We start from the raw sequence: 70,533 nt of genomic DNA, 5'->3' as shown, positions 1-70,533 counted from the left end.
AGGATCCCTGAAAGGACTGGCCATGCCCGTCTGGCTGTCGCGCTGTACCTCAGGGAAAACAGCTGACACAGTGAGCAGATCATCCTCATAGCAGAAGCGGCCAATGGTCCTCACGTCGATGAAAGTGCCTTCAGGAGTCACCTGGAAGACATGGATGGTCTGCTGCTGCACTGACAAGATGGCCAAGATATTCTTGTACAAGTACAGCCCCTGGTTGTGTGACAGGACGACTTTATCACACTTGAAGGTACGTGTGTCACATAAGCGGCCAGTGTGGAGGTCAATGATGTGCAGGGAGTAGTCCTCCAGAGGGGACCGTGGGTTGGGGGTCACAGATTCACTGTTCCGATAGACCTCATAAAAAGGAGGGTGAGGTTCGTCCGGGAGGTAGGCAGCTGAGCCCACGATGACACACCGGCAGTCGTCAGTGAAGAGACTGCACTCCCGGTTCAGGTGCTCACCATTGGCTGCTACATTGGTAATGTGCAGCAGGACAAAAAAGCGTTCGAAGAGCCGACCGCGGATGTTGACTGACCTCTGGTCATTGCCATTGGACAGGATCTCCCCCTCATAGCCCTGCAGTAGGTCCTCGGCTGCCTGGCAGCCCTGGTACTCATAGATTTCGAGAGATGTCTGGTCTGAAGAGAAAGCAATGAAGTAGCGTCCATCAGGTGAGAATTTACGCAAGAAACAAGGTGGCTTCTCAACGTTGACAACCGTGAAGTTGGGGAAGACATTCTGGTGGAACACTCGAACCTGATGCCAGTGGGTGCCTGCCTTGCCTGAACTGATCCGCCGGCGTTCCAAGCGGTGAATGACATTTTGGTTTTGGATTCTTCGAGGTTTGATAGTAGAAACATGATGATCCATTATCACATCGCTGCATGGAAAAATAAAGTACGAGTCAAGCAAATAAAAGACAATTTCTCAAAACATAAATACAGTTGACCTTTGAACAACAAGGGCGTTTGAGGTGCCAACCCCCTGCAGCCAAAAATTCAAGTATAACTTACAGTCAGCCCTCAGTATACACAGTTCCTCCACATTCGCAAATTCAACCAAATCTGTGTTTTCAAGGGTCAACTACATACGCAAGTCAAATAGATTTCCCTCCATATATCCTGGGCCTAGGGGCTCCCAAGATGATAGTGATCAGCACTTCTCCTTCCCAGATGATAGTTAGGAAGTGGTCCAGACATTTCTGAGTCTAGAAACAGGTTTTAGGGAAGGATCTAACTCACTAGGAATACGTTCAAAGCATGCTTAGCTGTTGGGAATACTCAACAGAATAAATCTATAACTACACCGAATTTGTTCAGTGTAAGCATCACACTCAATGCACATTCATTAAATAAAACCATATTTATTGGGCTGTTAAGATGTCCATAATATCCAAAGCAATCTACAAACTTAATGCAATCCTTATCAAAACCCCAATGTCATTTTTTGCAAAAAGAAAAAAAAAGGAGAAACAAAAGAAAAATTCGTCCTAAAATGCACATGTAATCTCAAATAGCCAAAACAATTTTGCAAAAGAACAAAGTTGGAGGACCCAGGCTTCCTGACTTCAAAACCTGTTACAAAGACACAGTAATCAAAAAAGTGTAGCACTGGCATAAAGACAGAAAAATATACTAAAAGAACACAATTAAGAGTCGAGAAATAAACCCTCATGTATATAAACTCAAATTAAGAAGTTCAGAGAACCCCGAACATTATAAACCCAAAGAAATCCATGCCCAGACATATCATAATCAATCTGTGAAAAACTAAGTCACAAAGGAAAAATCTTGAAAGCAACCAGGTAAATGACACATTACCTATTGGAAAACAACAATTTATATATCCATGATGTCTCATGAGGAACTACAGAGGCCAGAAAAAAAAGCAGAACAACATTTTTAAGTGTTGAAATGGCTGTCAGTTTCATCATTCATATCTCAGCTAAAAATAGCAGCACTTTAGAATTTTCCGACTACCTTACCTAAAGTCATGCCTTTTTCCAACCACATCAATCTATCATTTTGCCCTATTTTCTTCAGCTCTTCTTACTTTCTCAAATTATCTTATTTGTTTACCTTGTTAGTATCTGTCTCCCCATATCAGACAGCAGAGACCTGTCGAATTCCTTGCTGAATCCCCAAGACCTAGAACAGTGCCTGAGACAAGGTAAGTGTTCATAAATATGTTAAATGAATGAATGGAACATCTCACAAGGGACTCGAAGGATAAAGAACTCACTAGGCAAAGTAAAGGATGAATATTCCAGAAAGAAGGTAGCTTTAAGATACATTTAGAAAGAGCACAGCATGGCACATTTGGGAAACAATAATTCCAAGAGGTCAGAACACAGGAAGCACAGAGTGAATAAGAGGAGATAAGAAAAGTAGAACTAGAGCCAGATTGTAAAATAAAATACTTTTTTATGTCAGGCCACACAAGTTATTACAGGTTTTAAGCAGAGGAGGGACTGATCCAATCAATCTATATTTCAGAAATAAAAACATACACACAATGAGGGAATTTATTTATATTGTCTCCTAAGAGATTTGAAATTCCTTATATAAGTACATATACGATCTAGTCAAGCTAAAGATGTACATACCTCTGACTGAGCAAATCAAGTTTCTCAGACTGCTAGTCATAACTCACTAATGGCGCTTTGAAATCAATTTACTGGATATACTGATTAACATTTTTAAAAATGGAATGAGAAAGAGAATACCAAACTGTATCACACATAGTAAGAGTAAGCACTGTTGTGTGAAACTTCTGTTTCAATTACATATACGAGTTACAAGGGATGGGAGAGGCTGCGCCATCCAGGTGATGAGGGCAGACCAAGGGTGTACCAGGGAGCCCCCTTAATGACTGGCAGGCTTCTCTTAAGGGTGACAGGCAGGGAACAGCCTGATTCACCCCCTCCCCAATGACTGAAAGAAGAATGTCCCCTAGACAAGGAGTTCTTAACCATACAAGCACTGGGTGAGGATATAAAATATATTTCCTAATGATCCAGACTAGAGCAAGAGACTGCAGACTTCTACCCTCAGGCCAAATCTAGCCTGCCTGCCTGTTTTTATAAATAAAGTTTTACTGGAACACAGTCATACCCCCTCATTTACATCTTGCCTATGGCTGTTTTTGCCCTACAAAGGCATAGCTGATTAGTTGAGACCAAAGAGCACACAGCCCACAAGCCTAAAATAGTTTGTCAGCCCCTGATCTTAAGCACTGATTCCCAACTGTAATTGGGCAATTCTGTAATATATGGACATATTTTTGGTTGTCCTAACTTGGGAGGGAGTGAGGGGTGCTACGAATGTCCAGCAAATAAAAGCCGGGATGCTGCTAAACATCCTACAGTAAACAGGACAGCCTCTCACATCTGGCCCAAAATGTCAATAATGCTAACGCTGAGAAATCCTGATCTAAGAGAAATGTCTGTAGATATATTAACAGGAGACATATACAAGAACATCTGTAGCAGGACTGTTAACAACAGCAAAAACTGACAATACTCCAAATGCCCATCAATGGTAGACTAGATAAATTTATCCAGTTCTATTCATGCAGTGGAATCTTATGAAGCAATGAATTAACACCCTACAGTTATATATAACAACATAGATGAATCTCAGGCACAACGCTGAATGAAGGAGGCAAGCTGCAGGATATATACACTGTGATTCCATTTACGTAAGTTTCAAACAATGTCTATTTTAAGAATACAAATATGTATGGTATATATTTACAAAAGCAAAGGAATTATAAAATTCAAAATAGTGCTTAGCTCTGATGAAGAAATGTGATGGGAGTTAGAGATACACTGGCAATTCCAAGTGTTATGTTTCATTCATTGTACTGTTACTCTTTTAAAAATTACATGTTTTGGAAGTATTATTTGTACATACTCAGAAATTTTTTTTAAATTAGAAAACAATCATTGTAAAGGGAAAACAAAGCTAGGACAATAAAATTAAGCCTGAAGTACACAGAAACGCATACCATGAGGACCTGCAGAACTGCCAAGCTTCTAATTTGGCTCTGACTTTCTCAGCAGACAAGGCACAGGAAAATACAATCAGTTACAGAATTTGCACTGCCAATAAGATAAAAACTTAATAGCTGCTTGGAAGGAGCACAGCAATTCCGAGCACTGGATTTTAAAAGAAATCTCTCTCATGAGTCTTCTCAAAGGACCTTGGCATGATACGGTGAACAATATCCTCCACTTCGGAATAATAAACACAATATTGAGTTTCATAAAGCTACTCCTTTAAACAGTGACAGAGCTGATGTGACTATTTTGATACAGTCCAAAAAACACACTATTAAGGTTTAAGCACTTTAAAATACCAAGTAATGCACAAAACTGCCTTTCTCAATCCCTGCCCAGGCCACCTCTGCCACCAGCACCGTGCCAACTTAAAATGGGGCTTGGAGGCAGAGAGGGAGACCAGAATGGGATGAGAGAAGTAGGTAAAGCCCAAGAATGGGAGAAGGAACAGGCATTAGGCACCATCGAGCAGATTAACCACATATAACTGAGTTGAATAAGGGATACTAGTGGTTCCACTCAGAAAGAGCCACTGATCATTTTAAGCAAAGTAGATGCTTAATTCTAAAAAAAAAAAAAACTTGTGTACCTTTTGAGCAGTCCCATCTTAAACTCTCTGATTTGCTTTTTTAAGGGAAAGACACCAGTACTAGGGTGGAGAGAGTAGAGGGGTGGGGTGGGTGGAGATGAAGGCCTGTTAGCTTCAGCTCCAAATTGTACAGGAAATCCTCACTGAACTTCCTAACACTTCTCTCGGTGTGCACTCCCCCGCCCCCTGTCTCTCTCTCTCTAAATTTTTTTATCACACAATTATGGTTTCTAGAGACGATGGAATTCTAAGTCTTTTTCAACATGTCCTGTTATTATTCCAATTATAAGATACATGATCATAGAAAAATTCAAATATAAAAAAAGTACATAATGAAAGTCCTTTCTAGTCAGAGTGGGCATTAGGAAAAAAGTAGAGTAATTTAGGATATTCTTCCCAAAAGCTGCCCTGTTCCAGTGAGTGGCCCATGCTAAAAGCAACCAGAAACCTGAGTGTCTTCCTTGATACCTCTTTCCTTCAGCCCCTATCCCTGATCAGTCACCAAACTCTGGAGATTTTCCATTCTAGATAGTCCTCTACTGCACCACCTTCTCTCTATCATGATCTGCCAGAACCTTCATCCGAAATTTATAATTTCATGTCTACATTACTGCAACTGCTTCCTAAGTGGTCTCCCTAAACCCACTCCTGACCTCTTCTAATCCATTCAACACCAGAGTAATCTTTTCAAAATGCTTTTGTGATCACATCCTTTCTCCTATGGATTAAAATATGTACCTTCCAATTGCTCTTAATGATAAGGACCAAAATCCTTACTATGCCAACCAGATGCCTCAAAGCTCTCAGCTCTGCCTCTCCAGCCTCATCTTTTTCCATTTAACCCATTTCTCCCACAGGTGTCCTCCCTCCTGCTTCAGAACCTTGGCACCTGCTCTTCACCTCTGTCTCAAAAGGCTCTTTTCACTTTACCGACTTAATTTCTATTTCAGATATCAGCCTAATCACCACTTCCTCAAAGAAATCTTCCTTCACCCTCCCCATCAGTTAAATACCAACATATCAGCCATACCTTTCCTTCATAGCACCTACCACACTTGCAACTTTGTCTCTGCATTTTACTTATGTCTATGGCCCTAGATGATGAACTCCTGACCAGTACACAAGCATACTCTGTATGCCCATCACAGCACTTAACTCCTTGCTAGGCCTCCTTTCCTGAATGTTGGAAAGTTCTTTGCGAACTCAAGTATCTACTGGGGCTGTTCCCTCTGCCTTGAATGTGTTTCCTCTCGCCCTTGCCATACTTCTCAAGTTGCAGCTTGAGTGTCATCTCCTTCAGGAAGTCTTACTCTGACCACCCTTTCTAAAACATATTTTTTGCTTTCCCATTACTTTTTCTGTTCGTCTTCTCCATAGTACTTGTCACAGTTTGAATCTATACTTTCAGTTGCACGGTTAGGTGTTTAATGTCAGACTCCCCCGTAAACTATACTCTCCAGGCAGAAGTAACCATGTCTACTTCAGTCCCCTTAGTTTTCTCAGAGCCTAGCACTGGGGCTGACCCGTAGCATGTGTTCGGTACGTTATCTATGAAACGGAAGAAGCAAGCCTGGCTGAACTGGGCAACTCATTATGTGGTACTAAGCAAGTCCTTTTCCCCTGCTGGGTCTGTTTCCCCGTGCCGGCAGGTGCACCTAACCCTCAGTTCCTTCTGATGGCTTCCTAAACGGGAAGGGGATACCTAGGGGCGGGCACACACGCCCAAGGGGGCGCCCCCGGAAAGAAAAGCCCGGGGCGGGGCCTCAATGGGAAGAGAATTCTGAAGGAGGGCGGGGGCCGCTGGGCCTCCGCGTCATGCGGGGAGGGGGCACCCCATGGCGGCAATCCGAGGAGGCCCGGGGAGGGCCTGACGGGCTTGGAGTCTGGGCCAAAGAATGAGAAGTCCTCACCTGTTCGGTCCGGGTTCAAAGGGTCGAGGCGAGGTACCCCCCGGACTGCTGGGCGCGCGCCTCCCCCGGCCCCGCCCCCGCCATGCCTCGGGACTCGGCGCCTGCAGCGGCAAAGCCCGCTTCCGCTAGCCACCGGAAGTGCGGCGCAGCGAGAAGGGAAGTGGGGAGAGCGCCATGCCGTCCAGCGGCACTGAGAGACATTACAGCGCTCCCTGGTGCCCGGAGGAGGCTAGAAGCCGTAGGGGCCCAATGGCAGCAAAGGAAAAATTTAACCAGGCGCCTTAACCCGGGCACCTGGGTGATCTGTGGCAAGGTCTCTGCCCCTGCTGGGCACATTTGCAGAACCATGAATAAAAATTAACTTTTCACCTTTTGATTAGTTGCACCATTTTATCAGCTGAGAAACTATTTTCTGTTTTCCCCTCCTAGACACTGAGCACTTTAAAGACCAGGGCTCCACTTATCTCTAGAGAACACTGCCTAATACATTTACCAGCACACAGAGGACGTATGGTAAAATCTTCTTGCACTAAATTAATCTTGTAACATTTACTTTCACTTACATTATGTCATTTGGTCTCTTACAAGCTGGTTCCTCCCTTGAAGTGTTTGCTTTGTCCCCTTTCTGGATAACTTGCCCCCAAATTTCCCCACAGCCTCCTTCAGGTAATTCAGATCTAAGTGCAAATGTCACCTCTTCAGAGGGCTTCCCTGTCCACTCTCATTCCACTGCCATCAAGCTATTTCTGCATAGCACTCATCATCGTCTGATATTACCCTGTTCTTCCTTTTGTTTCAATGTCTTTCTTTGTTATGTTTCCCTTGCCCCCATTAGAATGTAAACTCCATGAGAGCAGGGGGTTTTGTCCTGTTTTCTGTTATATCCTCACCTAGATAAGGATTTGGCATCTTGCCGATGCTCTCAATCTGAGACAGGACGGGACCTGGGACCTGGGATACTTTGCTGCAGTGCTTGCACCTTGGACAAATAATGTCCCCTCCAGCAACATAATATAAGGAAACTATAAGGGACTAAATATGAATGTGCAATGTGCAACTGGGGCAAATTATAAACAGCAAGATACAAAAGGGCAAAATCCCAACTGCCACTTCTGAGGTGTTGGAAACAAAAGCAGGGTATTGTGCACGATCCCTGCACATAGCACCACCAGTGGGTGAGCAGACCACCTGAGCCACCCCTCTGGCCTGACCCATGAATCTGCCCCTACCCTCACCCCATTTAAGGGACAAGCTCATCCCCACTTTGGGAACCAGCAAGGGAACCTGTTACTTATTTTCCATCCCTCATGCTTCAGCACGAGTCCCAATAAAGCCTTGCCTGAATTTCTGGTCTGGCTTCTTATCAATTTCTGTTGATTAGGGAGTCCAAGAACCCTGGTCAATAACAAATGCATGAATGAATGGCTCTGCTCACAAGGCTCACAGCATCTCTATGAGGATGAATATTTATTGGCTCTTTTAGAGGAGGAAACTGAGGTTCCAGGAGGAGAAGTGACTTGGAGATGAAGGGTGGATAAGAGAAAACAGTGTGGTTTGTAGGCCCCTCTTGACATTTCCAAGCTGAGTGTTCTCCGATAACAGACCTTAGAGTCTCTGTTTCCGCTCCGTAAAATGAAGATATCGTATGCAGACAATACCTTAAGTTTAAAAAAAAAAAGGAGGATTTCTACATTTCAGGTTGTCCCTAGCTTCGTGGCTGGGGTGGCCCTTGGAGCCAGGTCTGAGTGAGCTGCTGGCCTTCTCCATTCAGCCTATCAGATGATATCCCTCTCCAGGGGTCAGCTCTCTCTCACCCCTCCATGGCCCTCCCTGGCCACTCCTGCCCACCATGAGGGAGGCAAGACTTTCTTGAGCTACTCTGATTTTTTCAAGGAGAACCATTCCTGTCGAGTTGAGTGGTTTAGACCAAAAGCATTCTGGGACATGGAATTCATCACACTTTTCTCCTTACTTTTGTATGGGTTTCAAGTGGTCCATAACAGCAACAGTAACAAAAGCTGAAGCTTCTCTGCAACCTGCCTGGCACCCAGTTTATGTTTCTGTTTACAGATTAATTTACTCTCATGCTTGATCTACGAGAAGAGAGAGCACCTCTCCTAGAATGTAGACCCATACTGCCCTGTCCCTGGCATGCCACTTCCTGGGGATGACAGGAAAACGGGGGCTGTGCCTTCCCTTCTCTGCTGACTCTCAGCTTATAAATTTTGCTTAAAGGGGAAAAAAAAGGGGAGTTTTGCAGTGAAGCTGGTACAGTTCAGAGTCCAATATTTCATACCTACAAATTACTTTACTTATCTATACCCCAGTTTCCCCATCTGTAAAATGGGGTTAATAATTGAACTACCTTTATCATAGGATCAGTGGGCAATAAGATTGCATGTAACACTGTCTGATACATATTTAGCCTCAATAAATGTTAACTGGTATTAATTTGGCTCTTACCATGTGGGACCACCTTGTCTTGGAATCCTATAGGTTCGTCCCATCAATGAGGCTGTAAGCCCCTGGAGAATGAAAACTATGTTTCATACTCCCATGCTCCCACCTCATACTGACAGATATAAGTTCTCTGTGAGTCAGCTCCATCCTGTGGTCCTGCCACTAGCTTACATGGCCTTGGCAAATCACTTTTTTCTGTCTGCTTTCCCATCTGTGAAATGGGTACACTAGGGAGTTAGGGGGTGGGGAAGCCATTGTGTTTGTGAAAGATCTAATTTTTACAAGAACTTTCAAATCAAATAAATAATATATGAATACATTTACACAGATTTAATTACACAAATAACAGGAATATATTACTCTTGTAAAACTGCCAATAATATAGAAAGTATAAAAAGTGAAAATCCTCCTTCACATCTTCAATCTCATCTCTCCCATTGTAGTAATTGTATGTCCACCCTTCCCGGCCTTTCTATAAATTATCATTATATATGAATGAATATACAGAGATCTATAAATAGGACTTTGCTTCACTTTTTTCTTTCAATACAAATGGACATTGCCTTAATATTGTTTTGTAAATTGCTCTTTCAATAAACACATTTATCAATATGTTTTGGAAATTGTTCTATGTCAGCACGTACACATGTGACTCATCCGCTCTATTTCACAGTATGAATGTCCCATCATTTAACTATACTACTATTTATGGGCATTTAGATTTCTTCCAGTTTTCACCCTTATAAGCTGTCTCGGTGAATACTCTTCTGCATTCAACCCTGGGCAACTTTTTCAACACCCAGTGCCTCCATCAAAAGAAATAAATAAATAAACCTACTTACCACCCTTCCTCCCAAAAAAACAATAAAAATGATTAAAAAGAAGAAAGTAATGTAATATTTACATTGGGCTACATTCGAAGTCAGCTCCGTGAGGACCAGACCATTTCTCTTTTGCAACTCCTGTTTTACAGGACTATGCCTCTGTGGGGCGGGCCTCAAGCACACCAGAGGACACTTTCTCCTTCCACAGCTCTTCAGCCTGCCTCTCCCAGATGTTCCAACTCCTAATTCTCCACTGCTCCCTCTCAGTGTCCTCTAGCCCTAGGTCCTGAGCTCCCACTGCGCCCCATACCCCTTCCTCCTTTGTCCCTCTCAGGAGTCTCTATGCACACAGGGTCCCCAAGTGAGTGGGATGATGGAGTGGCAGAGGAGGGGCCTGAAGGACTTGAGAGCCTTTCTGTTCTCACTCCGGTCCTCCTGTGGCCCTTCTGCCGAGGCTTTTAGCAACTCTGCTCGCTATCTGCATTAGCCATGAGAGGAGGAGATGGGAACAAAAGCAAGTTGAGAGGCTCTTGTTCTATCTCCCTTTCCCGACAAGGCTGACAGAGCTCTTTCATTTCTATACTCAGTGGCAGACGTTCCTTACCCTGAGTATTAAACCATCCCACCATCATCATCATCAATCCTTTAATCATTAGTACATGTTTACTGTACACCAGACTTTTCACCCATCATTTCACCTCCATGGGCTCACTTAATCCCCTGGGTAACCCTGTGTTAGGTGTTATCCCCACTTTACAGACACAGAAACCGAGACTCAGCTTCACTCCACCCTCTTGTGAAGCCCCGACCCTATTCTTGCTTTTCAAGGCTCTCTTCTTCATAAGTCCTTTATGGATAGTTGCAAGAAATTCTCAGTTTCTGCTTGCAGTTCTTCAGCCTTTAGATTTCAAATCCAAATTCTTATCAACTGCTTGAAGACATAGCTTCCCTCAATGCTCTCTGCTTAGTGCGTCTTGCCCCAGGAGTGTTGTTGTCATTGTTGGGGTTTTTTTGTTGCTGTAGTTTTGTTCTATTTTGTTTTAATCTTCAGTGACCCTGCAGGCTTGGGTCTTTCTCAGACAATCTTCCCGCTGCCTCTGGCACCTACGGCTTAGTGCTCAGGCCACAGGATGAGTTTTGTTCTGTTCGGTTTGGTGGGGGAAGACTAACTTCCAGATTTGGATCAAGAGGAACACGGCAGCAGTGTCTGACCCATTTCTTACCCAAAATCTCACACACACACACACACACACACACACACACACACACACACACACACACACACAGAGCTTTCTCTTGGCTTGAAAACGTTTAGGGAGAATTGCTCTTGTTCATATAGCAGAGAAGTATGGGCTTCAGAGTGAGACTGATTTGCGTTTAAACAGGCTCAGCCTTGCTGTCCTGTGCTGGGCTGCCCAGGGAGCAAGAATGGGGCTGAAATTTAGTTCTTGCTGACACCCTGGGATGTAAGGACCCCTGACACAGGACTGTATCAGCCAGGGAAGGAGTGTCTTTTTCTCCTTGGTTCATCCAGAGGACTTGCCTCTTTTGCAGTCAATCCACTCAGAGAGGGAGCTTTGTCCTAATTCACACAAAGGTGCCTTATGGTAGCAGCAACCATGGTTCAAATCTCATTTTTATCCTATGCTAGCAGTGTGACTTTACACAAGTGATTTCACCAATCTATTCCATTCAGCCAGTCTTTTTAGAACACTGGCTCTGTGCCCAGGTGCTGTGCTGGGCGTAGCAGAACCAAGGTAAGTCAGTCATGATTCCTGCCTCAGAGAAGCTGTCAGTCTAGTTGGAAAGACACAAACAGCTAATTTCTATATAATGTGGTGAGCACACAGTTGGAGGTCTGTACAACGTGGATGGATGGACACCTAACCCAAGACTCTGAGAATGGATGCTGCAGAAGATGCTGAAGGAGAGATGGGGATGGTGTTCCAGGCAACAGGGACCATGTGGGCAAAGGTATGAGATGCAAAACAGCATAGTGACTACAGGCAACAAAGCACAGCTGGGCATAACTGAGGCAGAAAGGGTAAGGTAGAAAGCAATGGGAGAAAGGGCCAAAGGCCCTGAGCCTCACTTTTCTCATCTTTAAAATGAGGGGGCAACAGTATTACTTCAAACAGTGCTAGATCCAGTTAGGTTATTCAATCAACAATCACTTCCCTGCCCAAGCAGATTTGAAACTTCCCAAAGACAGCTACTGTGTCTTAGAATTACAGCTCAGGCCACACCTCACCTGGACACTGTGCTGAGAATAAAGTCTGTGTTAAGTAAGCAGTTTTTGATTGTATAGTGCCTAGTACATATTAGAGACCTAATGAGAATTTGTTGAATGCGTGCATGGATGAATAAGATAAGCCAAACCTGACATCTCCTCCTAGCCGTGCCTGAGGTACGGGGTTGGAGGAAGGTCTCTGGAGATGAGGAGAAATGGGAAAGACATCAGCCCCTTCCTTTTCCTGTGGAAGTAGCTCCCCCTTAAACCAGGGGTCCCCTGGGTACCTCAGGGCTGCCCTGTTCACTTCGACTCTCAGGGGCAGGACAAGGGAGCACGGCTGAGGTGTGCGTGGCAGGGCTGGAGAAGGGTGCAGGCGGAGCTCCCAGAAAACGATGTGTTTGCTCATGTTGCTTGCTGGAAATGAAAGCAAGAGGCTGGGGGGCTGAGAAGGCAAAGCCCAGGGAAAATAAAAAAACTTAGCTGCAGGGAAGAGCACTCTTCTTCCCGTGAAGGCAATGAAATTAGAGGTAATTGTGAGACACAGAGATTCGATAAAACCCAGGGAGGCTATCAGGTGAGGGGGGCCAGGACTGGCTGGGGACGTGGAACAGCTGGTCCTCCCCTCCAGCACCCGGTAATCGCCCCTCTGTTGTGACAATTGAACAAACAGTCCTTCCTGGCCCCGCACTGGCGCTGCCCCGTATTGGGGGCAGCTGGGACAGCTGGAGGAGCGGGGTGGCCTGGCTGGTACCCACAAGGCACCAGCCTAATCCTAACCCACCCCACGCCTGGGGTCTGGGGGCCCAAGAACTGTGGAGCTGAAACCTGCTTGGAGGCGAGAGACTAACTGGAGTGGCTAAACTAGGACTGACCTTGACTTCCTATCGACCTGCAGGTGACAGGCCCCCAGAGGGGGGAGGATCTGTGGGGGAGGGGCAGGGCATCCCCTCCCTCCCTTCCTTTCCCCCATTGTCCTCCCGTTCACTCACTGAGGACCCAGGGTGAGGAACTCATACAGTAAAACAGAAAATGCGGTGCGGAGAGTGCTGGTTATGGAAGCATTGGCCCATGAGGATACACGCAGCAGGTGAGAGTGAGCCCAGATGCTCCCTAGTTAGGGAAGAAGTGATCTTTAACCAGGTCCGGTGCATGGCTCTCAGCTCTTGGGGGAGGAGGCAGAAGAAGAGGGCAGCAGGGGAGAAAGCACAAGGCAAGGGATGCCTTCTGTTATTTTTATAATTTACAGTTTTCACTGTATTTTCAAAACTAAAAATGTTGCAGGTAAGGCTGGGAACAACGTAACCAGCTACGAAGAAGACACTGGTGAAACAAAGGCGGAATATCAGGCAGTGATCAGAGGTCTGGGATGAGTCTCTGTGTTGACTGGAAAGAGTATTCGTGACTGCTGTGCAGTGAGGAAAGCAGCATGTGGAGTGTGGACCCATTTCAGGGGGAAAAAGTTTATGTGGATAAGAAGAAGTCAGCAAGTTTGTACACTGGTCCATTGACAACAGTTATTCCTGGAAGGAGTAATGGGAAGAGATTCACTTTCTATTTCACACACACACATCGCTGCTTTTGATTTATAATGAGTGTGTTTTATTTAAATCATCAGCAAAATCAGTACAGATATGTAGCTTGAAGTATCTGAAAAAAAAAAAAAAAACACAAGTAACAGCCCCCAGAAATGGTAGGTTGAGAAAAATGCTGAGTTTTCATACTGCTTATAATCCCCCTTTTCCCTCAGAACAATGCCATCCATGGCTGGAGCATCTCAGGGAGGACAAACTGTGTCCTTCATGTCACAGCCTAGAGACCTTGCCTTCAGCTCAGCTCAATTTGGCTTGACAAGCCCTGTATGTGAGCACCTTTATGCATGATGCCTGGTTAGCAGGGCATGGGGAGGCAACACAGGAGGAGCAAAATGAACCCCTGTCCTCAATGTGACTGACATATAGGGCTGGGGAGGAAATTCAGTTAGAAAGAAAAATGTGGAGATGTTTTGGAAGATCTCCACTGTCTGGACTTGGTCTGCAGGGAGAAGGGCAAGTGTGTGACAGGATTAGTGCTGATCCTCAGGGAGCTCATTCGGGGTGCTGTGGGAGGATGGGCAGGGAGGGTGGGGACAGGGCCATGAGGGATGAGAGAGGCGGGCTCATCCCTCCAGGTGATGAGTACATCCAGGTCAGATGTGTACCAGGGAGCCCTCTCTAATGACTGACAGGCTTCTCTTAAGGGTGGCCGGCAGAGAACAAGCTGATTCAGCCCCTCCCCGATGCCTGAAAGAAGAGTGTCCCCTAGAGCAGGGGTTCTCAACCATGCCTGCCCAATGAACACAGCTGGGGAGCTTCAGAAATGCTTCGCCCTGGGTCCCATCCCCACGTATTCTGATTTAACTGATCCAGGGTTATCAGCCTGGGCACTGGACTATTTCAGAGCTTTCAGGGGATTTTAAAGTGGCATAATCAAACACAGTAAGAGCCTCAGGGGTCTGTCCCCAGACAGGCTCTCTCACCTCCCTCCTGGAATAGATGCCAAGCAGCTGAATGCTCTCTTCATAAGACTCTGAATTTTGGAGCTTTTCTGGGGAAAGTGACAACTGCATCCCCTGCAGTGTCGAGAGTATTCAGCTACCGTTGTCCAGTGTTACCCATTACGTTCTGCCTTCCAGAAATTCATGAATCACTTAATCCGCTGTTGATCTGTCTTCCTGTTTCCCTCGTCACTATGGGTCTATTTCCTTCTATACATCATCGCCTTCTGCATGGGATTTCAAGAAAGCAGGAGGAAAACACATGTGTGCAGGGAGCCTCCCTAACCTGGAGGCTCTTTTCTGTCTTTTATGGGAACAGAGGTGCTGGGAAGAATTGTGGTCCTGGGGACCGCCAGCCTCCATAGTCCTTGGTGGTTGAATATAGGAAAAGGATACCATTTCAAGTATATTCATAAAGAAGCTGGATTCGGTCCCAAGATGCTAGGGGTGGGCTTTTGGAATTGGAAGTTGATATGTGTGGTCTGTAACCAATAACCACAGTAGCTGGATGTCAAGTTGGCCACCCCGTCCATGGTGAAGCCACCCAGAGTTACTCTCTTCTTCCCTCCACCCCACTGACCAAAACTAAAGGCTGGAAGCCTGGGCTCAGCACAAGAGGGCAGAGTGTGGTGTGTGGGAATGCCCAAGCCCTCCATTGTGACTGCGGAAAGGTTAGTCACCCTCTTCTCTAATTTTTTTTCATTTCCTTTTTTTTAATTAAAAAAAGTTTTTAAAGTTTTTTTGTGGGGGAGGGGAGTAATTAGGTTTATTTATTTATTTTCTAGAAGAGGTACTAGGGATTGAACCCAGGACCTTGTGCACGCAAAGCATGCACTCTAGCCCTTTGAGCTATACCCTCCCCTAGTTACGCTCTGCTCTAACAGGAATCTCCCACATAACCTGTCCAGGGAGGGATTTTTACAGCCCATCCCCCTGCCAGTCCATACATGATGAGTCTGGGAGACATCCAAGGTCCTTCTGGAGACTAGCCAGCCTTTGCCAGGGATCTGGTACAATGGGGACAGAGTGAAAGCCCGCAGCTAAGGACCACTGGATGGCCTTCTGACCAAAATGGGGCAGGCCGAAGGGATGGGAGGAAGAGAGGGAAGAGTGGGTATGCCTTCCCCTGCCACCTTCACAAAACATTACTGTCTGCTAGGGGCTGGGCCCCTCGGGGCATCTGATAAGGTTGTTAAGTCAGCCGGAACACCTGCTTACCATCTGGCACTTTCATCCTCCAGACAGGGCCACCCAGGCCTCCTTGCTCACCTTCTTGAGGCCAGTGGGCTGCAGGGGTCCCAACCACCTGCCGGGGTGAATGAAACCCCCAAAGCCCCAAGAGCTGTAAGTCAGGGTTCTGGGTTCTCAGGTACCACTTCAGGAATACTTCTTTGACTTCGTTAAGAGATGGGTTTCTAGCGATGATGTGCCCTCTCTGAGGCTCCCGGTAGTTTACACACAGATTGATTCTGACCTCGCTGAGATAACAGAGCAGCGTGGTTGCCGGGGCTGGAACAGGGAGAGTTTAAACAAGGCTGCCCTCTCTCCATATCAGACTGAACGGGAGCTGCCGCCCAGGGACCATCAATCATCTCAAATGCTGAGCTTCAGGATTTTATCTGCTGTACAATCACCTCATCCCTTCCTCTCCTGGGCTCTGGAAACCATAGCATTTAGGGAGAAAGCACAGTACCTATGTTAGCAAATCTTGTTAGGTTCTATCTAGTGGCACATGATCCACTGATGTATATACTTAACTGTTTCAATAGAGTTCTGATTTGTGCTAAGAAAAACACAATTGGGGCTGATGGAAATATTCTGTATCCTCCCTGGATGATGATTATGCAGGTGATTATTAATGATTAAACATTATCCAGCTATATGCTTGTGTCCTTTATTCATGTCCTCTCTATATTATCCCTCTACTTATAAATTTAAAAAAAACAAATCTATTTTTAAAAAAAAAAAAAAGAATGTAAAACTGAATGATGCTAAACTATTCAGTTTAACACCCCCACTCCACAACCAAGGAGCCCAGGATGTATGTGCACAACTGGAGCCTTAGTGCTTGGATCTCTGCCTGCTTGGGGGTAGAGGGGTCGGCAGCAAGGTGGAAAGAGGTGAAAAATTTAGAGGTGGCACATCTGTATTTGAATCTTGACTCTGCTGTTTCGTGAGTCACTGGGCAGGTCACTTGACCTCTCTGTGTCTCAGTTTCCTCTCCTGTAGAGTGGGGATAATATTCCCTGCCTTACCAGTTGTGGTGATGATCAAAGACATTAAATGGAAAGCACCTGAGACATCACAGATGACAGCGCGGATCACGGAGTAACAGCTGGTCCTTCAGGAGCCTGCTTCTCCTGCTGACCTTTACTTACCTTAGGTTGACACACCCACCATCTGAAATGAACTCTGATGTCACGTGGCACCAACTCTTCTCCTTCCACCTCCTCTAATGCATTCTCTGATTTTCCAACCTTATTCCAACTGCAGAAGTCCTGCTTATAACCCTTGACCTGTCCCCTGTTCATGCTGCCACCTGTTCCAGCAAGAGAGGGTCAGTCTTTCCTACTGTTTATTCTCAAGACCACCCAAACCCTACTTCTGTGCTCAGTGGCCCCAGCAGGAGCCCAGGCCACACCAGCTGTGGCCCCAACCCTACCTGTGGATTCAGGAGACCTTGGGCTAGGATTCCCATAGTGGATGAAGGGAAGGTCAAGAGTATATTCAACACTTGCCAGTGTATACCAGAGGGTGGCCGGTTCTTAGGACGCAGGGTACAGCCTCAGTGCCCGCACACAGAGCTACCTGTACCCACTCAGACCTGTCCAGGTGAGGTGTCAGAGATGTGCATGGACACATCAAAGGCATCAGTGTCCATCTGTACTCGTCCTTCCCCCAGCAAGCATGCCTGTGCTGCAGAGAATTCACTGCCTCCCCCAAACTAACCCTTTCCTCTATGGACCACGCAGTTTTCAAAACCACTCCCTCATCATGGACCCACTTTCGTTTCCCTCTCATGCCACCTAGAACCAGGCTACCCCCTTTCCTGCACTCTCAGATTCTGAATATTTAAAAACAACCATGTCTCCTGTTCTCAAAAGGAGTCTCCTCCATATTAAAGATGCCCCATTCCTTCAACAGTAGCCCAGACATGGGCCTAAAAAGATCCCCTTTGCAATGCCCTGCTTGGGTTCCATCATGGAGGCAGTAAGGAGCAAAATTAAGAAATAATGGCTGTTTTCACACCAGCTCCCAAGTGCCCATCCCAGGCCCTCCTCTGTGCTCTTCACACCCTTTTACCATCCTGCACCACTCCTCACCTGCCACCAGCTTCCTCTATGATTGATTCCTGGTTCACACTAATTAGACTTTGCTTGCAATGTGACAGGAACGAGAGCTTTGCCATTTTCTTTAAGGAAACCAGTGTGAGAGGCCAACCTGCTGGTAGTTTCCAAGCAACCCTGATGAGCCTACAGGAAAGACAAACTTAAGAGTGATAGGGCCAGAGAGCCTAGTTAGCAGCTATTGAATACCAGCCTCTGGTCCACTGAGAGGCACAAGTAAGGCCTGGCTGGCATTGGCTCCCATTGCTCCAACTGTCTTTTTAGATGGAGTGTGTGTGTGTGTGTGTGTGTGTGTGTGTGTGTGTGTGTGTTGTGGATGCATATGGAAGGGAGCTGGGAAAGACTAAAGGAGTGTTAGTCTTTCAGGGGAAACATAATAATGTATGCCATGGCAGGACAATTTACGAAATATCACATTTTATCAGTCTACTCTTTAATTTTCCTTCCTGCCTCCTTAATTCTAGAAACTGAGGCAGGACTTGTAATTCTGTACCTCAGAACAGGACAAAAAGCAGAAACAGCCTATTGGCCAAGACCTTTCCCCTCTTGTAAAATATTAAGCCACAAAACAAGAAACAATGTGAGGAATCTTGGAAAGGGTAGGGAAGAAGTGTTACAGTAGGGAAGGAGGATTTCCTGGGGTCCAGGAAGGAAACAGAGGTCTATGTGACTGCTGTTTAAGGACCTGGACACACTCCTCAGCAGTGCCCTAAGGTGATGGCAAGATTTTGTTAAAACCAAACTTGGGTCCACTCACCCAACACACAGCAAAGCCAATCAGCTGACACCGGGTTGTGGTGAAGGAAAGTACAGAATTCATTGCAGGGCACCAAGCGAGAAGAATGGGCAGTCCATGCTCAAAAGACCCAAACTCCCCAATGGCTTTCAGGGAAAGATTTTAAAAGACACTGTGTGTTGGTGGCAGGGGGGTTATAATTCAGTGGTAGAGTGTGTGCTTGGTGTGCATGAGGTCCTGGGTTCAGTGCCTCTGTTAAGGGGAGAAAAAGACAGTGTGAGGGAGAGTCACAGGGTATGTGATCGGCTTGTGCACAATTCGCTGACTGGTTAATGGTGAGGTAACAGGGTGAGGTTTCAGGAATGTCAATCATCAACCTTCTGGTTCCAACCAGTCTGGGGTCTACATGCTGGTGGGCAGCATGCAGTGAACTTCTTCCACCAGGTGGAGGTTTCAGTATCTGCAAAACTACACAAGGATATGCCTCAGGATATTATCTATAGTCCTTGAGGAGGAACGAAAGATCCTTAACTTTGTTTTATGGTAAACTATTATTATTATTTATTATTGTTGTTATTGTTATTATTTTGTCTTGCTTGACTGCTTTTCTTTGTTTCTGCATTTTCTCACTTCCCTGATTAAATCTGCTCTTTGGAACTCAAGAAAGGCCTAGGGAGCTAAAGATTTTCTAACAAACAAGAGATGGGGGACACAAGGGGTGACAGGGACAGAGAGGGCTCTGTCCCTGGGAAGGCCCAGCAGAGTCCTGCTCCATTTCAGTTTCAGGTGGGTCCGTGCACCTGAGCTCCCAGCCTCACCAAAGGGCTCCTTAACCCAGAAGTGGCATAGCACCTCCTGATGAGAAGAAACCACAAGGGTGGCTTACAATGCATGGCTTCAGGGAAACTCATGTGAGCTGGGGAATCACAGAGGGGCCACCCTTATGCCTTAGTAACCCAGAGCCTCTGCACAACCCTGGTGGATGGGAGAGGAAACAATGACTTAGAGTGCATTTCCCTCACACTGAGGCCAGATGGGGACTCAGCAGAGTGGGCTTGGTGGAGAGCTATTCAAACTTTTTAGGTGGACAGCATGGTGGGGCTCACACCCACTAATTTCACCTGTAATAAGAGGTCACATTTATCACACCTTCAACACGTGCCAGGCAATGCTCTAAGGACTCTCCTAGTTACACTCCCAGCAGCAGCACTTGGGACTACCTACGTCTCCCACACACTTGCCATCAGAGAATGTTACCAATTTTTAAAGTTTTTGCCAATCTATCATTGGGAAAATGGCATTTTGTTGTTGCTTTAATGTGTATAATACCGAGTTCTGATCTTTTACTTATATTTCTGTATTGTTTGCATCTTAACAATGAGGCTGCATTTGTGTATTAACTTGTGTATAAAATAAAACTAAATAAAAATCATGATTTCTTATGCTCTTAATAGGTTGGCTTTGAAGTATATAGAGCAAAAATGGATAGAAAAACAAGGTGAAATTAATAAATCCACATGGTGGGAGGTTTTGATAGTATCAGATAATTAGGTAAAAATAAGAAATTTGGTAACATAATTAAATTTGATCATATATAAATGTATATTGCATATGTATATATGTATGTGTATACACATTATACACACAAATACACACAAAAATCCAATAAAATGATGCACATAAACACAACATATAAGCAATAGTCTCAAAAAATTGACTCTTCCTTAGGAAAAGTCAGGACAAGGAAAGTGGACAAATTCTGAAAATCAAAACCCATAAAGAGTCCACAGTCTCTGAACACAATGAAATAATATTCAAGATTAATAATTTTTTTTCAGTTTTCTGTTTTATTAGGTAGAATTGTTACAATTTGACTGCACATATACAATATATTGCATGTAAATACATATGCACAATATACTGCACATATTTTTTAATTTACATATATATATATATACTGTTCATTATTTCTAAGAATGTTTAGAGTGTTAGCTTTTTAAACCTACATAGTTATCAAAGGAATAAAACCAACCACAAAATAAGAATTAATTTAAAAAGATGCATACACCCTGCTATTAACAGCAACATTCTTTATAACTGCCAAGATATGGAAGCATCCTAAGTGCATATCAACAGCTGAATGGGTAAAGAAGATACAGCATATATACGTAACGGAGTACAATTCACCCATAAGAAAGAAGGATATTTTGCCATTTGTGGCCATTAATTCACTTTTTTTTTAATTTCAAAAACCAGAACTTTATAACTGGCATAAACACTTCCATTGCATCAAAAACAACAAAATATCTAGAAATAAACTTAACCAAGGAGGGTACCCTATCCTCTGAAAACGGCAAAATATTGATGAAGGAAACCAAAGATGATACAAAGAAATAGAAAGATATATTGTGCTCTTAGATTGGAAGAATCAACATAATCAAAATGGCTGTACTGCCCAAAGCAATCTACAGATCCAATGCAACCCCTGTAAAAATACTCATGACATGCTTCACAGAACTAGAACAAACAATTCCAAAATTTATATGGAACCATAAAAGACCATGAACTGCCAAGGCAATCTTTTGTAGGTCATTCTTTTTCTCTCTCTCCTCTTTTTGTTCTCTTTTCTTATGATTTGATGACTAGAGAAGTTCCTTTAACATTTGTTGTAAAGCTGCTTTGGTTGTGCTGAACTTTTTTAGCTTTTGTTTATCCGTGAAGCTTTTGATTTCTCCACAAAATCTGAACAAGAGCCTATCAATAGATGCAGAAAAGAAATCCAACATCCATTCATTCATGATAAAAATACTCTCTGTAAAACTTTAACTAGATAAAGAACATCTACAAAAAAAAATCTATAGCTAACATCATACTTAATAGTGAGAAACTAGAAGGTTTCCCATTAAGATTAGGAATAAGGCAAGGATGTCTCCTCTCACCATTACTTTTCAATGTCATACTGGAAGTTCCAGCTAATGCAATAAGCCAAGAAAAGGAAATAAAAAGTATATAGTTTGAGAAGGAATAAATAAAACTGCCTTTGTTTGAAGATCACAAGATTATCTATGTAGAAAATCCAAAAGAACTGACAAAAAACTCCTGAAATTAGTAAGTGACTATAGCAATGTTGCAAGACACAAAGTTAATATCCAAAAGTCCATCATTTTCCTATGTGACAGCAATGAAACAAATGGAATTTGAAGTTGAAAACACAATACAATTTACATTAGGTCCTACAAAAATGAAATACTTTGGTGTATATCTAACAAAATCTAACAAAATATCAAGATTTATGTGAGGAAAACTACAAAACTCTGATAAAAGAAAGCAAAGAAGAACCAAATAAACGGAGAGATATTCCATGTTCATGGACAGGAGAATTCAATATTGTCAAGAGGTCTGTTCTTCCCAAATTGATCTATAAATTCAACATAATCCAAATCAAAATCCCAGCAGGTTATTCTGTGGATATTGACAAACTGATTCTGAAGTTTATGTGGAGAGGCAGAAGACTTAAAATAGCTAACATAATTTTAAAGGAGAAGAACAAAGTTAGAGAGAGAACAAAGTTACCCAATTTCAAGACTAAACTGTAAATCTACAGTAATCATGACAATGTAAACTGGTAAAAGAAAAGTCAAATAGATCAAAGGAACAGAACAGAGGGCCCAGAAATAGACCTACATAAATATAGCCAATTCACCTTTGACAAAAGACCAAAGGCAATACAATAAAACAACGATAGTTTTTTCAACAAATGATGCTGGAACAACTGGACATCCACATGCAAAAAAAATGACTCTAGACACGGACCTTATGCACTTCACAAAAATTAACTCAAAAATGGATCATAGACATAAATGTAAAATGCAAAACTATAAAACCTCTAAAAGATAACATAAGAGAAAATCTAGATGACCTTGAGCATGGTAATAACTTTATAGATACAATACCAAAGGCATGATCATTGATAAGCTGGACTTATTAAAATTAAGAATTCTGCTCTGAAGAAAAACACTGTCAAAAGAATGAGAAGAAAATGGAAGAAAATATTTGTAAAAGAAGTATCTGATAAAGGACCATATCCAAAATATACAAAGAAGTTTCAAAACCCATAACTAAGAAAATGAAACACCTGATTAAAAAGTGGGCAAAATAGCTGAACAGACACTTCACCAAAAAGACATACAGAGGAACAAAACGCAAGCCTATGAAAACACGGTCCACATCATATGTCATTAGAGAAATACAAATTAAAACAAAAATAAGATACTACTATACACCTATTTGAATGGCCAAAATCCAGAACACTGACAATACCAAAATGCTTGTGAGGATATGGAACAATAGGAACTCTCATTCATTGCTGGTAGGAATGTAAAATGGTAAAGACACTTTAGAAAATAGTTCAATAGTTTCTTAAACAAAACTAAACATACTCTTACCATAAGATTCAGCAATTGTGGTTCTTTGTATTTACCCAAGTGAGTTGGAAACTTATATCCACAAAAAAAAACCTGCACACAGATGTTTATAGCAGTTTTATTCATAATTGCCAAAACTTGGAAATAGCCAAGATGTCCTTCAGTAGATGGATAAATGAGCTGTGATACATCCAGACAATTGATATTATTTAGTGCTAAAGAGAAATGAGCTATTGAACCACAAAAAAGACATGGAGGAAACTTAAATGCATATTTCTAAGTAAAAGAACCCAATCTGAAAGGTCTACATACTGTATGATACCAACTATGACGTTCTGTAAAAAGCAAAAATCGGAAACAGTAAAAAGACGATGGTTGGTGGAGGGGTGGGTGAAGGATTGAAGAGGCAGAACACAGAGCAGTTTTAGGGCAGTGAAACTGTTCTTTACGATACCATACTGGTAGAGCCATGTCATTATACATTTGTCAAAATCCATAGACTGTACAACACCAAGAGTGAACCCTAATGTAAGCTATGGAGTGTGGGTGATAATATGTCAATGTAGGTTCATCAGTTGTAACAAATGTACCACTCTGGTGAGGAATGTTGACAGTGGGGGAGGCTATGCATATGTGGAGGCTGGGGAAATGTGGGAACTCTGTGCTTTCTGCTCAAGTTTACTGAGAACTTAAAACTGCTATAAAATCGATTTTAAAAGGAAAAATTACATTTAATGCTAATTCTGAATGGATGGGGGCACTGTCTTGATAGTCGCAACAGGAGTCCTCAAGTCATTTTGTAGGGCAGTTGAGGTTGTATATGTGTGTGTGTCTTTGACACAAACTGCAAACCTCCAGTTCACCCCTGGGTCTCCCAGAGTCAAAAATTCATGAAGGCCATTGAGCCGCAGAGCCTGGAGCAACAAGAAATTTCTTTACCAAGAGGAAATGTTATTTTAGAAAGAAATCCCAGCCAAGGCTGCCAGGAGCTGTGGAACACAAACCCATAAAACCAAGGTCCTTAGAGTACTTAACAAGATTTCCACCTGATGATAGGAAAACAATGATTTTATTGAGATTTCCCCAGGAAACTGGTTTTTCCCAATCTAGCTGAAAGGCTGAGATCATTTTAGTAATAATAGTGAGGATCAGAAGCAATGCTGCATCTCCTGTGCATATTAATTAACTCATCAATTTCCTTCCCAAGGGCAGGGCAATATGAGCTGCTCAGAGGCAAGTCTTGCAGGCCTTCCTGTCTCAAGAATGCCAAGAACTCACTGGTATCCTCTCTTAAATGATTTGCCCCCTGGATAAATGAACCGATCACTTCTGCAGGCTGCTTTCTGTTGCCGCCTCTGGCATTTTCCACTAAAAGCCTCCTGTGATAGTCCAGGAGACTGTCAAAGGAGTGATTTATGCTCACCATTAAACCCAGGACCTTCTCACCCACCTCCCTGGGCAAAACGCCTTTATCTGCACTGCTTAGAACACCCTGGGGAAACATGAAGGGGAAATTGAGTACCGTCTCTTTATCTGCAATCTAATTCAAAATTAGTGCGTGCTCTAGTTGTAAATCTCAGATTAAGCCGTTCTTAGCTCATTATGTTTTCGCCATTTCATTTTATGTGATAACAATAGTATCAGCATTAAGCAGAATTTATAGTTTTCAAAGTGCTCTCTTGTGTGTGAGCATATTTGATGCTTACTGAAACACTATTGAAAAAAAAAGAAGGGTCACCAGTCCTATTTGAGTAAAGAGAACCTGTGACACAGAGGTTAAAGGGCTCCCTGTGGTCAAACATCAATTTCTACCATCAAACAACCCTGTGCAAGGGTTGTTATTTATTTATTTTATAAATAAATTATTCAATATTACAAAAATATGTTAAATATAGAAAATATAAATCATGTTATATCCCAGTTTCAACAACTGTTAACATATTTCCTTCAGACGCTTTCAATAAGAAATAAAATGATACAGATAGTTAGCATCACTCCACTTCCTCTCTTTCTTGCTAGAGGTACAGGTTTTCTAGATGTCCAAGCTGACTAATGCAGAGCTACAAGTCAATTGATCTCTGTATTTGTTCATTCAACTATAGTATTTCATTGCATAAACAGACCACAATCTACCCATCCTCCTACTGAATGATATTCAAGCTGCTTCCATGTCTAATTATTTTCAAACAGTGCTGCAGGGGACACTTCTGCTCATTCTTCCTGGTGACCACACAGGGGAACTTCTTTAGAGTATGTATCTAGAAAGAGGGTTGCTGGGTTGAAGGATATACACACCTTCAGATTTATTAGATGTTGTCAAATTATTCTCCAAAGGGACTGCAGCAATTTATACTTCTAATGACAATGTCTAAGAATTCCTGTTTCCCCATATCTTCACCAACACTGGGATTATTAATCTAGTTAATTTTCCAATTTGATGGGTGTGATTGCTGTCATAATTGTTTTAATTACATTGTCCTCAAGACTGGTCAGTTTGGCCATCTATCCTAAGTTAATTGGCCATTTGAGTGCCCTTTTCTGTGTATTGCCTGGTTATACCTTTTCCTCAATTTTCAATATTTTTGTCCTTTTTTTATTGATTTATACAAGTTTGTTAGGGGCTCTAGATATTAATTCCTTGTTTACGATATGCATTGCAAATATCTTTTTCCAGTTTTTAGCTTGATTTTAACTTAGCTTATGTCACTTGCCTCCACTCATGTTTTAAAGTTTAATGTTATTGAACTTATCTTTTTATTTGTGCTTTTTGTGTGTTGTTTAAGAAATCATTCACTGTTCTGAGGTCATAAAGATATTCTCCTCTACATTTTCTTGTCTATTGTTTTTACAGGTTTTTCACATTTTTGCTTTTAATCCTAAATGCAAATCATTTCTGTATGTGGTATGACGTTAGAAACTAATTTTATTTTATTTTCCTTATTAATGTTTTCATACATATGTTCCAGTTGTCAAATACCCACAGGCCAGTTTCCCAGACATCCATGATTCTATTTCTGGGCTCTCTAGTTGACTCTGTCAACATATTTGGACATCTCTATGGCTATCCCACACAGTAGTAATTACCAAAGCTTCAAGATAAACTTTGATATTTCATAGGGAAGTCTCCTTCCTTAATCCTCATAATTCTCTTGAGTATTCCTGGCTTTTGTCTTTCATATAAACTTTAAGATCAGTTTGTTAAGTTCACATGAGAAAATCCCCTGGCTTTTTATTAGAATTGCCATAAATTTATAAATTAACTTTGGAAAGTTAACATTATAATCTTTCACCATTAAGTATAATGTTAGCTGTGAGTTTTTTGGTAGACTGCCTTTTGACAGTTTGAGAAAGTTCCTTTCTACTCCCAGTACATTGGGAGTGTTCATCATGAGAGGGTGTAGAATTTTGTCAAAGCTTTTTGTTACCTATCGAATTGACCTTGTGGGTTTCTTTCCATTATTCTATCAATATGGGATATTACACTGGTTAATTTCTAGATTTTAAATCAATCTTGCATTGCTGGAATACATCCCTCTTTGCCATGGTGTATAATCCTTTTAGCACACTTCTGGCTTGGGGTTTCCTTTTTTGTTGTTGAGGATTTTTGCATCTATATTCATAAGGACTGTTGGTCTGTAGTTTTCTTTTCTATAATATCTCTGTCTGGTTAGGGTTTGGGTTAGGTTTAGGGTTAGGGTTAGTTGCATTCACAAAATTTTTTTTTCACAGCTATATTTAAACTACCAGGCAGAAAATGTAAAACATTGTTATGTTTAGGTGGTAAGTGATTAAAATTTTCTTCTTCTCCCTATTTTTCTATATATTTATGCATTTTGAAATGTGGAAATGGAAGAAAACCCCAGTCTTACTAGCAGGAAACATCCTGCTGCGTGTTATCTGTGTGGGTAGCACAGATGTCTGTGTCAGTCAAAGGTGTGACCTGCCTGGCACCAAGCAGCCAGTAGTGAAGTAAAAATTTCAGCTTGAGTGAAGTCATTACCAGTTCCTGTCAGACACAGGGGGGCAGAAAGCTCCCATAACTGCAGGGCCTAACAGGTGACATTAAGGAAGTAAGCAGATGAGCTGGGGACAAAAATATTTCACTTTCCTCTTTCCTATTAAAAAAAAGATAGGGTTGATGATAAATGGCCTTGATGACACTTACCAAAAGGAGAGGTAGGCCTAGGTTGGACTGGGCCCAGCCCTTCCTACAGGGGTCAGTGCTTTTCCATGGTGTGCATGCTGGCCCGGTGTTCAAGAGGCAGGGAAATCCCAGTTTCTATGTGAATATTTTCAGTCTTGTAGACAAGTACTTCAAAATTTTAAAATTCTGTGAGAGCCCAGTTAACACTTCTGTGCCCCCATTTGGTCCCCTGGCCACCAGTTTGCAAACCCTAGTTCCATGGTTATTTTCTCGGCAATTTTGGCTGTTTTCTGAAGCAATAGGGTAAGGTTGGAGCCTCAGTTTACCCGAGTATACAAGGAGGATTCCTGCAGGTAGTTCTATGTGGGTGCTAATGCACAGTGAGTCCCTGAAGAGTGAGCCTTTGCCTCCTTGAATTCAGGGAGAACAACTCTGTGTGGTCAGGTGACTGGGGTCTGATCTGCCAAAACACAAGCTATAGGAAATGTCACTGTGGAAATGAGGGCTTCTGCGTGATCACCATTTGTGTCCTTTGGGTCAGGCAGCCCCTCTTGTGCCCTGCTCAGCCAGAGCAGTGGGACAAGGACCAGGACAGAGAAGTGGACCCGGGTCTAGCTCTTAGTGCCTCACCCCGCACGGGTAAGGCTGGCTTGGGCACTAATGCCGGGCCCTACTCCAGCACTGAACACCACGGGGGCTTGGGATCCCGGAGCCCAAGCATGCAGCAGGAGAGGGAAAAGACAGCGAGCTCCTGGCCTGCCAACCTCCACAAGCTGTTGCCATGGCCACAGGGGACTTTTGATGTGAAGTACGGTGACCCCCCTCCATTTCCCTTCTCTGCTATACTTCTGAATGACGTCATGGACGTCCGTGGCCCTGACAGGCCACCTGTGGGTTGGTCTCGGCTTAAAAGCAGCTGTTCTCTACTGGCCCCCGCAGCAGGGGCGATTGTGTCAGCACCGGGAGGACCATGCTGGGACTCTGGACCTGCCTCTCGCCCTGGAGGAACGGCCACCGCTCCGGACAACACTGATTACCCTAGAGAGGCAAGTATTCAAGGGGTGCTTCACAAATTATCTTCCTTAAACCCCAACCCCCTTCCCATCCCAAGACAACACCCCCGCTTCTGGTCTGCAGCTCTTGGGGGACAAGCGACGAGCTGGCGGCAAGGTGGTGAGGGAACTTTCTTCCAGAATGAAGTGGAAAGCAGTGGTCTTTCTTCCTGGCTGTGGCGACCCATGCCAGGTAAAACCCCAACCAGGGTCTCCCGTCCAATTCTCTGTCCCAGGTAAAGGGGTCGGGATTGGAGGAGCAGCCTATTGGAACTGAGGTTCGCTGAGCCTGGGGCTGCTTCGGAGGGCCGTAGGAGCGGGTAATAGGGCTTGGAATCTGCCAAAGGTGCCGAGCCCGCCGCCAAGTTCACAAAGAAGAAAGGAGGCAGTGAGGGCGCCTGGAAAGCGGCAAGCGGCTTCTCAGCCCGGAACCTGAGAGCTCCTAAGGGGTACTCGACCAGCTCGAGCTGTAGGGGCGTCTAGTTTTCGTACCTACCCGCGGGGCGACGCCGAAACCCAGCTTGCAGTTTATCTGGCTCGGTCTGGCGCCGCGTCGGAGGTGGGCAGCATCACAGATTTGGGAGTGCGCGCTCTCCGGACCCAGCCTCTCCAAGCCCACCGCCGCCGCCTCGTCTCCCGCACTGCTCGCCCTTCAGACTCTGGATGCCGCTGACGAGTTGCATGCAGAAAAGCGGCGGGGTTAGGTGTTCCAGACCTCTTCTCTCTGATTTGCCCGCCACAAGATCTTGAGCGCCAGGAGTCCTGGGATTCTGCCTGCAGAAGACCAGAGAGCCCAGTGCCGAAAGATAAAATCTGAGAAGTGCCGGGAGGCAGCTGGGTAACCATCCCAGTGCAAAGGGCTCTGCGTACCCGCTGCAACTGAGGCAAATAATCCCACTAATTCGGGAGGGAAAAGGAGAGGCTCCGGTGATTGCACCCAGGAGGGAGCCAGGTCCGCTGGCAAAGCGCATCTGGTGCAGACACGTTCTTGTCTCGCCTTTTACCCTGGCGGATGGAGCGCCTGTACTTCAGGGCCCTACCTCGGGATTAGAATCAGGCTGCTGAAGGTCCCCAGAGCCCCTCCACTGCGAGTCCGAGACTCCAGCTTCAGCACTAGAGGCTGGACAGCGCCCTGGTCCTGAGAGCGCCCAAGGTGGGTTCCCACGCGCTACTTGGCCTCCTAGCCCGACGACGCTCGCAGGCCCTCAGGTCCCACGCGGAGGAGGCTAGAGTTCACTAAGAAAGGAGGTATTCATCTTCCCCATTTCTCCAGGAGTTTGGGTATCAGATTCTAGGAGGGCATTCTATCTCCCCTTCGCAAAAAGCGGTTGAAATAACTTGGTCCTAAATGCTGGCAGGTTGCCGAAGAGAAAAGAGGAGCGCCTGTAAGTGATGATCTTAGGGGCCAGCGGGGCGGTGGGTCTACCGGGAACCCCAGGCACAGGTGAACTGTGAAAGAGCGCCACTTCCAAGTCGTGCTCTCTCTCGCGACCGCCGTCCCCATCTCCCCTTCTTTCTCTTTCCACAATCTCCATACGCCTTATCGCCAGTGAATGAAGGGAAAAGCGTGGGATGGTGGGAGAAGATATTGAGATATTGAGGCTGAGGATAAAAAGCACATTTTATCAAGGTTGCAATATGTCCAAAACGAACATCAAGGTCCGCATTTTTAGCCAAAAGAGCCTAAATTGATCCTTTGTATGAGGAGCAGAATGACTGTTTTGATGGGAAGGAAAAAAGTCACGGAGGGGAAGACGTTATCACAAAAAGGCTAGCAGGGGTGGGGGAGGAGAAGAGGGGGACAGGACCCCCGCACTAGAGTGTGGTTACCAGGCAACCAGCCCCAGCCTCTTGTTGCCTTGGTTACACTGAGTGGAGGGGCTCCAGTTATTGATTATCCGTGAGCACCTTTATTCTTTAAAATAGCTTCTAGAGAGCCTGGGCCTTCCCAGGTCTCAATGGGTGTCAACAGCCGCTCCTGCAAAATCCCTGGGGGTTAAGAAGAAATCCCGGAATGTGAATTTTTCCTTTTAAGTCAAGGTGAAAGGCGAAGTAGAAGTAGCTACCTTTCCACCATCTCAGTCCTTCCCACCCTGTCCCCGGCCCCCTTCAGAGAGGCAATCATATCCTATTCTGTTCTTTCTCTGGGATTTACAATTAAGGCTTTTCCCCCCATGTGGTTCTTTAGACAGAAGGGCTGATTCCTACCTCCATCCCTCACTTTTTCCTCTAATGAGAAAGACATATTTGTTCTTCATGGATGAACCGGAGGGAGGAAATTATCTAAAGGTGTCTCCAGTAAAAAAAGGCTTTCTCCTTGGTTTGGCAGTGTTTTCTCCCTCCCTAAACACCCCCCTCATGCTGGAAGGGCTGAATTCTAGATCATCCCTTCTTTTCACCTCTTTGCACAGACCACACAGAAAGCACATGTACATAGAAATGGGATTCTCTAAGCAAAAACCACTAGCATCACCAGTATCTGATTCCTCAGAATTCTTTTATCTTTTCTCCCTCTTCAGCTCTGCCTTCAAAATTAGCAAATGCAGCACTTAAAGGTCCTAATCCTCTGAACTTTTCCGTTTCCCTTGATTGACAAATGTTGATTCCACTTTTCACCTGTCAGATTTGTCTGCCTGCATTCATTTGTAGTATCCCTGGTGGAAAATAATTTTACCCATAATTATCCAAAGGCAGCTGTAAAATTCTCAGTATGATTTAGGGGAAAATCACTAATAAGTTAAAAGAATAACCTGTGTTCTGTGCACTGTTTCATCTAGAATACTTCTTAAGAGCCATGAGCTTTCTCTTTTCAAAGCAAAACCTTGTTTTAAACAAGCTCTTACTTGACAACAGAGGAAGGGAAGGAAAGTCCATTATAGGCAGTAACTGTCATATTTTTATCTTTATTGCCCTGCATCAACAAACACACATATCTTTCCTTTTCTCTTCTTCAATTTTTCTTCACTCATTGCTAATGTAAAACTTTTTAAAAAATTATTATTATTTCAGATTAAGTTAAAGGCCAAAATTATCCTGCATGGGCTGGCCAGATATAGTTTTGGAGACATTTACATTAAAATGCTTTACCTGCACGTTATTATAAAAACTTTTTTTTAAGTCCAAACTAGACAGCTGGTCTGCTTTTTGTACTTTTTTCTTTGGTGCCTTCCTTTATGAATTCTCCAGGCAGCTATCATCACATCAATAATGTCCCATAGCAACAGTCTGGTTTTTTAAAAATTATTATTCCCTTTCTGTTCATTTTCTTTATGGACAAAGGGTCTACTTTCCTATCAAGAAGAGAACTGAGATCTTATTGACCAGAAAGGAAGAGGCATTCTTTCATTGGTTGGTATGTATTGCCTTGTCAACCAATCAAAGGGTGCCATTTATCCTTTTCTGACTAGCTAAGTGAGCAGGGTGCCCAGAATGATTGAATCTGCCTTAGTTCCATCAAGCAGCAAAGGATGAACTCAAGAGTTCTGAGACCCAGGATTTGCTATTTGCTTTGGCTAATCCAGATTGTATTTGACTTGTAAGGATGAATTTAGCTACCTAATTATTTTTAGCTTACTTGAGCACATCTGGATTACACATTATTCTATGAATTTTTTTTCATTTAAAAATATATTATGATTATCTTTCCAAGTCAGTGCAGATTATTGGTAGTCAGCACACCAATGGTCCAGGGATCTTTGTGATTTCCTGTAAAAGTATAGAATTGGTCCCCCACCCTTAAAGATTTAGTGAAAATTTGGGGGCATGAGGATTGGAAGGTAGAAGAGTGAAGAGCTATGTTACCTATGATGAACAAATATCTCAGCTTTTGGATTCATTCTGTCCAACTTTGGTGTCCCTGGTAGTTTTGTTTGTTTCTCTATTTTAATTCTTCACAGCTGCCCTTCTGGCCCACATTTTCAGTGACAAGTAGAAAAGCTGGATGGATGGAGACAATGGCCTCTAATTCCGTGTAAGAGAAGACCCATAACGAACGTCCCAGGAAGGCTGTGCCGGTAGGTGGTGGTGATCCCTGGAACTAGGGATTACCCTAGTGTGCCGTGGCACTGGGGTTGGACATGTCTTTTTTTTTTCTTTCTTTCTCCCTCCACCAAATAGTCCTATTTAGGGATGCTGGCACTAGTCTCCATGCTTCTAAAAGGAAGAGGGCATCAAAGTTCTTTCCCTCTTATAACAGAAAACGTCTGACAACAGCCTGAGAAAACTTAACGTAAATACAGACCCTCTTGGCCAGTCTTTTCTTGTTCTTGGCTGGAGGGGATGCTGCGAGGGGACAGATGCTTGACCGTGATGGTGCTATCAAGAGCCACCTCCTTCAGTGACCCCATCTGTGCCAGGATTTGAGTGGACTGTGAGCCCCAGTGTTAGACTATAAGCCCTTCAATATTAGGGGCAATGTCGTGTACACTAGTGATTTCCTGAAGCTTAGCGTCAGGGCTCAGCAAATATTTGAACTGAATCCTACAGGCTAGCATTAAGACAACTCCCTTAACTTCCTTTTTATGACAATGGCAGCTCTAGCCCTGCCCCCTCCCCCATCTCTCTCTTCCAAAAGCTTCATATTCCCTAGCTCTCTTCACAAAAGATAAATGAAGGCTCAGTTAATTGTTACCATGGTTACATGGAGTGGCCACACTGAGGATCCCTATCACCCCTTACTGTCAGAAGGAAAAAGAGAGGAGGGGTTTGGGGATCTTTGTCACAGAGGGAACCATGGAAACAAGCGTTGCTAGGGGGATGGCTCTAAATTCAGGGGAAAGAAACTAGAAGTGGGGAGAGGGAGTTGGTGGGCTCAAGGGCAGGTCATTTTTTCAAGGTACATTTCTCTGAGACTAGAGCAGCCTCTTTCACTTCTTGCATCCTCCCCCAACCCAGATAGAGCCCAGAGTTAAAGAATTTTAGAAAACTGGGGCCACTGTCAGGTTCAAATCCATCTTCATTGGTCCTGCAAGGGAAAAGCCAATGAAAATGGACTTCTTTTGTTCACATCCCAAGATTATACTCTACCTCTGAACTCTGCCTCTTCGCCAATCAGTTTTATATACTATAAGCCAGGCTCTGTGCTAGGCACTGGGATGTAATAGTCAGCAAAAGAGTCCCTGCTCTCACGGTGAGCTGACAGCAGGACAGCCACTTGGCTTGAAGGCCAGAGTTGCTCACATAGGCTAGATTGGACAGTCCTGCAGGGCAGTGTCCAGAGGGCTGCCAGGAGTCTCTCCAAACTCTCTTTGTAATACCTTTAGCTTATCTATTACCACCTGAAGTTTACCTGAGAGCTTGCTGATAAAGGCCTGTTTTCCATGGGAACACCTAGAGTTCTAACCCCTCAGGTGAACACCTTGAATATACCTTTGGTAGTCTTGTCCTGTAAAATTACACTGATGTCTTTTTCTCTGAAACTGTACGCCAAGGATCATGAACTAGTCCTTTCTGAAAAGTGCCAAAGAGATGAAGGGTTGTTATTATTCTTTTTATTTTACAAGAAATTGAAGACAACAAATCCCTCTCTCTTCCTTGATGGGTTAGGTGGGGGCTGAGTTAGGTTCCAAGGTAGGGTATAATCATGGGGCGTGAACACAGTAAGTCCATTTTCATTGGCTTTCATTCCCCGAAGCTTGGAGTTGCACTCTGCTGGGGAGTGGAGAGGGGGTACCCTGAAGAGGGATACCCCTCTCTTACATCCTCCCAGAAGAAGCTGTCTGAGGCCTACCTGTCCAGCTGACAGCTGGGAAGGGGTTGGGCCTTGGAGCTGGGCTCTGCCAGGCTTCTCCAGGACCCCTCTCTAATCTTCAGTTTCTCTGGGCCAGCTCTTCCCCACTCTGGGTGGAGAGGACTGGCCCAAGGATGGAGGGCTGGGCTACAGAGGGGGAGTTTGTAATTAAAAAGAAAAAGAATTAAAAGCAGCACCAAAAGGGAAGGGTAATTATCCTTCAGCTGCTGCAGAAATACAATTAGGGCCGTGCTCTCTGAGCCGCCAGGATATTGTGGCTTTTGCTAATTAAGAAGCGGATATGCCCTGCCAAGCGCAATTAGAGGCCGGCCGGGCAGCGAGGGCCATGCCTCTCCTCCACCAGTGCCTAGGCCTGGGGAAATTAACCCGTGAGCCCAGCGCTGGGCCAGGCTGGGGGTGGGGGGCAGGAGCAGGACTCCACTCTCCCCCTGCCCACAGCCCTTTCCCTTTTTCCTTTCCTCTCCATTCTGCTCACCCCAGCACCCCCACCTCCACTGCATTCTGAGCTGTGGCACTGGGAGGATTTTTCACCCTGGGCCTGGACTGTGAACTCTGGGGCGCGGGGCGACCTGGTAAAGAGGGGTCACCATAACCTGGAGCTCTTCCTTTTTCCCTTCCCCACGATAGTCCAGGGCTTTAGGATGCCTGGAGAAAGGCGGAGAAATGAGCCGCCTGCTGCCTCTCTTTAAAAATAAGCTCCTCTTATTATTAAAGGAGGTATGTTCGCTATAGAAAATTGAACACTCCGAAGAAAAAGAAAATAAGGACATAATCTCCACCCCCGTCTCCACCGCCCATACTGAGTGGAGGTTCGGGACCATGCCGGGGTGGGGGAGGGGCGGCGGGAGGAGACGGGCCGGGCGGTGGGGCGGAGACAGAAGCCGCCCGGCAGGACCGTGGGGCTGGCTGACCGCCGGGTGGACCTGAGGTCACGCACCGCCTGGCGGCAGCGGCCCGGGCGCGGACGTGGACCAGCCAGCCCCATCTGGAAGACTAGTGATTTTGTTGTTGTCTCACTGCGCTCAACAACAAGTCCCAGTCTGCCGCATGGTGCCGGCTACCGCAGCCTGGGAGCGGGACTGGAGCTGGCTCGGCCCGTGCGCCCTTTGGGGCTCTCCTTCCCGAGTGTCTTTATGTGCTTTCTCTGTCCCCTAGAAAGCACACCTGGAAACTATCCTGAACAGCTCCCTAGGCAGCACACCTCAGGCAAACTCTTGCAGAAACAAGGACAGACTACAGTGTGGAGGGGGGGAGCATGAGGGTGGGAGAGGTGGACAGGGTCTCAGTCCTCCGGGAACGGTGGGCTGCTTCCACACCACTAACAATGAGGTGGGGGGCGGGAGAGAGAATCCCTCCCCAGTCACTCACTGACTCACCCAACAGGCTTTTTTGATTGGGTTCCCTAAGTCCGCAGTACCTCCCACCCCGGGACCTGAGGTTTGATTGTTTTTGGCAGGAGACAGCCAGGGTGTGTGCCAGGCTAGGGGTTGGGGGTGGGGCAGGAAGGGGCATGCGTCCATGACCACGGTGCCTGCCATGCTTGGTGCCCTGGCAGCCACCTGAGGACATGCCTGATTCTGGGCAGCCTGGACCTTGCCTTGCCTACCCCAAGGTTGAGAGAGTGGACTTGACTGTATAGAACTTCTTCGTGGCCCCAGTCAGTGCTGCTGGGCCCAGCGGTGTCACCAAAACTGGGCTGAGGAAGCCCAGTCCTCCAACTGAGCTTGGGGCCACCCCACCAAGATGGCAGAAGCATTGATCTTGAAAACCACTTCCCAGCCTGCCTCCATGCCTCTGGGGGGCGGGGGGCACTTTGCCCTAGCATGGTCTCCAAGTCCCAATGATGAGACCCTCAGTGAAGACAAATTTTTCAAGCAACAAACTCGAATGCTCTCCCCAGTGTTTCCTACTGTATTCCCACCCTGGAGAAGGAGGCACTTCTGGGACCCTTGCACCACAGAAGGGAAGGGTTGGTCAGCAGCCTTGGGAGGCAGAAAAGAATGGGAAAGTCTTTTTTCTTCTTTAGAACACTAAAACATCTCACTAATTTAAGTTTGGTTGGGAATTTTACTCCTTTAGGGAGCCCTAAAAAAATGCAACCATTGCTGAGCTCACCCTGCCTCTTCCACTTGCTGGCTGTGTGACCTTTTGCAAGGCACTTAACCTCTCTGATCCAATCAGTCATTCACTTCCACTCAGAGGCTGCTTCTGTCACTGTTTCAGCTTCTCTTTCAGCTGCCTCCAAACTGATTCTCTTCTTCCCCATTTCCTTCTTCTTAAATTTCTCTTTACTCCAATTCTGCCTAAAGCCAGTGGGCAGCCAGTCCTACTAGAAATCTCATTTTCACTTGAGAAGGCTGCAAATTAGTGTCACTCAGCAGGTGCTGGCCCTTCACTGGAGGAAAGGGGCCTGGGTTGGGCCAGAAGGGTCAGCACTGGGGAACAACGGGAGGGAAGGGGAGTCAAATCTCTCCTAGACAGTCTTCAGTATCCAGGGCTGCTGTGGAGACAGAAGGGAAAGAGATCCTGCTTCAGTGAAATAAACATCTGGGGAGTGGGGAGGGATTCCTGGCTTTGAAGTCAGACATATCCCAGTTCCAATCCTGGCTGCATCACTTACTAGCTGTGTGAATTTGAGGCAGTCACTTAACATCTCTGAGCCTCAGATTCCTTTTTCATAAAATTTAATTGATCACATCTACCTTGCTAGGTTGTTAAAATAATTAATCAAAAGTGTCATAACATATAATGGCACATGTAAACACTCAGTTGTAGTATCTTGGGCCTCTTCTTTCATAGTTTTTCTCTTCCCTGATCTGGGGCACCCACAGGTCCTCTTCCCTGAAGAAGGAACAAATGAGAACCACCATCTCTCTATCAGTCTCTCTCATCACATAGAAGTTTTATGCCATTTAAGTGTTTATCCTTCCCCTCCCAGGTCAATATCTTGTCCATTTCAAGAGGCTCCATATATATTTAAAGAATGACTATAGACCAAGTCTTCCCCTCCCACTCCCTGGTACCTCCCCTTTTTAAATATTCAGAAACCAAGACTTATGTTGTATGACCTACCTCTAAGTCACTCAGCAAGATATACTGCTTACTACTTTTTAAGGTAACTTTCTAGAAGCCTCAGAACACAAAAAGGTTGGTGATCCAAGGGTCAGGCATCTGAGTCCCCCTACCTTAACTGCATGTCCCAGTTTATGCAGCCAGCAGCCAGGCCTCTTGCGTCCACGTCTCCCCGGATGAACAGGGAGGCAGCGCCCTCTGCTGGATCCTCTAGGTAGCTGCGCTCTAGCTCCCGTTATCAGGCCTCCCTACCAGCTAGAATCACCTGGTGAGCTTTATAAAACTGTACTGTTCAGGTCACACTGCAGACCAGTTAAACCAGAATCTTGGGGTGTGACCCGAGTGTCAGTATTTTTTAAATCTCTGCAGGCTATTCCAATGTTCAGCCAAGATGGAGGAATAATTACAGATTAATTTTCTATGTGAAGAAACTGTAGTCTAGAATGGAAAAAGTAACAGTATAGAATGAAATTCCCCTGGAACAAATTTGGCCAGTTTTCCGTACAAAATTAGTCATGTGAGACTTGACATGGGTCTAAAAGTCCTGGAAAATCTCAGGAGCTGGGGGAAGGTGTAAAGGTACCATAAATGTTGTGGTGTTAGGCTGTGTCCAGGTAGGTCCAAAGTCAGTGTTGGATCAAGGGCGCTAGTAGAGGGTGAATCTCCTTGAATATAATGAGTAAATCATCTACCTTGGCTCCCAGAATTGCGTCAGCTTCACACCTTCTAATACATCAGATTTTAAAGTGCATCAGGAAGCTGTTACTTAGCTTATTAAAACAGAGATTGCCGGGCCCCACCCACCCCTGAGTTTCTGAGTCAGTTGGTCCAACACATTTCCAGGGGATGCCTAGGCTGCTGGTTTAGGAACACACTTGGGGAAGCGCTGCTATAAAAAATGACCGAAAATGATCAGTATCTGCCTTTATTTCTATACCTGGTCCAGCAGTATGGGAATCCCCACAGCATCCCAAATAGTCCTCAAAGCAGGCACACTAGGAAGGCAGAATGGTGCTTGGAGTGTGGCATAATGATTTTAAGTGCAAGCACATGTCAAGTCCTCTGTACTCAAGTGCTTCCAGATTGACAAGGTGGAGGGGGAAAGGGTGGGGTCCCTGGGGGCCGGGCTTGGATCATGGGCTTTCCCTCACCAAGCCCCAGCTTCAAGGGATCTGTTATAGAGAAGCACCAGTCTTTGCGGAAGAAGATAGTTTCACTTCAGGCATCAGAAGTTGAGGTCTCTAAAGCTTGAGGTTGGAGGTACTGCAATTCACAAGTGAAGATGCCAACATTGGGCTATCCATATTGCATACGTGTGGACCTTCAACTTTTTTGCTTGATCATATTTTTTATCATAAGTCTCAATAGTTACAAAGGATGTATTGTAAATACCAACGTCCTTAAAAATAAATGTACCTGAGGTGGGTGGGGAAGAAAAAAAAGTGTCCATAAATGAATGCAGTGGAGTCTAAATATCCTAGCAATTTGATAACAATATTAGCCATTTTTAAAGTACATGAAACAACTATTACTGACAATGTTAAATTTTACCTGCACCCTGTGCACTTGGAAAAGAGCAATGGTGAACAAATTTCCCCCATTATTTTGTGTTTCAGAAACAACTTACTGTGAAGAAACACCCTGCCCCATAAGACCAAGAAAAGACACCTGGGTTCCCCCATTGTGTATCTTTGATGAGGTATGGACATTCCAAATTCCCATTCTTTGCTTCTTTGGTGATTAGCTGAACTGGTGGGCTCACAGATCAATTGGAATAAAACGCTTTATTAAGCTTTTTTCTTCCCCCTGGTCCCTGAACTATGGCCCACCCTCAACCAGAGCCAGTTTACAATCCCTCCTTAATGACCTCTCCAGGGAACAGGCTGGCCTCAGGGTAAAACAATCTCCATATCTAATATCTGATCTGATCACTTGGCTTCCACATCCTGGTCTTTCTAGCCTTGATTACTCCTCCCTATAAAAGAAAACCTTTTCTGCTAGCTACCTTTGAGAGCTAAAAGAGCATTCTCCATATTGCAATAAATCTGCCTCCTCCCCCCCAGTCCTTTCAAATAAAATCTCTGCTTACTAAATCTGGATTTATTTTTCATTGACATTATTTGTTTTTATTTACATTTTATATTACATTTACATGCAATATTCTTTTTACTTTTTGAACTTATATTTTCATTCAGCTTCTGCTATGGAGCTTTATCCTAGCATAATATATTTTCCTGCTTGGCAATATTTGCTGCAGAATCCAATCCTACATTTTTTTTCATCAAATAATTCTTTGCAGCTTTTGTGTGTGTGTGGGGGTAATTAGGTTTATTTATATGTTTGTTTGTTTGTTTTAATGGAGATACTGGGGATCAAACCCAGGACCTGATGCATGCTAAGCATGTGCTCCGCCACTGAGCTATACCCTCCCCCTGTCATACTTTTTTGTCACCAAATTTTACATATATATATATATAATTTAACTTGTTCACTCTAGAAAAATGTTCTGGGACCCATAAGGCTCCAAGTATTATTATTATTATTATTATTATTATTATTATTATTATTATTATTTTGCCTTCTGGATTGAGATATTGTTGTAATTATTTGTATTACATGTGAGCAAACAATAAACACACAGCATTTCATTATATGAGCTAACCTTTAAGCATAAAAAATAAATTTTCATTAGAAGTGCCATTGAAATTATGTCTCTTCTGGACATAGATTGAGCCAGTTACTTTTCCATTAAGTTTATAAATCTGGGGACGAATATCACTTTTTGCAAGAATGAGACAGAGTTGGGCCTTCTGCTTTGTTTTATGGGTGTAAGCACTGATAAACATTGTTCACATAAAAAACAGAAGTGGAAGGAGGTTTATTCTGGCAATGTCTCTCAGTTCTCCTAATTTCTGATAATTGTCTAGTTTCAAAAAAATTTTTAATGACCTATTAGCTGACAAAATGATTAAATCCTCCTTGGGTCATAGTGAAAGCAAAGAATTAGAAACTAGACTTGTAGAAGGATTTTTTGCCCACTTCTCAATAACAACCCATATTTAGAACAGCCTTATTTTGCTTCTTCTCTGGAGACTATCTTTATTTCCCAGGGTAATGCAACAGAGCAAGATTTAGAATGGTTGTGTGTGTGTAACTTTCCTTTGTAAAATGGGAGACAGCTGATTGTAAAAGAGGAGTGGGCAGTTGGACCCCAAGGACTCGAGGCACATTCCCAGGTCTAGTCCTACGGGAGCTGACAATCTGATTATTGGCTCTCTTAAAAACCCTCTTTGCCCCCAGAGTTACCTCTCACAGAGTCTCCAGATCTGAATACAGCTGCTCTCCATTCTCTTCCCTTCTGCTCTCTTCCCCTCAGCGTTGCCTCCTAAGAAGCTCTGGAATCTGTCCCAAGCTCTTTATCCTCTCCACCACTCTGGCCACCAGGATCTTATCCTGCCTGAATGTCCACAATCACTCCCCTCCACCCCTCTTTCTCCTGGCGGGATCATTCCTCTGTTACTGCAGCCAGAGTGAACTCCTCCCAGTGCAAATCGCTGGTGAACCAGCTCTGGCTTCAACTCTTTCCAGCTTCCCCAAACTTTCAGGAGTCTGAGTAGAAGGACTGATTTTCTCTAGTGGCTTTATCCTTTGTCCTACTACCCTCAAATCTGTACCCTGGTCAGAAATAGCCAATTTCTGGACACACATACCCCTGGTCTTCTGAGTACTTTTGAGATGCCACTACTGCTTGCAAAATGGAGCTAGAAGGAAACTGACTGCCTCGATAAGGGTCTTTGGATCCTAGCTATTTCTCCTTAATTTTTTAAAATGTCAATTTCTTTCATTGTAAAACAGAAATAATAACGGTACATATCTCAAAGTATTCGTCTGATTAAATGGTTATGTTGCCCAGCATACTGTTAGTACTCATATAATAAATGCGAACTGTTTATTATTTTTTTTGTTGTTATTCACGTTGCACTAAGTTGTCTGTTAGTCTCTGTTACTGTACAGACCATGAGCAACCAGGGTCCCCAGTGATTGTGCTTATTCTGTGTATCCCAATGCCGAGCCCATAATAGGAAGCTATTTTTTATGAGTAAAGTATTGTAAAAGGATAAATGAAAAAATAGAGCCGAAGGAGCAAACTTGACTTAAAAAAAAACTTTCTTTAGTGACCATCATGTATATTATTTCACTGAAATCCCCTGACCTAGCTGACGCGTCAGAACCAACAATTAATTGGTTAATGTATATTATTTCACTGAAGTCTCGAGGAGGTAGGGGGTATTATTTCCATTCTGCAAATGTGGGTGTGTACGCTGTAAGTCATTCTGCCTTTAGTGCAGGGAGCTCACAGGAGCCCACATCCCGACCCAGGGAGCGGGATGGACTGGAACCTGGGGACACAGATGAGAGCCGACCCGGGAGAGAGGAGGCCAAGCGCGCCTCACCAGTCTCTTTAAAATTTCCCGCGGGCTTGGATGTCCTGTGGCACCAACCACGCCCCTTTGGGAGTCCCCGCCCCTCCTACTCCCAAGCGCCAACCGGCAGCTAGCCAGGCTCCCGGCCAATCAGAAGAGGTCCTAGGCGGGCGCTGCCATTTAGCGAGCCAATAGGCGGGCGACCGGAGCGGGACTTGCCCGGGCATGTGAGAGCTGCGGGCTGCCTGGACGCCACGTGCGAGCGTGAGGAGAATCGCGGGGCTTCAGGTGATCTCGGGGACCCTGCTGGGGATCGCGGGGTCGGGCGGGCTGACGCCATGAGCCCCTGGCCGCGGGGCCCTGCGCCTTGTGTCCGCCCTCGGCCTGCGCGGCGGACGCCCCGGCCGGGCCGATCCGGCTCCCGGGATCCGCGGTGTGCAGGCCTGGCCTCGGGCGCAGCCTGGTCCCGGCCTCATCTGCTCCGGGGTCTCGGGCCTGAGAGGCGGCTCTGGGCGATGAGGCTCGGCCTGGTGGGCGTCTGCTGGGCGCCAAGAACAGGGAGTGACCAACGCCCCAGTCCTTGCCGGGGTGAGGCCAGGCCTCCCACACGTCACTTCTCGGAGAACGCCGGCGGCTGGGGAAGACAGTGCGGGGCTTTCCTCGGACTTTTCTTGTCTCGTGAACTTCCTGGTAGCATAGGGGACTTTATAGAGCCAACCTTTCTCAATTTCGGGCGATTATTAGTATCATGGCTTGGTGGGGGGGGCGCGCTCTTTAAAATGCAGATTCTCAGGCCCTGTTTCCCCAAATGGCAGATAAGAAGGTGTGGGGGTAGACCTAGAAATCGGCCTTTTACAAGATGTCTTAATTGATTCTGGTAATGAACTGCTTTTGGGAAGCCCTTAACCTAGTTGGATGCTCCGGTTAAATAAACCCTCGTTTTCTGTTAGGAGACTCTGTCTTGGTCCAGTTCATCTAGCTCTGGTTCTGGGCTGGAGAGAGATATGTTCGCCTTCACTAAAAGAGTTGTTATTAGAGCAAAACTCTTCCCCAGCCTCACTGAGCTCCATGTGGGGGCCCAGGATGAGGGAGGCGTGCCCTTCCTGATTAATTGTTGGTTCTGACGCGTCAGCTAGGTCAGGGCTTGTAGAGAGGACTGTTTTCATCTCTTGGAACACAAGGCCACAGAGACCTTGTTTCTTAGGGATCCTAACTTGTGCGACCTTTGGAACCTTGCCAGTAGTGTCAGGGAGGCCACCGACCGACCGTAGCCCGGCCTCAACTCCTGACCGGGAGGAGAAAGTAAAGGGCCCTCCTCTCCAACGGAAGTCATTTATTAGTGGGATCAGTCTGTCTTCTTAGTCCTCATTCTCCCTATTGCTGGGCTGAGGCAAACTGAGGTTCTGTATTTGTCAGGCCGAATATGTGGCTTGTTAACGTGAGGAAGCTGATTATAGTTAAGGAGCCTCTTTAACAAGGAGAAGGCTTCTTGGGGAAGGAATAAGCAAGCAGAGGAGGATGAGTCAGAATGGGTCACCTGTCCCAAAACTCTAGGGAGATTGATGGCTCCCATCTATCTCTGGATTTTAGGGTGGGAGGGGCGAGGGGAGATAATTAGTTTTGTTTGTTTATTTATTTATTAATGGAAGTACTGGGGATTGAACCCAGGACCTCAAGCAAGCTAAGCATGCACCCTACCACTGAGCAGTTAAGTGCATCCCCACCTTCCCCCGCATCCGTCTCTGGATTAAACTCAAATTTTTGCCGCTGTCCAGGGACAATTCTCTCTCACTGTCCCCACTTCACTCATCACCTCATCCCCTACCTTCTTGCTTTCCAACTGCTGCACCAAACTCCTTGCCTTCCCACAGTGGATGTGCTTTGCCTCTTGGACTTTGTCTGTCTGGATGCCCTTCCCTTCCTGGGCTGCCTGGCAGACCTTTCTGAAACCCTTCAAAGTGCTTCTCTTTCCCCCCAGCTCCTGCCAACTGCCAGGCCTTCTCTGATCCAGCGTTTCTGCTTTTTCAAATACCTGGCTTGGTGAGTCAGGCATGAGTCCTTAGTCCATGGCTCCCATCCTCAGCACACCCTTGTAAGTTTCTGACTGTCTCTCACTTTCCCCACCTAGAGTTCCTGAAGATGTTCCTCCAGCTCTGTAGTCCCCACAGGTTGGCAGAGAGCAGGCCTGGTGTCAGCTCCGTTCACACACTTCTGGGGGAGGATCTGCTCCATGCCAAGTCACAGGGTGGCTGTTGGAGAAGGGACAGAGACAAACAAGGCTCTATCCCTGCCTTCAGAGTGCTCTGAGGCAGACTGTAATTACTGACTTTGAAGGGTGTAGTAAATTCTCTGATTGTGCTGTCAGAGCACAGAGGGGTGAACTTCTTTGCTCCCCAGCTAGACTGTAAATGTCTGGGGTCAGGGCTACTGCTCCATATTTCAGTGACCTCCTGAGGTACCTCTGGGGCTCCCTCACTTGACCAGCAGAGACCAGTTGGGGACATTAATTGAGGGTAGGAACAGCTTGGGGAAAAGCCACCAGTGTGCTGGACTTTACCTAGAGTGGGGGCAGAAGGTTAAGTGGTAAAAAGTGGAGAAGAGTAGTTCCTGCAGCCAGGCCCACCTTGTGCCTCACGGCCAAATGGCATCAGGGTGCTGGTGGGCCCCTCTTCCTCCATCGTAGGGGTACTTCTCTCAGGCCTTTTCCCCTGATGTGGCCACTCATTCCTCTCCCTTCCACCTGGAGGGATGCTATTCCACCTTCACCCAGACTTGACCTCCTCCCCTGGCACTTCACACGCAGCCCTTCACACACTTTCTGCTTCATTTCTGTCTCTGCAGTGACACTAAACTCCTTGGAGTCCAGGATTCATTTTTGTAACTCTCTGCCCAGCACTTGGCCCAGTTGGGACCCCAGAGGCCTCTGTGGCATTGGCCTATGCAACCCAGAGGCATAAAGGGTTGTTCCTGAAGGGCTTCCTGGAGGACACAGAAAGGGTATGAGGGATGTGAGTGGGAAGGGAGGCAGGAGGAAGGCCTGTGGGAGGGGCCAGTGAGTCCAGGCTGAGGCAGCTCTGGCCTGGGAAGAGCTGGTAACCAACCATGAGCTGGAGTCCTCAGCTCTCGGGGCAGAGTGGGTGGAGGAGGGAGCAGGTAGTTAGTTATTGAGCCCCTACTGCATGTAATATACACAGATCCCAGCACACATAGATTGGGCCATTTCCTCTTCCCCTAAGAAGGGTAGTCAGGCCATTTTACATGCAAAGAATCTGACACTCAGTGGTTAGGTAACATACAAAGCTGAGTTAGCCCCTGCTTTGCCTACTTCAAAGCCCTGGTTTTCTGGTAGTTTTAAAAATGTGCCAGCTGACTTAGCACAGCAAACAAGAGGAAGCTTTCCCAGCTACATCTGCTGTTGGGAAGATGCTGGCCTGATTGCATGGGATTTGCAAACCCATGTGAACATCAAACCTTTCCTGTGGCAGTGGTTTGCAACAGCATCTCTTCTCAGGGTTGGAGAACTTGTGGGAGGGTATCACAGAAATCTGCAGCACTATAGAGCAGGGTTTTTTTCTGTTTCTCTTTAAGATTTGAGCTGGTTTACCAGCACACCAGTGCCTATAGGCTTCAGTGATAAAACTACACATCCAACTATTTTTAAATGTTTGTAGACATTGTTGTGATGAATGAATTAGAAAGTCATTTAGTGGATTACATCATTTTTGTTAACACATACCCCAAAACAACTATTGTGAGCTTCCTGTGAAATATTTTCTCCAGGTTCTGCTGTGGAAATGTGCCTTCACATTTCATGAAGATTTTTGGTTTTATTTTTAATGGGACTTCATATATATACCTTTTCTGTAACCTTTATTTTCCCGTAACTATACCTTTCTAAAATTTTTGATACTAACATTATTGCAGGTAAGCTACGGCTTGGAGGTTGAGAGCGTGGATTCTGAGTTTACATCAGCCTTTGTTACTAATTGAGCAAGTTTCTTAACTTCTATGCCTCAGTTTTTTTTGAAGATTTAAAATTTTTGTTGAAATATCTTTTATTTAAATTTTTATTTAGCTATTTTAAAATTGAATTATAGTTGATCAACAATGTTGTGTTAGTTTCAGGTGTACAGCAAAGTGATTCAATTATATATACATATATATATATTCTTTTTCAGATTCTTTTTCATTACAGGTTATAGGCCTCAGCTTCTGTACCTGTATATGAGGATAATGATACTTTGTTCAAGTTTTTGGGAAGACTGAGTGATTCCATGTGTGATTCCGCATGTGAGATTGACTGTGTGAGTGCGATTATTATTAAAATAGGTCTGTGACTCCACTTGGGATCCTGAGACAAAGTATAGGGCTCTAGGGCAGCCCGGCAGTAAACACTGCAGGGAGGAAGTGGGGGATGGAGGGGCAGGGCTGGCCTGGCACCCTCCTCACCCAGCCCCTCTGCCCTCTGTGTTCTCTCCCCAGGTTGTTGCCTCACTGGCAGGTTACCTCCCAGGCCTCCCTTGCCCTGAGCGGTGAGCTGATTGGGATGGTACCCCGGGAAGCTCCTGAGTCTGCCCAGTGCCTGTGTCCTTCCCTGGCCAGCCTGAATGCCAAGGATGTGCTTCGGAGGAAGCACAAGAGGAGGAGCCGACAGCACCAGCGGTTCATGGCCCGGAAGGCTTTGCTTCAGGAGCAGGGGCTGCTGAGCACACCCCCAGAACCGGGATCCTCCCCACTGCCCATGCTGGTGGGGGGCACCGCCTGGCAGGGAAGCCTCCAGCAGGGCGAGGCAGCATCCAAAGGCTGAATCTGGAAATGCCTCTGCCTAGCAGAAAGCCCACCCCCAGGGAATTTGCTGGGCCCGTGCCCACCAGGTGCGTGGCTATCGACTGTGAGATGGTGGGCACGGGACCCCGAGGGCGAGTGAGTGAGCTGGCCCGCTGCTCCGTGGTGAGTTACCATGGCGACGTCCTCTACGACAAGTACATCCGGCCTGAGATGCCCATCGTGGACTACCGTACTCGCTGGAGTGGCATCACTCGGCAGCACATGCGCAAGGCCATCCCCTTCCAGGTGGCCCAGAAGGAGGTGAGGTCAGGGCTGGGGGCTTGTCTGGGTCAGTGTGATGGGCTGGGAAGAGCAGTCCCTGGTCTGAGTCAACACTTAGCCAGCCTCTGGAAGCGAGAGACCTCAGGAAACTTACTTCTCCAAACAGTGGGTTTTTTCTCCATAGAAAAGGGTGAATAGAAATCTGCCCTTCCTGCATGGAAGGACTGCTGGGGTGTTCGCGATCGTTTTTGTGGAAAGGCTGTGCGGACTGTAAGATTTGAAATAGCTTACGCTCTGCATTTGCTTTTCTGTTATAAAAGTGTTACATGTCTGCATAAAATTTGTAAGGCCCATGGTGGTATCACCTTCAGGTGTTTTTTCATTGCTTTGAAAAAAATTAATTAGTGGTTGGAACCACACTAACATGCCAGGAATGTCCCAAACATCCTTGAGCATGGGAGATGCCTAAATCCTTATTAACAATTCTGGATCCTTGTCCCCAGACCACTCCATAGAGATTCTAATCCAGCAGGTCTCTAATCCTTGGGAGGGTTCTGGTGTGTGTGTTCCTAAAAGCCATCACACTGTTCAAACTTGCACAATAAAAACCTTAGAGCTAATAGGGAAAATGGGGTTAGGGACACAACCCTCAGAAAACTTCATCAGTGACAGCCAAAAATAAAAAGATAGAAACTTAATAATAGTGGTAGCGCCATTTTGCATAGGTTCAGTGGTTAAGAAATGCATAAATACACCAGTAAGTATGGCACTTTGCCTTGAAAAAGCCCTGGAACTCTCGGGGAAGTGGGTGTCAGGAGGGTGGCGGCCAGCACTATGGTGGAAGGGTGGAGGGAGTTACCAGAAGTCAGGAAGTGGGGACGCCAGGTGCAGGCAGCTGTGGCTCAGCAGGCAGGTGAATTAAGCTGGCTGGTAGGTGTTGGAGGTGTGGGCACTTTGTGGATTCCCTGGTGTCTCGGTGCAGCTGGGTGCGGTTCCTGCATTCACGGGGTGTTTCTCAAGGGCGAAATTTGCGTTATTCTTAAATCAAGTCCTAATACGTTAACCACTGTTGGACCATTTTGCATTTTCAAAAGAAGGGTTGTAGCAGAACTACGTAACATTTCTGGGTTATTTGTGGGATTAGGTAAATTTAGGAGATACCCGTATAAGTCATCTTGTGTCTTCCTTTTTCACATAAGATACAGCCTACGCATATCTTTCAAAAGGTTGTTTATCAAGCAGGCTGATCAGGAGTGGGAGGAACAGGAAAGGAGGCCTATGGAGAACCCTCTAGCTCTTTGGTGCTTCCCTCGACCTGCCAAGAGCAGGACCACTTTTGATCTGCCCAGACTCTGAGCCAGTGTGGAGTGCGCTACATGGCTTGTGTGTGTGTGAGGGGTGACTGGGGTAGGTGGCACTCCCCTACCACAGAAGTCTAAACGCACCTTACCCATATGCTGTGAGAGCTGAGTTTAGCGATAATCCACACTTGGCACCAGCAGAGGCAGGCCGTGGGAGGCCAGCTGGCGGGAGATAAGGAGATCCAAGCCCAGTAAAGAGGGTGTTGCAGGCCCGTGGCTCTGGTTGTGGCCTCCCCGGGGCCTGAGGAGGGTGGAAGGCGGGAAAGAAAGGAACACATTGTGCCGATGGTCAGAGCTGAGCCGGAGGGCAGACTTCGAGGGTGAGAAATGGGAGTCGTGTACAGCAGAGGGGCAACGGGATGGAATCCTGAAGGGAGGGACTGTTCTGTTAATAGTATAGAAGCTGCTGTTGGTGATAATGTCTCCAGTGCCCTGCCCAGTTTTGTGACTTCACCCAGCGGGTCTCCACTGAGCACCCACTGTGTGCTGAGCATTCGTTGATCATCACTAGTCCAGGAAAACATGGTCCCTGCATGTTACAATGAGCTTACAGTAGGGGGAGGTGGACAGACCCTGCTGGAGCTAAACATGTCCTTAGAAAATGTGTGAATCTCCCCCTAAGGAGGGAACAGGAGGAGGCCTCCCAACCTTCAAGCTGAGACCTGCTGGGTGGGGCGGGAGGGCTGGCGAGGGCTTCCAGGCTGAGAGAGAAGGGCCTGTGCCAGCAGGGAGGAGTGCTTTTATCGGGTGACCTACCGCCCGAGAGCTCCCTGATGCTCAGGACCACCCCGTCAGGGCTGTTGGCAGCTTTCCTGTTTTGCAGGTGTGGGGGATGCTTATGCACACCCCTGGGTATGGTGAGTAGTGAGTAGAGGGTCTGGATTCAAACTTGGGCAGCCTGGTTGAGGGGGGGAGCCCATGGTCTCCCCGCTCCGTGCTGCCTCCCTCCAAAGGGGCTCCCCGCACCCCTGATTAGGGTGTCGGGATGTGTCTTGTGCCCACCTGATGGTGGGGCCCTCCTGACTCCTGCTTATAGATCCTGAAGCTCCTGAAGGGCAAGGTGGTGGTGGGCCACGCGCTACACAACGACTTCCAGGCTCTCAAATACGTCCACCCTCGGGGCCAGACCCGGGATACCACTTATGTCCCAAACCTCCTCAGCCAGCCAGGCCTCCACACCCGGACCCGGGTCTCTCTCAAGGACCTGGCCCTGCAGCTGCTGCACAAGAAAATCCAGGTACGTGGTGCAGGAGCATTGGGCAGAGGGTGTGGGGAGAAGGCCTGGCCTCCATGCCCTTTGGACCACGGACAGGCCATGCCTCCAGCCTCCCAGTCAGGTCCCGGGGCTCCCGCGTGTAGCCCTGGGGGTTTTCCCTCCACAGTCCTCCTTCCCCAGTGTAGTGTGACAGCCAGCCACATCCCCCAGGCTGATCTCTTTCAGACCTGTCTCCTGCCCAGTTCCTGGCTCTGTCCCTGTGTTTTCATGTAGAACCTCATCTCCTGCAACCAGAGTGGAGCCTTCAGCCGGGACCCCGAGTAACTTGCTCCTGCTGCACCTCGTGTTCCTTATTCCATCTGCTTTATGAGCCTTTGAAGCAAGGATTTTTTTTTTTTCCACCATGTTTTATATTTGAAGAAACAGGCTTAGAGAAGCCAGCTGGCTTGTGGCACGGCTGAGATTCCACCACTTTGCTGGGTGACTAGGACCCATGCCCTTTTCACTGTACCAGGCAGTGCACCCCCATTCTGAGAATAAGCGCCCCTTGGCTTGTCCACAGAGTCCAGAGTGCCAGGCCTCCCACCAGGACTGCAGGCAGTGATGGGTGGGCTGTCATCCGCAGGTGGGCCAGCACGGGCACTCGTCGGTGGAAGATGCCATGACGGCCATGGAGCTCTACCGGCTGGTGGAGGTGCGGTGGGAAGAGCAGGAGGCCAGCAGCCTCCAGACACACGCTGAGGACAGAGACCCCGACAGCAGCACGGACATGGAGCAGTATATGGAGGACCAGTACTGGCCTGAGGACCTGGCCCAGGGCACCAGCAGAGGAATGGGGGAGGCGCAAGGCAAGAGGGAGTGAGGGAGGAGAGGCTCCCGTGGAGAGTGGGGTCAGGAGAGCACTAGGGCGTCATCCTGGCTGGGGCAGGATGCTGCCAGCTGCCCCAAGAGTCAGTGGAGTTGGGACCATCTGTCCTCTGAGCTCCCTTTGCCCCCAGCCCTCCCCTCTCCAGGGCTGTGGTCTGCTTTTTCCCCCTGACTCCTGTGGTTTTGCTAATGGCACTTTACAGACACCAGGAAAATGTCAGGTGGGCCAGCTGCTGGAGCCCAGCAGGAGTAGGGAAGGTGCCCACAGACAGCCCCAGGCTGTCATGCCTTCCCGCCCCCAAGGTGTGCTCTCTCCAGGGGTAATGTCTCCTCTGGGGGTGGTAGGGGGAGGGGTCAATGACCTGGACCTCCCTTAGCTCAGCTCAGTGGCCTGGGGTAAGGTTTTCTTCTGTTGTTGCCATCTACCTCTTCCTCCACAGTCATTTTCAGGTTCAGAATAAAGATGCCCTGAAGCTGTAGAGATAAGGCCATCTCTCTGTAGACTTCAGGGACATTTCTTCCCCTTCTCTCAGGACTGGCACTCTGGCTGAGCCATTGTAGGAACTACTAGGCTACAATGGAACAGCAGAGCCCACAGGCCCGTGGGGAGCTGGTCCTCATAGCTGCCAGACATCACTATTCTGGGAGGAGGGGAAACAGGCTTTGGGTAGAGACCAGCATGTTTATTTTGACCGAAATCAGGCATTCCTCCTGCCCACCCAGCACGAGGCTCTCTTAAGCAAAAGCCTGAGAAGCAAGACAGCAGTTTGAATTCTGGGACCCCGGTGCAGAATTGCCCACAAGGAACCTTTATTTATTGCGGGCAGGGCGGCGGGGCTGTAGAGGAGCAGAGGGCAGGTCCGCTGGGGCCAGGCTGGGCCTTGATGGCCATGCAGCTGTGCCTGCACTCGGGTGGGTGCCCCTAGTCACCATGGTGCTTGAGTTGTCTCCAGTTTTCTAAAAATGTTCTCTGTCAGGATTTCATCCCCCAGCCCTCTTTCCTTCTTTCTTCCTAAGGGGCAATTCTGGGGTACTGGCATAACCAAGAGCTCAGGTCACACAGGACCTTTGAACCCCATCTTTGCTTGCCACTTAATGGCTTGGAGACTTAGGCAAGTGTGTGACCTCTCTTGAGTCTGTTGCCTCATCTGTAAAACAAGGATAGTGATACAACCTACCTCACAGGGTTACGAGGATGAAGTGCTAACTCCTTGGCACAGTGCTCGGCACATAGTGAGCTGAGGTCAGTGTGAGCAGCTCTTTCTCTTTAAGGATTGGTGTCAGCCTCTTCTGGATAACCCTTGAACATGCCCTCGGGTTGAGTGGCCTTGGCCCAGGCAGAATGGTCCTTGTGGCTGTTGCAGCAGGTGGGGCCCAGGTCGGTGAGGACACAAGGTGGAAGTTCCGGCTCTCACCGTTCCCTGTGCTGCATGACCTGTCTTCACTCAGCGTCCCTCCGCTGCAGGCAGGAAGTGACAATGGATTTCATGTCAGTGTGAGCAAGTTTCCTGGACCAGGAAGGAAGAGACACTACTGAAACCACACTACTGTGAACTCGAGACCACAGATTGTTCTGGGAGCTGATTGAGTCACTGTCTGCTGCTGGCCTGGCTCCAGGACTTAAAAGTGTAGCTGACGCCACACTCACAGCCAAGCTATAGCTTCAGTTCTTTGGTCTGCTGGTTGAGGGAGGATGGAGCAGTGGGGAAACATACTGGATTTAAAATTGGCTTTGTAAAACCATTTGTTCTGGAATAAAACTCAATTGGAAAACTGGGTGAATTGGCCTTTTCTTTGAATTCTTCCACTAGGGTGGGAGGCTGGCTTGGTGGAGGGTTTGGGGGCTACTGGGACACGGAATCTTGCTCACAGCTTTCACCTTTGAGGTGGGTGGCTTTCAAGATGATGCTATGGGATGTGGCAAGAAAATACTAGAACTGCAGAATATGTTTCTTTTTTAATTTTATAACTGCCCTGTTATATAGAGCACAATTTTATTAAACTTGTTTCTCTGAAGGTATGTACTCACTTTTTTCTCTTAAAATTTTTTTAGTTTTAAATGAAAATAGATAATGTAAATTTACCATCTTCACCACTTTTAAGTGTAGAGTTAAGTTTGTTAAATGTATTCACTTTGTTGTGCAACTAAGTCTCCAGAACTGTTTCATCTTGCAAAACTGAAACTCTACTCAGTAAACAATAACCCCTCATTCCCTCCTCCCTTCAGCTCCTGGCAACTACAGTTCTACTTTCTGTTTCTATGAATTTGAGTAGATATTTCCTATAAGTGGAATCCTGTAGTATTTGCCTTTTTGCATCTGGCTTATTCTCAGTTAACATAATGTCTTCAGAGTTCATCTCTGAGGTTGCAGTGTGTGTCAGAATTTCCTTCCATTTTAAGGCTGACTAATCATTTGGAGGTACCTGCCACCTTCTGTTTAACCATCCGTCCACTGGCATTTGGGTTATGCCCCTGTCCTGGGCTATTGTGAATAATGCTGCTATATCTCTTCAGGACCCTGCTTTCCGTTCTTTTGGGTGTATACCTGGAAGTGGGATTGCTGGATCATGGTAATTCTGTGTTCAATTTTTTAAGGACTACAATTGTGTTTTTGAGGAACACAATTTTTTGTGTTCACTTTGCACAGTGGCTGCACACTTTTACTTTCCCACTAACAGTGAACAAGGGTTCCAATTTCTCCACATCCTCTCTGACAATTTGTTATTTGTGGTCTTTTTAAGAATAGCCATTCTGACAGACATGGGGTGATATCTTGTTTTGATTTGCATTTCCCTGGTAGTGATGCTAAGCATCTTTTTCACATGTTTATTGGTATATAGTTTATTTTTAACTCATTCTTTTTATATCTGTCTTAAAAAAATGTATTCCTTTGGTACAGTTTGACCTGTTTAAAGTTGAACCACATACAGTTGCTGGTATTTGACTGCGATGGTTCCATCTGTGGTATGTAACTTACAAATTTACATACATACTTTAGGGGTCCGTGTCTGGCTGAGGTTGGAGAAGGCTGAGCTGGATTTCCAAGGGCAGGTTGCCTGTGGGGAGAGGTATCTGGCCCATTGCTATGAATCATCTGCCTGGCCTGCGCCCTGTACTCTGCTGGGGCTTCAGAGAAGGCCACACAGTGGTAACCTTTGTACCTGCTACAGGCACGAGAGGTGGGCCAACTGTGGCAGAATGTGTGTCTTGTAAGGCTGAGAGGTTTGCTCTGAGTGACTCACTTTCCTGCTGTCCCCTGAACCACTGAGATTCGTGGACTTGGTCTGGCCGATGAGTGACACCAGGTAAAACTGGGACGCATCATCGCTAGGGAATTCCTAGCCCACCTTCCTGGCTGGGGTCAGGGATTCCTCCCCTAGGCACTGCTCGCCAGTGCCTGGGTCTATCCTCAGAGCACAAAGACAATACACTTGAAAACAGTCAGCATGATCCACGCAGGATTCCAGGTGCTGGGGGCCCTCACAGCAAACCAAACAAATGGGAGGGGGAAAGTTAAGTGAACAAGTAAACTTTGCGGTATTTCAGGGGATGCGAATTTCTATGCAAGAGACCCAGGGAAGGGGATAGGAGGTGCAGTTTAAGATAGAGGCCAGGAAGGCGTTGGTGAGAGAAGGGAGGGAAAGGGAACAAACCAGAGAGATAACCTGCAGGAAGCTTTCCAGACTAGGGACAGCACATGTCCAGGCTCTGGGGACAGAAAAGGCCAGTGCTGGGAAAGGAGGTGAGAAGGGGGTGTGGGTGAAGGTGTAGGAGAGGGGCTGACCTTTGTCTCCTCCACCTGAAGGCGGAGGTCTGTCCTCCCCTAGCATGTGGTGAATGAATTAAGGAATGACACACCTCTGAAGGAGAGAGGCCGGTGGTACAGCTCAGTGGTAGAGCGTGTGCTTAGCATGCACAACGTCCCGGCTTCAATCCCCAGTACCTCTGCCAAGGTAAATAAACCTAGTTATTTATTAATTAGATATTAATTAAATTAATTTATTAATTAGACATTACTCAATTATTAACATCTAATTATTTATTTAAAAAATAAGCCTGATTACCTCCCCTCCCTCACAAAAAATTAAATTAAAAATTAAAAAATTTTTAAAAAGTAAAGGAGGCAGGATGACCTATTGAAGCACTGGGAAGAGTCACCATTTTGACAACGTGAAGACAGTGGTCCAAGATGAGATTGAAAGACAGGTACGATGCATGCAAGAGGGTCTTGGGAACTGTGCGGGAGTTGAGGTTTGAATTTTGATTTTTGTTTCTGATTTGACAACACTAAGTTCTTGAGCAAAGTGCTGTGACAAACAATGCAAGATATTAGGTTTTGGGAAAATTAATCTGGTAAGATTTGAAGGACAATTGAGAGCAGGGCATGAAGGAGGTGGGGAGACCCCGGTGCCAGCTGGGGCAGGTGAGGACTGGGGCAGGGCCATGCGTAGAAAAGAGAAACGCAGGGAAGACTTGAAGGTGCAGATTTGGACCTGACCATGGAGCAGGCCCACAACGACCATGGGGAAAAAATCGGAGGGGCAGGAATGTGTTCCGAGTCCCAGGGAGGCCAGTGGAGGTGAGGGGGTGAGGCCTGCAGTGGGGACGTTGATGTGTGCAGTTCAACCAGAGGGATGTGGGGTCCTATGGGGATTGTAGAAACAGAAACCTCCAACTGGATCTTTAGAGGGTTACTTTTTCAATGCACAATCATTTAAAGTAACAGGAATTTTACTTCATCTCCCCCTAAATCAGAATAACAAGCCTTTATGCATCTGAGAAACAAAAAGTTCCCAGTCTGAATTCAAGCAAAAGTTGCTCATTCAAAAATAGGAACCAAACACAACTCCTAACTCAAATTTGAACCAGTTGAACAACAAACAGGAACAATGCCTTATCCTTTAAACATATTTCAGTATCTGGTTTTATTTTTGAGATCTGTTAAATGAAGTTGGATGTCACTCGGTGAAAACACCAAGTACCTGGGGAAATTTCTTTCTAAGCCACAAATCTTTGTGACAACTGCGGACAATCAGATCCGACTGCTCAAAGCTTGTCCTGTATGGATCTGGGGAAGGAGGGAAGATGGGGAGCTCCCAACTCATCATTCAATCTCGTCTGATGAATGATTTCCTCATTATAGCTGATTCTGTTTTTGCCCCAGTTATAACTCACTCATTTATTCAGTAAATACTGAGTGCTCCCTATGTTCAGGCACTGTTCTAAGGGGTCAAAGTTCTAGCCTGGGAGAGAGTAGCCCCTAGGAAATATGGTGGGGCTGGTGGAATCTCCCTCCACAGCTGCTTCTTTGTCCTCAACTGTCAGCCCAGTCAGAGGCAGAGAGCGTTGAGGGCAGACAGATGGCCATTTCTGAGGCACCCCTGAACCAGTGGGGGCTATGAGGCCCCCTCACTGCCTGCTGGCCTTTGCTGGGCCTTTGCCGGCCCTTCCCAATTAATAGCCTCAGTGTCCCAAGAGCCAGCTCTCCCTGCCCCTGTAAAAGACCTCACAGAGTGTCAGATCAGTGGCTGCCCGGAAGTTGTGGGACATTCCCTGGGCTCAAGTCCTGGGGATGTTTATTCTCTGGGCGGAGGGTAAGAAAGGAAAGACAGCTGTTGCAATGCACTCCATCCACTCAGCTGCGTCATCTGAGGTGGGGGAGGGCTTCAGCGGTTAGGGGGAGGGCAGGGGACAAGGGGGGACACCCAGACAGGGGGCGTGCCAGCTTCATCAGTCCTGACTTAGGCCACGGAGCTCCCCACCTGCCGGCAGCCAGAGGAAATGGAGCAGCCCAGCCCATGTGCCCGGCCTCCCACCCCTGACTTCACTTGATAACGAACCAGAAACTGAAACGGTCAGGATTCCCGGCTTGAAGTCAGAGATGAGTCACTGCTAAGAGCAACTGCAGTAGTCGTGGAGTGACACCCTAGAGGCAGACAGGTGAGAACGGGAGACAGGATGGAGGGTTCAAGGCATTTCTCCTGAGTAGCGGCCAGAGGAGGTGGTGGGAGGGGGCCTCCTGTTCCTAAGGCTGCCAGGCAGGACCAGAGAGAGACCCCGGGACGGCCATGCTGAAGAAGTCAGCTGGGGTGGCAAGAGGCCAACTTCCTTCTGTGCCAGGTGGTGTTTGTGACAAAGGGCAGGGCAGAGGGTGTAGGCTGGCTGGGAGGTGGCTGAGGATGCCTGGGGCCTCGGCTGGCCCTCGAGTGATACCTCTCCTGCCGCCCCCTCTCCAGCACATCTGAGGGTCCTGGTGGAACATGGCGAGAGGCATGGATGTGGTGGCCATGGACTGCGAGATGGTGGGGCTGGGGCCCTTTCAGGAGAGCGGCTTGGCTCGTTGCAGCCTCGTGGACATCCACGGAACCGTGCTCTACGACAAGTTCATCCGGCCCGAGGGGGAGATCACTGATTACAGAACCCCTGTCAGCGGGATCACCGCTCAGAGCATGGAGGGGGCTGTCCCGTTCGCCGTGGCCAGGCTGGAGGTAAGTGAAGGGCCATGTGCCGGCTAGGCCAATGAAAGATGCAGACAATCCCCTAGACCACCCACACTTCCCTGGCACCTTCCTCGGTTGCCAAATCTGTGACCTGTGACCCCAGCCACATAAGATTCCCTGCCACCCCTGTGTGGGGAGAAACCCGTTGGTGTGTCTGTCCCTGAGAAGGCTTCCTGCCATCAGACAGCCTTAGACTCACATCTGGGAGCAGCCTTCAGGGCATCTGGTCTACTTTACTGGTCTTGTGATGGGGAAACAGAATCCTGCCTGATGTTCCCTGCACAATGATTTGGGGGCTAATTCCCCATTCTTTCTTCTTCACCTGGCTGTCCCTGGGGAGCCCTGTGGGGAGATGATGGACAGGTCACTGGCTGGGCCCTTGGAAGGGGGCCTTCCTGATCTTGGAGGACAGGCCAGAGCCCCCTGGGCTGAGTGAGGGGAAGCTCACTTCCAGACCTGCAGCAGGCCATCCACTCACAGAAGTCAGTATGCCACCCCAAGATCTCCACCCTCTTGCCCTCCAGCTTATTGTGACATCTTCTCCAGTTTACTTTCTGTTTCTCTGAATCACTAGGTGAAAAGGAAACTTAATCACTGTAAAAGTGGCACCAGGGTTCGTCATTTCTGGGAAGGTGAACTCATCTGGGGGAAGTTCAGGTAGAACCCAGGGAGCTGAGGTTCGCCGCAATCCCACACTGTGCGTGCCAGGCTCCAGGCGCTGGAGACACGGCCACAACAATGGCCACTGTTTCCTGAGCACCGGTCACTCACCCGCCGTTCTCCTGAGCACTTGCCACCCAGGAGCCATTCACCAAACAGCCCGCCAGGAGCCGTTAGCACAGAGCTAAGAAGGCCAGGTTTGAATCTTGGCTTTGTTCCTCACCTGCTAAGTTACCTTGGGCAAGTTCCTCACCCTCTCTGTACCCCATTTCTCCACCTGGAAATGAAAATGAGGGTGATAATGATAGCAATTTCATAGGGTTATTGAGAGGAAGGAGGAAGTGCCTGGAGAGAGTGTGTGTGTAAGTCCTCAGAAACTGTTAGCTGCTCTGATTGTTGCTTAATAGTCCTCACATCCCAGATGAGGAAACTGAGGCTCTCTTGAGCCTCACAAACCAAACATTGGTTTGCTAGGGCTGCTGTAAAAAAGTACCACAAATGGGTGGCTTAGACAACGGAAATGTCTTGTCTCACAGTTCTGGAGGCTAGAAGTCCGAGATCAAGGTGTCTGCAGAGCTGGTTCCTTCTGAGGGCTGCGAGGGAGAACCTGCCTGTGTCTCTCTCTCAGCTTCTGACAATTTGCTGGCCATCTTTGGTTCCTTGACTTGGAGAAATATGGCCCAATCTCCACCTTCGTGCTCACATGGCATTCTCCCTGTGCGCTTGTCTCTGTACTCAAATTTCCCCTTTTTGTAAGGACCCCGGTCATATAGGTTAGGGACCCAACCTACTCCAGTATGACCTCATCCTAACAATAATACCTTCAATGACCCTATTTCCAAAGAAGTCACATTTTGAGGTACTGAGGGTTAGGATTTCAACAAATGAATTGGAGAGGGGAACACAATTCAACCCATACTAGTAAATAATTCACATACGTTCAGATAATAGAATGAGGAAGGCTCCAATCCTCTAGAGCTGTGTGTCCAGCAGGGGGCCACCGGTCACGTGTGGTGGGTGGACACCTGAAAAGTGGCTGGTCTGAACTGAGATTTGCTATAAGTGTAAAATACACACTGGATTTCAAAGACTTGTATAAAAAAATCAGAAATTACCTCAATAATTTTTTATATAAACTGTTTATTGAAATAGTAATATTTTTGATATATTAGGTTAAATAAAACACAGTAAAACTGATTTCACCTATTTCTTTTTACCTTTTTAAATATGGCTGTTGGATGATCTAAAGTTACATACGTGGCTCACATTATATATTTTTCTATTGGACAACACTGTTCTAGAAGTACTAAGGGGATACTGAGGAGCCCTGAGGGCAGGGCACAGTACATCAGGGTGGTTCTGGAAAGACTCCATGAGGCTGGTGCTATTTGCAAGGGATGGGAGGAATCTGTATGCAACTCAGTGGGCCGTCGAGAGCCGTGGAAGATTCTTGAGCAAGAGCACGGCAGGATCAAAACCACTGTCAAGAAAACCTCAACGGGGCTGCTGGGGAGGATGGATGGGAGTGAGGAGAGAGTTGACAGCAGAGAGAAGAGTGCAGGGCCCCCAGGGAGCAGTTGCAAGGGCTTTGGTCATTAGTCATCCCAGACGATGGGAAAGAAGGAAGCATTAGGACAGAGGAGAACAACGGTGAGCCACTGGGAAGGGGTGCAATGTAAAGAAGAGGAGGGTCTGTTCAGGTGCTGATGGGAGGCCCAGGGACACTGCTTGGAGTTGCCCACAGTCAGATCCCCACTGAGCAGTTAGGCGGGCTGCACAGACCCATGCCTTCTTCTCCTCCACAGCCTCCCTTCCCATTATGGGGCAGAAAGAGCAGAAGAGCCCAGAGCAGGGGGAGAGGAGGCAGCGGAGAAATGCATTTCCATGGACGCCCTCGGCACTGGCCTGGGAGTTGGGACTCCTCGGTCCTCATCCAGACTTGGTGCCGAAATGCTTTTGTTTCTCAGTTGGAGATTATGCCAGGCCCTTACAGTGAGTAACACGGAGCACTGCCCAGAGTGGATACTTAGCCATTCAGCGGGGGAGGCCAGGGATCTGAAGACCAGGCAGCTCTTTGGAACCACATCTGGGGTGCATATTTCCTGCTCCATTACTTACTGGTTCTGTGACCTTTGCAATTTATTGAATCTTTTTGAGCCTCAGTTTTCTCATCATGAAAAAGGAGTGTAGTGCCTCCTCCCTGGCCTCCTGTAGGTTGGGAATAGTGACATGGCTGGTAGCCCTAAGGATAGTGCCCAGTTCATTGCTGATGCTCACTGTGTGCCTGTGAGAGAATAGGGTGGAAACCCAGATAATACATCCAGGACCCTTCTCCAACTTCCCTGGAGAGCCATGGTCTTAGGTTCTGGCCCTCCAGACAGGCTCGTTGCCAGTATCTCCTACCCTGCTGCCCAAGAAACTTCCCCAGACCTGGCTCAGATCATAGCCCTCGTCCCCATCCCCACCCCCCTGTTCAAATAGTGCTAAGACTCCCCATTGCCTAAGGTTCTCCAGCCCAACGTCCATGGTCCTCCACACCCCACCTACCTGCCTTTTCTTCCTTCTCTCAGCTCAGCCATTGCCCTCCTGTGGTTCAGCCCAACCCTACTCTCCCCGTCCCTTATCCATTCCCTTAGAAATACTGACATTCTGGCCAGGTCCAGGCCAGAGGAGTCCTGTGTGATGCCCTTCCCCACCCCCTCCCCCTCCCCACCCCACCCCACCCTTGCCCTCCTTGCTACATACAGGTACAGCTCACACACTTTAAAGCTTACCTAGCCACCCACTCAGGCCTGCCTAGCTCCACAGCTCCTGCCCTGTACTTCCTCTGCCCCCAGGTTGGACGTTGTGCTTGGCACACAGAAGTTGCCCTGAGAATGTTTCCGGGATTGGAGTTGAATTGATTTATACAATGCAGGAGTTCTGGCAGCCGCATGGAACAGAATCGCCTCTGTCCTCGCGTTGGCCTTTGCTGTCAAGGTGCAGCTATACACATCTAGCCCAGGGGGCAGAGAGCAAGCTCACTGCCTTTAGACTTGGCTGGATGTGGGTCCAATCTGAGCTCTGTCATCTGATTTTCCTGTGTCCTCTGGCTTGTTGCCAAACCTCCCTGTGCCCTGCAGTAGGCCCCTCTGCAACACAGGGGAGATGAAGTAGCACAGGGATATCCAGCATCCTGTCCAGGCCTTATTCTAAGCACTTTTTAACACACCATTGCCTTTACTCCCACTGCAACCCATTTTATAGATGAGCAAACTAAGGCACAAGGCTGAGCAAACTGTGCAAGGAAGGGGTGGAGCAGAGACAAATTCTGGCCCCAGGGCTTGCTCTGTAATGTTCTGATCCCATGATGAAAGTGTGTAAATGCGCTCTGTGAACGCTAAGGGCAGTGTCGGCGCAGTGTGGTGGGGGGGGGTGTGGTACAAGGCAGCCGCCATCATTGGTTTTCATGAACGAAGACAAGGAGGCAGCTGGATCCCACTCATCACCCACAAGTGTTTTAACCCCAAAGATCAGGCTCACAGGCCTCAAGATGTGCTGGGGTCGCCCAAAGGGCAGAAGCCTATCAGCCATTTATCAGTCCCCTCAGGCCAGGTGACACCTCTTAGGTGAGTCTAGGGCTCACCAGGCATTGGTGTCACACAGTTATTTCTCAAAGGCCGCTCACCAACCGGTCTCTCCCTCCCACAGGAGCGGTGAGTGGGCCTGGCTAGCGGCGAGCCACAGACTAGGCCATAGAAGCCAGGAGGGCTCTGGGGAGACACTAAGCCCCCAATTCCACCGAGGAATGGTGCTGCCACCAGGCACTGAGATTTTGAGTGGGTTCCCCTCACCTACTTCTCTTTCTTATTTTTATTTTTTTTTGTAATCTGATTACATCGCTTTTACAACGCAAGGTAATTGCCTCATTATCTTCTGACACCTGTAGGTCTGACTGTCTTCTAGAGCAGTGGTTCTCAATGCACTGTGATGTTGCCCCCGGGGGGACTTGTAGCAGTACCTGGAGACATTTTTGTTTGGCATAAGTGAGGCGGGGAGCTGATTCTTTCATCCAGTGGATTGAGGCCAGGGATGATGGTGAACATCCTACAGTGCACAGGCTAAACACTCATACCAAAGAAGCATCTGGCCCCAAATGCTAATAATGCCAAGGTTGGGAACCCTGGTCTACAGAGAGCCCCACAAATCAGACTGTCAGTACAGGAGGGAACCCTGAGGAGACCGAGGTCCAGAGAAGGGTGGTGATGTGCTCAGGACCACACAGCAAGCTGGGATACAACTCAGTGCTCAGATTCAGGGCTCTCACCTGGCAGGTTCATGCTTTTTTAATTAATTTTTCAATCTAACAGTAATTGTTAATTGCTTGTAACTCACTCTTGTAACTAAATGCTCTTTTAATGTTAACCCAGTATGGCAGTAGCATCCACCCCGTGACTTAGGTCGGGGAATAACAATGACTGTTAGTTGTAAATAAAGAAACTGAATCTTGGGTGGCATCGTGGTTTAGGTGGGAAACAGGAGGTGACAGTGGCTTGTGAACAGGGAGTGATTGCAGCTGTACCCGTGGGTAGCCCTTGCCTGGGTCGGAGTGCCTCGTCGGGCCTCTCTGGGGCTCAGCCAGATGGATGAGGGTAAACCTCGCCATCCAGGTTTACCCCACGTAAGCTGCCTTGTGGGAAGCAGACACGAGCTGGGGACAGGGGCACCTGGAGAGCTTGGCAGGGGACAGGAGGAAAGAGGGGGACCAGAGCCACTCCTGAAGATGACAGTAGGGGACCCGGGCCTCCACAAGGGCAACGCTCTTCAGAGGCCCTTAGAATCACGTCTCCTGGCAGCCAGGAATGGATGAATGGATGCATGAACCAGTAGAAAGATGGAAAGACAGAGGCACAGTGGAGGTGGCGGGCTCTGAGCTGCTGGACAGGCTTCTGTGCAGGGATTTCCAAACTTGGCAGTAGGGAAGAACACCCTGGAAACTTTGCTAATGCCCCTCTCCTGGTACTGTTGATTCAGTAGGTGAAGAGTAGGGTCCTGTCCTCTGGATTTTTCACGAGGTCCCCCAGGTGATTTTTTGATCAGGACCATCTGGGAAATACTTGCACTAGAGGGGAAACACAGTGGGGAGAGAATGCAGGCGGACTGGGCCTGTCACCCCCCACCTCCCGCATGTGACGTGGGTACACACCACTCTGCATCTCCCCTTCCCTGTTGATAAGATGATATGATAATCCCCGCCTTATAGGGGCCATATTCCCAGTTCAAGAAATCTTCACTGAGTGCTGTCAAGGCCCAGCAGTGCTCTGCACTCTGAAATTAATAATGCTAACAGAGCCCCACGGTTCCCAGTAGGTGGTAATAATAACAACTATAATAATAGTGACAGGGTCAGGCAGATCCGGACACTGCATCTTGGCAATCAACTGTGTGACCTGGGCAAGCCTCTTACCCTCTCTGATCCCCAGCCTCCTTCACCATAAAATCAAAGGAAGATTATTCTTGTTGAGAGGCCTCATGATGAAGCGAGGAAAGTACCTGGCACAGTGCCAGGTGATGAGAACAATGGATGAATGTCCCTTTCCCCTGCCCACTCCAGTTCTTTCCAGGAATCCGAGCCGCCCCTGCGTTTGACACACCAGCCTCATGACACTGATTCAGGGCAGGTCGGCTGCCAGCAGGTCACAGAGCCCTGAGGCTCTGCCAGCTGGCCCCTCTCCCTTTCCTGGGTTTCCCTCCCAGCCTGACCTCAGAAAGTCTGTGGAGCCTCACCTTACCAGGCCCTCCCCTTACAAATGGGGAAACTGAAGCCCAGAGGTGGTCTTCAACCTCCCTGAGACCACACAGCAAGTCCCAGTAGCCTTTCCTACCAGGTGCCCAGCATCTTTATTCTGAAGAGCTGGCGTCTCTCTGCCAGATAAACTCTTCTGTTTTCCCTACGTCTTCTTCCTTTCTTCTGCTTGTCCACCCCCTCTTATTTTATTTGTCTCATGATGAGTCTCATGGTCCTGAATGTAGCCCCTTTGGGGGCCCTTGGGCTCAGGAAGTGATGAATTTCTCAGGAAACCACCTCATGATGACTTGGCCCTTTTACGCCTGGGACTGGCTGCGGCCGACACTGGGATGCGTGGACAGTCCCCTCAGAGCTTTGCGTAAACTGGGCCTGAGCCAGCCCCTAGACCGGGAAAACAGACCACGTTATTCAGAAACATAAAGATGTCAGCAAGGAAAGGCATGTGGCCCACAGCCGGCCTGCGCCTCTACCCCTGCCCTGGGTGCCGGCCAGAGCGCTTTCCCCCACGCGGAGGAGTCCCCCGGAGCCGCTGCTCTGAGGTCGTGCGCCCTGGTCACCCAGACCAGCAGCATGGGCACTACCTGTTAGAAAAGCAGCATCCGAGTCCAAGTACCTCCTAAGCTCAAGTGTGACAAATGCTGGTGTCTCTCATGGGGCGGCCCAGCTTCATTCTTCGAGCGCGCTTTCCCCAGTCCCCAGGCTGGGCGGGGGCTCTGTCCAGAGGTGCCCCCAGCAGAACCATGGTAATGGCGGGGCAGGCTGGTGAGGCCGCCTGTTGCCCTAGCAGGACAGACCCTGCCTCCAGTGCTTTCAGAGCCTCGGCCTCCTCTTCTGCAAAGTGGCCACAAGGGGGAGCATATCAAAGGCCCCGCATGGTAGTGTGGGGGTGGGGGACACCAGCAGCAGGAACAGGACACGGGAGGGTGTGAGCCATCCAGAAGGCTCCTTGCCAGGCACAGGGGAAGAGATGTCCAAGGTGGGCCTGAGACAGCGTGAGCTGCTCTTCGGCCGGGGCCTGTTACAGCTGGCCCAAGGCTCCCCTTCCATCCTCCCCAGGGGCAGCCAAGGGACGGAAAGGTGACCCACCTGTGTGGCCAAGATTGAGGCTCTCCATGGGGCCACCATGGGAGAGGAGGTGGGAATGGAGGCACACGTGCAGGGCACAGGGCTGGGGCACTCTTGGGGTGTCCTCCGCAGCTTGGCCACTGGGCTGGTGGAGGCCTGGAGCAGGCTGGCTTCTTCTGCATAACATGGTGGGTGACACGCAGGCACCGGAGCCAGCCTGCTGGCTTAGAGGCCTGGCTCTGTCACTACCTAGCTGTGTGACTGTCCCAGGTATCTCATGTGCTTAGCGAGGCACCCCAAAAGCCCATGCTCCAAACAATGTCAATATTTACGTCACTCAAGCATCTGCAGTCCGGGCAGGGCTTGGCAGAGGGGCACAGCGGGTTGGCTGAGGCATCTGGCAGGACAAGGATTGGAATCCTGGGATGGTTTGCTTACCCACCTGTCCTGGCGTTCTTGGGCACATCTCCCTACCTCAGGGTGGTCTCCCCAGCATGGTGGCTTCAGGTAACTCAGGGCTGCCGGGACACTGGCCCCGCAGAGAGGTCAGACGTTACACAGCCCAGGCCATGTTTAAGGTGAGGGGAGTTAGACTCCATCTTTTGTGAGAGGAGTGTCAAGGAAAACCTGAAAATTTGTTTATAACCGTCAGAGTCACCTTGAGTAAATTACTGCACTTGTCAGGGCTTCAGTTTTTTCATCTATAAAATTCAGTTAAACGCAGCCTGACCCCTGCCACCTGCCCCATAGCTGTATGAGTTTTCTATGCCTGCTGTAACAAAACCATAGACCCGGTGGCTTAAAACAATGCAAATGTATTTTCTTACAGTTCTGTGGTCCAGAAATCCCACGCAGGTCTCCCTGGGCTGAGACTGAGGTCTTGGCGGGGGTGGGGGGGGTGGGGCTGTTCCTCTCTGGAGCCTCTGCAAGAGGATCTGTTCCTTTGTCCTTTCCAGCTGCTAAGGCTGCCGGCCTTCCTGACTCTCGGCCCTTCCCTCACCTTCCCAGCCAGCGACAGCCCATCAAGTTCTCACATCGGATCTCTCTGATCTTCACATATAAGGTCCCTTGGGGTGATGTTGGGCTTACCTGGATAATCCAGAAATTCTGCCTATTATCAGATCATCTGATTAGCAACCTAAAGTCCACCTGCAACTTTAATTTCCCTTTGCCAAGTAACATGTTCACAGGTCCTGGGGATTAGGGCGTGGGCATCTTTGGGAGGTGGTTATTCCACCTGCCACTGTAGGGTTTTTGAAAGGATTAGATGATGTAATGTATGTGACATACTTCGAGGCTGCCTGGCCCATGGGGCGTGCTCAGTAAGTTCTAGCCATTGCTATGACACACAAGAACCACGGAAGGTGTGGGGATGGGCCTTCTGCACAGAAGGAAACTGTTGAGGGTGAGGAGGGGCCTGGACCAGTCTCCTCTTTTTATCGATGATGTATGTTTGAAGCCCAGAGAGGGATGGTGATTTGCTCATAGTCACACAGCATCTTAAGGAGGGGCTGCTCTCCGCCAGCCTCCATGATGGCACCAAGTTGCCCCACACCCACCCAGAGGACCTGGGTGATGTGTGGGGTGCATGTCTTCCTGGCCAGATCCTGCAGCTCCTGAAAGGCAAGCTGGTGGTGGGTCACGACCTGAAGCATGACTTCAAGGCACTGAAGGAGAACATGAGCAACTACGCCATCTACGACACGGCCGCCGACAAGCTGCTGTGGCGCGAGGCCAACCTGCAGTACTGCAGACGTGTGTCCCTCCGCGTGCTGAGCCAGCGCCTCCTCGGGCGCCACATCCAGGTGAGGACCACCGCCTTCCCAGGCTGGGGCTGCACCCGGCTCTGGGGGCCTGGCCTTCCCTCCAGGACTCTAAAGTCTAGGACTCAAAAGGGCACAGCCTGGCTCTCAGGATACTGGACTTCGTGGCGGCCACACCTGGCCTAGTGCTAATGGGTGAGGCCAGGCCTGCTCCAGCCACCTGCTGAGTCCAGGGTGTTGGAGGCCTGGGGAGACTCACCCACTGACCCACGTTGGGCCCTGGAAGTCAGGTGTGAACAGGGGAGGCCCGGTCCCACGGGGCACCTGGATGCAGCCCCATCCCAGTTCCCCACTCTGCCTGTGTCTGCAGGACAGCCGGTTGGGACACAACTCCGTGGAGGACGCCAGGGCCACGATGGAGCTCTACCGAATCTCCCGGCGAATTCGAGAGCAGTGAGGGCTCCGCCTGGTGGTAACCAGCCCCCTCCCCACTGGACTAGAGGCCTTCGTCTATGGGACAAAATCTCCCTTGCTTTTGGAAAATGCATCATTAGCAGTAAAATGGCTTTATATTTTCTTTACTCCTTTGGATCCTCTTCTTGGCTTTTTCTTTCTTCTCTCAGAGCTGGGAAATGGTGGACAGGACCCAGCACCGAGAGGGCAACAAACATTTGAGCCAGGATGGCTGCTAGTGACAATTTCCTTAACACCTTGAATCCTGTGAATACCAGAAGTCCGTGTGACTTAATTCACATTCCTGTCTCTGCCTCCCCTTTCCAGCTACATTTCTGTCCAGAAAGGTGGCATTATTTCCTGGGGGTGGCACCTGGCTCAGAGGCCCATTCATCCCATCTTGAAGTTGGTGCCACGGTACTGATGAGCTTCAAGGCAAAGGTACAGGAACTGTGATGGGTGCCACCCTTGGTGACCTTCAGCAAGTCATCCCTCCTCTTATTTGTAAAACAAGGAAGGAAAAGTAGGGGACTCTGGAGTCTGAGGGAACTAGGTTGGAATCCAGGATCTGCCACTTAGTAGCTGTGTGCCCTAAGGCGAGTTACTTAACCTCTCTGTGCCTCAGTTTCTCCATCTATAAAATAGGGAAATCTAACAATTCATAGGGTTCTTGAGATGTTGATACAAAGCCCCCAGCACCAGGCCTGTAGTAGCTCAAGCAGCCACCAGATGTCAATAACTGATGATTATTCTCTGCACCACCCTGCTGATCTAGGAGAGAAGTTGCTCTCTGCTGCCGGGGCCCCCCCTCTGAAGGAAGGGCATGCGTAGTGTATGGGGAGAAGGGTCCAAAACCAGAGCAGTGACTGCTGATTAGAATCAGCTGCAGACTTATTTTAATCCACACCTGGATCCCACTTCAGATTCACTGACCCAGAATCGCTGGGGGTGGGGTGTAGGGTAGGGGAGTAGGGGCGGGGCAGGCACCTGTGAGTATTTTGACCTCCACAGGTGATTCTGATGCCTAAGACACTGGACTAACCCGAGGTGCTTTTTCAGCACCCCCACTACTGAAGCACTGGGTTCTCACACTGGACCCGACATTGGCATCACCTGGAGGCTGCTGGGCCCCAGCCCAGAGTTTCTGATTTAGCACGTCTGGGGTGGAAGCCAAGAATCTGAATTCCCACAAGTTCCCCATTGATGTTATGCTGCTGGTCCAGGGACCGGCTTTGAGAAGCACTGCCTGACATCAGGTGACTGATGTGCATGCCACCTTTGAACCACTGGCCTGTGGGTTGAGCACTAGCAGGTGGATTCCTGTCACCAGTCCAGCCTTGTCCCTTCCATCTCCTTTGGATGCCTGTTCATGCAGAGAGAGGGTCACAGCCTTGCAGAACATGTCCTAAATAGCCCACTGCAGGGATGAGGGACAGGAGGCGAGATTAAAGAACACAAGAGATTCAAATCCAGGCCCATCAGACTCCAAACTTAAGTGGTTTTCACTCAGACTGCTTTACATTGGTAGTGCCTCCTTTTGGCACCACTGACCTCTGGGAACCTGATCTGGGAGGGCGGGGAGGTGCAGCTCCGTCTTGGGGTTCTCTCCTGCCCTGTCTCCCCCGTTGCAGGGTCTTGATCTTTGCTGTTATGTGGAAGCTTCTGGGTGCAGCTGTATGTCTGACTGCAACTGGCCACCAGGGGGAGCACGAGGGCCGTTTATCCACCAAGCTGCCTTGCAGGCAGAGCAGCCTGAGGGACACTGGCATGAGGTGTCAGGGGCATGGGCCTCTAAGTCTCAGGGGGCTATTCCTGGGACCTTCTAGATGCCCTGACTCAGCCACTGAGCTGAGGCTCGGAGGGGCCAGGGCAGTGGTGCAGCCTGGCCTGGAAGGTGACCCCAGGCTCCCTGACTCCCAGGGGCCCAACATTCCTTCTAGGGCTTCAGGCTTCCTTGAAAGGACAGGAACCAGAGTCCCAGAGGAAAAGTGTTCCCAAAGGAAATCTCTAACCCGACTTCCTGCTTCCAGCTCTAGGTCCTGGATGCCCCCAGGGGAGAGAAAGCTGGGGTGCGCCCCCTACTCCCAGGTGGGCCCCAAGGTGGGGTCAGGACCCCAGAGGGCAGCCTGTGCTGTGCTCCAGCCCCACCCCGGGCTCCCTTCCTCCTGCACAGACAGCTTCTCAGGGAGTGAGGCACACAGTCACGTGGCAGCACAGAGATTGGGGGCTCTAGGGGGACCACCAGCTGCAGCCAGCTCACCTAGCTTGAGTGGCTCCCTCTGTGAGGCACAGGGGCCCTGCGCATCAGAGGGGCTGGAGGGGATTGAGATCTCATAGGTGGGGTGCCCAGGGCCGAGCTGGGGGTGGTGGGGACCCACAGACAGCACTGTCACCACTGAGCCTAATCGAAGTGGGGAGCTGCCCCTGCTGCCCCTCTAGACCCGGCCTGCCTGGGTCCCGACACAGCTGGACTGATGTCTGCAAACGCTGGTTTTATTCACTGAGGTTGTAAGGATGGAGGACGGGAAGGTGCTGCCTTGTGACTAGTTCTGTGCTCGGGGCTTCACACACATCATCTTACACAGTCCTCCGGTGTCCCTGCCTGGGGTGGGGGGAGTTATTTCCCGTCTTACCGAGTAGGAAACCAAGCTTGGCTTCTCAGCCCAAGCTCTGTCATCCCCAGCAGACCCTCTCCCGGTGGCCTGGAGCAGCTCCTCAGAAAGCAGAGCTGGAAAACACCCAGGAGCCCTCTGTTACCTAGTGACCCCACTCATCCCCGGCAATTCCTGCCTCAGGCTTCAACTCTGTAAAATGGGGATATTAGTCCCAACTCTCACAGCTACCATGGAAACTTATGGGACCACGATGACACCTGCCCAGCCTGCTCAGGCATCAGGTGGAAACTCTCTCTCCATGGAGGCTACTCCCTCCTGGTCTTCTGCCCTCAATTCTGGAAAGTGCAAGTCAGGGTCCACCCCAGGCCCACAGGGAGAAGGCAGAGCAGGGCAGTTTAGCACCACCGGGCCCTCCAGCCTCTTCTTCCTGAGCTGTTTAGCTTCCCCGCTGTGCTTCCCAGGTTAGTGTCCAGCCCCCTTTCCCCCTAGTCCACCCCCACCTCTCCCCAGACCCACTGCTGCCTGTGTCCTCCCTGGGCCGTCCTCCTGGACCAGGGGGAGGGTGCACGTCCTCACCTCGTCCTTCGTCTCAACTCACATGTACCTGCCCTGGTGCCCTTCCCAGGCCCTCAGCACCCAGGGGATGGTCTCTGCTTCCATGACAGGAGGCCTGGTGAGTGACTCTGTTGGCCTGGGTGGGAAGAACTGGTCCCTGGAGACCATGAGAGACCCGGGCAGGATGGCAGGGTGAGGAGGTGGAGGAGGAGCAGGCAGGGGGCTGGTCTCCAGCCGGGTGGGTCTATCCGGCATCGCAGCCGTGGCAGGACACTCGCGCCCTGTGCTCTCACCTGAGCCCATGGCAACATACTGCCGCCGCCTCCTCCTGCCCCAGGTGGGCCTGCAGGTGACCCGAGACGGGGAGAAGGTGACGAGTGCGGGCAGAGCCTCTGCTCTGAGGTTCACAGTGTCAGTGCCTAAGAAGGTCTTCAAGATATGTTTAAGTTCCCAACACTAGGTCCCTCAGCATCACTCACCTGAGTCAGAGACTCTTCTCTGGAGTGATTCTCTTCCTACTGCTCAGTCGCTCCTCTGTCTCTCTCTCCCCCCTCCTCCTCTCCCATCGTCCGAGTGTTTCAGCCCTCAGGACATGGGCCTCGACTGCCTCTTCTCTGTGCTCCTTCTCTTCCTCATCCAGTCTGTTGGCTTTAAGTTTCCATTTAGCTGACAAATACTTGTGCACTGAGTGAGTGCCAGTGACTGTTCTAAACACTGGACAGAGAGCAGAGAACAAAACCAATAGATCTACCCTCATGGAGTTTACACCCTAGCGCAGGAGATGGATAATGTGCAAATCAATATATAACATAACATCATGTCAGCTGGTGACAAAGGCCAGGACAAAAGTAAAACAGGTGAAAAAAAGAGTGATAGCACTGGAGGGGTGGGTGAGGCTCCTATTTTGGGTGGGAGGACAGGGTACCTGCTCTGTTGATGTGACACTTAGCAAGATACTGAGTGAAATGAATAGGCTGCATGATGGCAGCTTCCCAATTTGTGCCTCCGGAGCTGACCTCCACTGAGACCGAGTCACATCCAGCTGCCGCCTGGTATCTCCCTCCCCATGTCTCATGACGCCTC

General features: G+C 47.9%; 3 protein-coding genes and 1 long non-coding RNA gene across 7 annotated transcripts in view; 3 read left to right on the top strand and 1 right to left on the bottom strand.

Moving 5' to 3' along the window:
• Positions 1 to 6,714, bottom strand: part of DET1 (DET1 partner of COP1 E3 ubiquitin ligase) — a 20,941-nt gene extending 14,227 nt beyond the window's left edge. For both annotated transcript variants that reach the window (XM_032468890.1, XM_032468891.1), the window contains exons 1-2: positions 6,560 to 6,714; positions 1 to 880 (exon numbers count right to left, since the gene is read on the bottom strand). The exon at positions 1 to 880 is cut by the window's left edge and continues 213 nt beyond it. In XM_032468890.1, coding sequence (XP_032324781.1) covers positions 1 to 870 — 870 coding nt within the window. In that variant the 5' untranslated portion in view covers positions 871 to 880; positions 6,560 to 6,714. The remainder of the gene's footprint in view (positions 881 to 6,559) is intronic.
• Positions 6,715 to 28,178: 21,464 nt separating this feature from the next.
• On the top strand, positions 28,179 to 40,637 carry LOC116660167. Its single transcript, XR_004315521.1, has 3 exons — positions 28,179 to 32,325; positions 38,750 to 38,832; positions 40,510 to 40,637. It is a non-coding gene; the product is annotated as an uncharacterized LOC116660167 (long non-coding RNA).
• A 5,108-nt stretch (positions 40,638 to 45,745) lies between these two features.
• AEN (apoptosis enhancing nuclease) lies at positions 45,746 to 50,952 on the top strand. The gene is given in 6 exon segments (XM_006178555.3): positions 45,746 to 45,861; positions 46,040 to 46,304; positions 46,306 to 46,383; positions 46,385 to 46,645; positions 49,004 to 49,204; positions 49,809 to 50,952. Coding segments are annotated over 5 exon segments (978 nt in total). The 5' UTR covers positions 45,746 to 45,861; positions 46,040 to 46,103; the 3' UTR covers positions 50,046 to 50,952.
• Positions 50,953 to 55,784: 4,832 nt separating this feature from the next.
• ISG20 (interferon stimulated exonuclease gene 20) lies at positions 55,785 to 66,406 on the top strand. 3 transcript variants are annotated; one of them, XM_006178554.3, is made up of 4 exons: positions 55,785 to 55,991; positions 56,288 to 56,539; positions 65,669 to 65,869; positions 66,198 to 66,406. In XM_006178554.3, the coding sequence occupies exons 2-4, from the start codon at positions 56,312 to 56,314 to the stop codon at positions 66,282 to 66,284; spliced, it is 516 nt and encodes a 171-aa protein (XP_006178616.2). In that variant the 5' UTR covers positions 55,785 to 55,991; positions 56,288 to 56,311; the 3' UTR covers positions 66,285 to 66,406. The 3 variants fall into 3 exon arrangements, with proteins under 3 accessions (XP_006178616.2, XP_032324891.1, XP_032324892.1); XM_032469000.1 differs by lacking the exon at positions 55,785 to 55,991 and adding an exon at positions 56,005 to 56,171; XM_032469001.1 differs by lacking the exon at positions 55,785 to 55,991 and having other exon boundaries at positions 56,189 to 56,539.
• Positions 66,407 to 70,533: the final 4,127 nt, after the last annotated feature.

This window comes from Camelus ferus, chromosome 27 (assembly GCF_009834535.1).
Source record: "Camelus ferus isolate YT-003-E chromosome 27, BCGSAC_Cfer_1.0, whole genome shotgun sequence".
Classification (NCBI taxonomy): Eukaryota; Metazoa; Chordata; class Mammalia; order Artiodactyla; family Camelidae; genus Camelus; species Camelus ferus.
The sequence above is the reverse complement of the archived record's forward strand: the minus strand, read 5'-3'. Positions and strand labels throughout refer to the sequence as shown.

What these genes read in the sequence shown, in the direction of transcription:
- ISG20 (XM_006178554.3), top strand. Translation starts at nt 56,312, where the DNA reads ATGGCGAGAGGCATGGATGTGGTGGCCATGGACTGCGAGATGGTGGGG. An exon ending in TCGCCGTGGCCAGGCTGGAG is followed by an intron (nt 56,540 to 65,668) that starts GTAAGTGAAGGG and finishes CTTCCTGGCCAG; the next exon opens with ATCCTGCAGCTCCTGAAAGG. An exon ending in TCCTCGGGCGCCACATCCAG is followed by an intron (nt 65,870 to 66,197) that starts GTGAGGACCACC and finishes CTGTGTCTGCAG; the next exon opens with GACAGCCGGTTGGGACACAA.